The following is a 52,819-nucleotide window of genomic DNA, read 5'->3' as shown; positions in this document are numbered from 1 at the left end:
CCTTACAATCTAGGGCTGCAGTCAACTTTTTCACGGATGAATCAAAGTTATAAGATACAATGAGATTAGAAGGATAGATAGACAGATTACCAGATCACTGAACTCTCTTTAAAGCGGAGGTGGTTGACAACAAAGTAGCAGTACATGTATTGTTTCGAAGTTCCGCTTCCTTCCGAGTGATGTCTATTTACTCCGATAACCGAGCGGCTATACTGGCTTTGAGCTCGTTGATTGTGCGCTCCAAACTAGCCAAAGAGTGCATGACCTAATTAGCAATAGCTTCTAGCTCCATATTAGACTTGTATGGGTGCCAGGTCACAACGGTATCGCCATAAACTACAAAGCCGATGAGCTTGCTAGTGAGGACAAACTTTTCCCAATTTCATCAGATTGGAACCGAGTAAGTTTTCCGATGTCTTTTTGCTGGTCTTGCGCTGATCAACAACCAGAACTTGTGCCACTGCAAGATCCTTTTGGCCCAGAGTGAACCTTAAAAGGTCTTTCGAACTACTGGCTCTTAGCATAGTCAATCTTGCCGCAATTGTAGGTGTTCTAACTGGACACTATCCAATAGTTTCGCTCGCTGTGGTGGAATCATCTTCCTACTTTCTCTTCTATTGTTCGGTTAACGAAGTTGTTATGATTCATATTAACCGCCTTAATACATTTATGTTAGGCTCAAACCATTTTGTCGATCTATAACGATCTGGTAATCCGCTGTTGGAAATTCATGGTTAACACAAAGGACGAATACCTGTCCAAATGAGATCCATTGATTTTGGATCAAGTATACGACCTAACTTAGTCCCCCTTTTCAAAGACAAAATTACAAAACGATTGTGACACGTTTACAATCAACCAAAGGACGGAAACCATTAACAACTTGATTATTGTAAAGTCAATTACATATTAAACGATATGTTCGACATGATAGTCGAGTCTATGAAATCGGAGCGGGTGCGGATTTCAATCCGCAATCCTCAATATTATTTAGGGAATGTTTTCTGCCACTATAACAACAACAAAAACAGAAAGTCTAGAACAACAGCCCTTTCCCACGACAGTCGGGTCTACGTCAACGGAATTTTTATCCGTCCAAGGGCTGTTACCGGCTCAAAAATAATGGGGGGTTAAAGCAAGATTTTTATTGTTGTTGTAGCGGTTATCTAATCCCCGCTTGGGTGGTAAGGTTTAAATTGGTTGCTATCGAAGTCTTCAGAAGGGAGGGCCAGAAAACGTGCTGTTGCGACGGGGTCGAACCATAGTGAAAGAGGTATAAAATGAGTGAGATTCATTGGACATGCAAAGAGGAGGTTGTATGTTGCCAACAACGTTTCCTTGTCTTTTAACCATGAGCTGTCGGCGAGCGATTTGAGGATATCTTTGCGGCTATGTATTTTGATAAGTACCGTGGGCATGGTCATTTATTTTGGTATATGGCGACTAGGGGAAGTGCTGAACTAACTTTATCCGTTATTAGCATCAAACCTTATTATTTTAGGTTAAAAATACCCACTTAATTTTATTAACACAAAGTTATAGACCGATTTAATTCATATTTCATATTTTATTAGTTTGTAAATTTATGTCTACATGTTCGTATAATATATATTAAACTATACATAACTTTCTTACTTAAATCACTTCAAAATAATACTTGAAACATTTTTACTTATTTTAATATGCGCTTCTCATTGATGCTTTTGAGAATCTACAACAAATGTATGGCGATCGTTGAGTTTTAACTCGACTGAAACATAGAATATATAATTGGTTTTCCATTCCAAAGCCTCGCTGAATAGTTGTTTTTGAAGTCATTGTGGATGTTGAAACATACCCGCTTTATAGACCTACATAGTATTTATAAATACATAATAATATCGTATTTCCTGGTATATTTCCATCAGCAGTGCTTAGTTCTATGTTATCAATACGTTTTAACATGCATCTTCATTTACAACATCCACAAAATATTCATTCACACAGCAGCTGTCTAAGCTACCCTCCGTTGCTTCGGAGTTTTCGCCAACGCTTTGTGACGCTTCTAATTTAACAAATGAGTGGCGTGTGCGAAAACTTTTGAACTTGCGCATTGATTCCAGTTCCTCAATGGACATGACAACCTCATGTTTCAGTTTCAGGTGAACTTTAAGCCTGCAAATGAAAGTAAGCAATTGGAAAAAATTTCAAAATCAATAAATATTTTGATTCAGCAATATTTACTTTGACTTTTGCGGATAACCACGATCGCAATAGGCGCACCGGAATGGCATACTCGTATGCGAGAAACTATGATTCCGTAATGATATAGTGTTTTTGAAGACTTTGCGACATCCCTCTATCGGACAAATATACCTCAAATTATTATGCATAACTTGCAGATGCGACGTTAGATGACCCTTTTGTGCAAATCGTCGTTCGCAATGTGCGCATTCGTAGGGAAAATCGCGTGTGTGATAGCGCATATGTATCTGCAGCGTTTGTGGTATGGCAAATGTTTTCTGACACAGCGTACATTCCAATGGCTGGTAGTCATCGGGTGAGCAATGCGTCTGCTTGTAGTGCAGCTCGCAGGCTTGACGTGATAAATAGATGCGATCGCAACTCTCAAAGGGACAATTGAAACGTGGCCGATCCGGTTCGTGCATGCGTCGATGCCATAACATTTTACTGCGACTCGGGAATGACTTTTGGCAATAATCGCAGCAGACGCGACTGCTTCGTTGTGGCAGTATTATTTCCATTGGCAGTTTCGATGTTTCTTCGGGTGATTGCGATGTGTTGAGCGGGTCATTAATTGTAATCTTACTAGTGTATTCTTTTAGTGAAATTGAGGCTTCGGACATATCTATTTTCGTTGTCAGTTCGGTAAAGCAGTTGGTTGTGTCAACGAATGTGTTGGAAGTTGTTATGACTTCCTCAGGGTAAACATATTCCATTTGAGCTAAAATATTCAAATACAAAAAAAAATGTATTTTGTTTAGTCAATATTAACAGTAAATAATTTAAGAAGTTAATAAAGCACGTAGAAGTTACATAATTACACTGTTTCAATAAAATTATAATTTATTAAAATATTTGCTTGAGTTTCTATATATCCTAAATGGAACTAGTGCCCTTTATAGATACCTCGAGAGCGCAAATCAGTCTATTTATCGGCTGCAATATTAACTGAACGATCAAATTCAAGTTCTTGTATGGAATCTTTTGCATTTGTGAAGGATTTTATAGCATCGGTGCAACTAAAGTTAACGTTTTCTCTTCTTTTGTTTGCTTTATTTTGTTAAAGTTGTTATATCTACATCTTTGATACTTTGTTGTTTTTATGTATAGAGCAATACACATACATTGTAGATAAGCTGTTAGCATACTATACTCCTATCCTGTACAAACAGGGGTGATTTCAATGGAAACATCCCAACAGAAACTACGCGCTGAGCAGCTTGCATTGATTTTTAGATCGGTAAGTATAATTAGTTCAAATTCGAACATTAGTAATACCTAAATAAAACACAATCCTGGTGCTAAGGGTGCTACTATTAGAACTTACCCGGTAATGTGATATGAAAATATTAATTGCATAAAGAGATTCCAATGTTAGTATTATGACGCTAAAACATAACTAAACTCTCCTTATCTATCTAAACTCGATCAGCATCTATTTCCAACAACAGAACAAAAAGCAGGAGTTGGTAAATACAACTACAGTCCCATCGAAGTTAGAGAGTAGTTAGAATAGAAGAATTCTATCGAAGTAGTTAACAAAAAGTAATATATTTGACTTTTTTTTTTGATATTGTTATTATTATTAATATATTTGTATTTTTATAAATTGGGAAACAATAAATATTAAACACAAGTAAAATATTGAAATACAATTGATACTTAGAAAATAAATTTGTCTATTTTTGGATAAATTCTAATTGCAAAAGGTAAATAATGTATCACTGTTTCAGTATAATATGCTATATATGTATATGTACATATATAGGCATTACTACGTATGCATACATACTTTTCAATAGCCAGATTTTATATAAAATAATAGTGCAATCTCCATTATATAAAACAAAACTAATATTAATTGGTAAAAATTAAATATTAAGTTACATTTCAGCTTTTAAGTTTATTTCGCAACTTTGTTTTTTTGCGTGCGTCTCGTGCACTATTTTCAATATTTTAAAAACAATATAAATTTTAGCTTATTCTCGTTTATTAATTATTTTTATCACCAGAAACTAAAAAGTGGAAAACTGAATTTCAGCCTTCAGTAGTCTTCCAGGTCGGCCTCATCAAGCACTTCACCCAGTTCGTTGGGCACAGGCTCAGGCGTCAATGCTGGCTGCAATTTTGCCTTCAATTTAATCTCTTTGGCCACCAGCATGCAATCCAGCTCGTCCAACGTATGCTCTATGCCGTGTATTCTGCTTATGTGCCAGCGAAGCCTTAAACAAAATCATAATATCAATTGTCTAATGTCCAACATATTATAACGCCACTCACCTGCCCTTGGTAGGAAAATCTTGCTGACAGTAGTCACAGCGATAGGGCAACTGATCGACATGCGTGTAAGCATGGTTTTTAAGCGCATGCGCCGTTTGAAACATTTTACCACAATTTTCTTCTTCACAGATGAAACGTTGGCCCTCATGTTTCGTTTTCACATGATTGTTAAGATGTTGCGCCATCATAAATGGTTTGGCGCAGATATGACACACAAATGGGTAGACTTTTTTATGAAAACGTAAATGTATATGATAGTTTGCACGACCGATACATGTCTTTTCGCAAAATTCACACTTGAAGAGGGGATAAGACTGACAACTAACACGCTGTTGATGACGCTCCAATTGTTGTTTGGTTGCAAACTCTTTGCCACACTCCGCACATTTATTGGGTGGTTTATTAAAACGATGCTTGCGATGTCGATGTGATGCTAAAAGTGAACGTGAGGGACTTTTATGATCACAATATTCGCATTGAAACGGTGGACCACCAGGTATGAGGGGCGCTCGGCCTCGTCTGCCGGATGCACTCTTGGATTTTGTTGAGGTCTTCTTATCTTGGCGGATCGGTTCACACTTTACGTCTTTGGAGGATCCGGGATTTTCAAAGAGATATTCTTCTAAATTAATATCATCGGCATCAGATGGTGGTGCCAAGGTCATGAGGACGGGTGGAATGTCTGTTTTTGCTGCTGTTAAGTAATGTCCCGATACTGATTCATCGGTGGACATATCTGTCGGAAATTGTATGGAATCCTCTTCAAGCTTTATTACAGCAGTGCGTTGATCCTTTTCATTGTCTAGAAATTGTTTTATAAAGTGCATATTAACATGTTAGTAGATTGTTTGAATAAACTTATTGGAATTAAACAATTGCAACCAAATAAGTATTAAATGGTAGTCTGGAAAGCTTAATACAAAATTTCAGTTAAATACAATTTTTGAAATTAGTTACGATGGAAAATGGCTGTTTACAAAAAACAATATAGAAATATATATTTTTATGATTAAATTTTGTGGTAAAAAACAATTTTATGATTAAAGAAAAAATATTTTATGATTAAAAAAAAATATTTTATAATTACAAAAAAAAATATTCTACATTTCATGATTTTTATGGTAAAAAAAATATATATTTTTATGATTCAAATAATCATTTTTTTAAAGCGGTTGTAAAGCAATATATACACATTTATTGCAAACATGTCTGACAAGAAAAATCTATATTAAATGCTTACACTAGCAATCCTTCAATTTAATCCCATCACAATTATAATAATTTTAATCAAACCATATTTCATTGTTTAGTAGCGGTTTATGTGTATATGTACATATATGTGTATGTACCATATAATAAAATGCACGTTTTGGCTACGAAACAACGACTTAAAAATTTATTTTGAAAATAAATTCAATTCTCCAAGATAAATAAATTGTATAGTCTACCAAATTAACTTATTTCAATTGAATAATTTTATTCGAATATTTTTTGTTTCACCAACAAATTTTGAACATCTTTGAAGTTGAAATATTTCTAAAAAGTTATTTAATATTAAGTTTACAAATTTAGTTAATAAGTCTTAAAAATATTTATTTTACTTTTCATTTATTACAACTAATTATGAAATCTTAACTAAATTCAATTTCGAACGCATCACATAAAATTTACGCATTTCCTCCATTTGTTCAAGAGTCACCTCGATACCATGTTTTTGCCGTATGTGTACTTTTAATCTATAATCAAATAAAAGAAAACAAAGTTGGTAAAAACTTTTTTTTTTTTTTTTTTTTTTTTTTTTTAAACTTACTTTGCCTTTGCCGGATAGCCACGCTTGCAATGTACGCATTCGAATGGCATTGATGAATGCGAATACTCGTGATTACGTAGCGAAGCAGAAGATGTGAAATATTTACCACAGCCAGGATGTTCACAGGAGAAACGCACACTCATGTGTTTCACATTCTTATGGGTGTTCAAATGACACATTTGTGCAAACTTCTGTCCACATATATCACAAACATACGGAAAATCACCGGTATGGTAACGCATATGCACTTCAAGTAACTTGTTTATAACGAAAACTTTATCACAAATTGGACATTTAAGTCCGGTTCTGTTGTGGAAAGAGCGCACATGTACGTCCTTAGCCTGTTTTGTGGCATATAAACGACCACACTCTTCGCACGCGTATTTCGGACGATCCAGTTCATGTGAACGACGATGTGTTAACATACGAGAACGGTTTTTAAAAACTTTTTGACAATAGTCACAGGTAAATTTACCGCTGAAACGACGTCGTGGTTGAATGTCGCCTTTTTTCGAAATCACTACATCGTTCACAACTGTTTTGGTTGCTGTTACAGTTCTTTTATCGTTTTGGAAATACTTCTCAGTGCTTTGTGTAATATTTGTTTCACAATTTGTTAAGTCGTCAGCGCTTTCAGCACTACTATATTGAAATTTTAAATTATTATCGGCATTATTTTTAAGATTGCCTTTTCTTTTAGTTTGTGGTTTTTTGTGGCTTATTATGGATACATCTTGGTTTTTAAGCAGTGGCTTGACTAACGTTTCAGTACTACTTTCAGTACTTAAATTCACCTTTTGTATCATATACTCTTCGTCATTGATATTTATTTGTACTGTTTCCGCATCTGTTTGTCAAATGAATTATACAAATTAATTGATAATTTCTATTAAAATAAAAAAATTGATTTAACTTTAAAATTTTAATTGATCTATTTTGAAATTCATTCAATAAACAATTGAGGAAACATTACAAATACTTTCGAATTAAAATTTTAAAGTTTTTTTTGCAGATAAGCACATAGATAATACATACAACATATATTTAAATATAAAAATTCTAAAACGTCACTTTATACAAATAATTCAAATAATGTAATTTCTAATACATAAATACATCTTTCAGTAACATTAATTTAAGTGTGCAGAAATGTTAAAATAAACCACTTAATTTACTACCTACAAAAAAAAAAGAAATGAAAAAACCTCAACTTGGGTTGCACCGAAGCTACATTGCCCTTTAAAAATACAAAATATTCCATACAAGAACTTGATTTGATCAGTTATATGGCAGCTATATACTATACTAGTCCGATCTCAACACTTTCTTTGGGGATTGTACCATTGCCTTGGACAGTAATCCATGCTCGCTCCCACTAAACCGGAGCGGACCGGGATTTTTATCTAGCCAAGGACTGTCTACTCAATAGAATTCTGATTTGAACAATTTTTCGGATATTTTCGTGAAGATATCTTGTCAAATAAAAAAGTTTTTCATACAAAAACTTTTTTTTGATCGGTCTGTTTGCATGGCAGATTTTTGCTATAGCGGTTTCAACAAATGTGCAGCCCCGTGAAGTTAAAAAGACGTGTAAAATTTCTGATCGATATCTAAAAATCTGAGTGCCTCGTTAGCGTATATACAGACAGACGGACATAGCTAAATCGACTCAGCTCGTCATGTTGATCATTCATACATATGTATATTTTGTCGAGTCTCCGACGTTTTATTCTGAATGTTAAAAACGTCGTGACAGACCTAATATAACTTGTTCAGGGTATAATATATAAATATGCTTGAATACATAACGACAACAACATACCATCATTCATTAGCTCATCAACCGTTTGATATTCTTCCATTTCTATGTGCTCTTCCAGCACTTCGTATTCTATATGCCCATCCAAATGCTCCACATTTTCCTCTTCCGTAGTGACAATTTCATTTTCAATTGACTCATTTTCTAATTGTATTGGGACTGGTAGTTGTGTGTCATCACTTGTTTTGTGAACCACTTCTTCAATAACAATATGTTGCGGTGCCTCATCTTTTGTTAATGATGTATCCAATGTTTCTGCATCAGTAATGTGTGATTTTTGAAATTGCTTTAAAAACTTTTTGGACTCTTGCACTTTTTTGTGAAAATCATATGCCACCTGCAATTCTAAGCCACAAGATTTACATAGCTGATGTGGTGCATTAATGCCACCAGAGTGCAAATCAATTTGCGTACATATGATAAAGCAATCATAATAGCTGAGCTGTTCCTCTTCATCATAAATTAATTGTAAGTCCAGTAATTGAGACTCCTCCGGAACTTGTAGACATAGACGACAGTAGTCTGATAAATCCACATAGTCCAACGACGTTATGGACGAAGAAATTGCCACTTCGTCGGATTGCATATCCTCTGATAGCAATATACGACCTATATTTTCTATTTATACGTGCTGTTTCTCGTATATAAATTAAATATTATTATTTTCTTTCAAGAAAACACTACAGAAATAATTTAAGCACTCGTTCAGTCATAGATAATGACAGATTTCCAATCATTGGCGTGCTTAATTTGGCGTTGCTATACTGTGGGCGTTGCCATATCACAAATGTTTTTCTTTCGAAAGCAACCATGCGTTGATTGGTGCAGCAGTTGTCATTCAGTTTATGTAAATAAATAAATAGCAAGTGTATTTCGATTGCTGATGCATTCAATATACAAATTCTTTTCATAATTTAACATAATTAACTCTTGCAAACGTAAAAACATTTGAAATGATTCAATCCGCCACATCATATGCGACAACTAAGTACGCAGAGCAAGAAAATAAACATTTCACTTTGCAACAACCAACACCTGCATTAGCAGTAGCAATAACAACAATAAGAACAAGCAAAATTATAGATGCAACTCCAACGGATACGGATATTGAACAAGATAATAGTAAACATTTCATTTTAATACCTTTTGCAGTTCTTTTGTTAATAGTAGCATTATCAGCACTGGTAAGAAAATTAATTATGGCTATGCATGTGTCTACACTAAATATATTGTATATTGTACATCGATTTTTACTTATGTATACTTTTGCTATTATGCTCAGGTATTTTTAATTGGACGGAATCGACGGCGCCTCGCACAGACTTACTGTCGTCGAAGGAGTGAATATAGGTACAAATTCGAAGATGATTCCAATTCGCAACTGGAACGTGGGTACAGTTATGACTTCGACGATCCAAGTGAATGCTTGCTGAGAGGAAAACTGCAAATCGATAATGTGTGTGATATATAAAAAAGAATAAATCGGCTGAAGTATTTAAAGAAAACTAGTATGAATGAATCTACACAAAAATATCTTCCATTCTCACCGTTACGACAGCACACTACGAAATGGAATTTGCACTTAAGTATATGCCAGAGAGTTTGACGACCTAAAGCGTTCATGTTTCTAACTTCTCTTTAATGCACGCAACGTTCTTTTATCGCTCATTAACACAATGGCGCATATACATATTCATACAAAGCTGTGAAATTGCATTTTTTAACTTCTAAATACGCTAATTCAAATGACATTATTAAAGCATGAATGTTGAAAATAGTCGATGTATTATCTTGTCTTAATAATTCACCAGCAAACTACAAAGTTACTAAAAATAAATATTTAATAATATACATGTATTGTCTTAGGAATAATCAAATGTTGTCTTTGACTTTATATAATATAATATGTATGTATATATTTTTCGAGTATATATAGTTTAGCTGAATTTAAATGCTACACATTTACTTTATCCGATGCAGCATTACCACCTAATATCCTTAAAGTGAGATCGTAGAACCCAAAAAAGAATGCACCGCCTAATGTGATCCAGAGTACACGTGGGGTAAAACCTGCAAAGATTCTGCAAAAGCAAGTTAACGCGTAAATGAGAAAAATAACTTTTATAATAAAAAAGAAAAAACAAAAAAATCATTAGCTACGGACAGCCCTTCACAAATACAAAAGATTCCAAAAAACCACCCCTGCAGACGCCTGCTTGCAGCGGAGCAGCCTCCTAGGAACATCAAGAGGTCCTTCCTTGACTACGTCGACGACATCAGACAGCACGTCGACCAGACTTCGGACGCAACTAACTTCAGACAAGCACTGACCGCCATTCACAGTGGAGCCATTAACACCTTCACCGACTCCCTTTCAGTGAATGGCGTAATACGAGTCAAACCACCACCCATTGCAGACACAGAGCTCGAGTTGCCTCGCGAATCTAGAGTGACCCTCGCGCAACTTCGTTCTGGATACTGTAGCAGGTTAAACTCCTACCTATCCAGAATAGACCCCGACATACTAAACACATGTCCTGCATGCAATGAGTCTCCGCATGACACTAACCACCTCTTTGCATGCCCTACAAACCCCACTCATCTAACACCCCTTTCCCTATGGTCCGACCCCGTCGAAACAGCTCGTTTCCTGGGCCTTCCGTTAGATGACCTCGACGACAACGAATCTAGAATTTATCACCCAAACGGGGATTAGATAATCGTTATAACAACAACAACAACAACAAAAGATTCCATATAAGAACTTGATTTTGATTTGATTATATGTAAGTGATATCAGTGAAAAATATATAAATATAATATATCAATTTAAATTTATGAATACATATATTCGTTTGTTTATGCTTACCCCGAAAAACCTCTTTCTCTATAAACCGTTGTCAGCACAGTACGGGCATTTAACTTTTTCGTTGCAGTACCTTGCTCCGCAAGCATGATACGCGTTTTGGCTACATCAAGTGGTGTAGTTAAGCCAGCTGCAATGCCTCCTGCAACAGCACCACACAAGGCGACAGTGAAAGGCGTTGATTCTATACCAGTGACGTCGGTCCAATGTAGTTTAAAGTATTCCCAAAGCGGAAATTGTATTAAACTAAATGGTATTTCACGCATCACTGTTGTGCCATAGCCGCGATACAGACCACGACGTAAGCCCTCCATTTTGTAGGCGCGCCATAGTATTTGCAGAGCAGTTGTTCTTTGTGTATTGCCAATCGTTTGTCGTCGTTGTTTGGCGATTTCTACGGGTACACGAATAAGACATGCTAGCTGAAATGTAAATAATTCGTATGTACATATGCGAATTTATAATTTCCATAACCATTCACAATCTTCAACTTACAATTTCTGCACACGAAGCGGACACCATATGTATATATGGAGAATTAAATGCACCAGTAGTTTGGCCTAAATATCGCTTGAAGCTGTCATAACTGCAAAAGAATAGTGCTGCAGTTGGTGCGCTACCAGCAGCAGCGGGTGCTAATCCTTTATAAATACCACGAAAACCACCGGCACGTATGAAACCCAATTCGCTCTGCAAACGTGTTTTTATTGTATCGATGGGGAAGAGTGCAATGTCCACAACAACACCGGCAACTCCACCTGCCTTCAAGGGGGAAAAACAAAACAAATTTATTGTTAAGTTGTATATTCAAAATGATTTTGCTTTACCACAAGTGAGGGAAGAAAAGAGTATTGTGTGTGATTTTGTGGCGCAGCACTACTCCCGTTCACTTCCATAATTTACTTGCGTTTCGAAAAGTTTCAGATGATTTATTTGAAATGCTATTTTAGTTATAGCATTCCTTACCACGGTAATGGAAGATTGTTTATTCAAAAAAACTGTTGGATTTCGGTTCGGTTTGCAGCCTCTTGCGGCTGTTGTAACACCTCCATTTATCAGATGGTTATCAGCTGCTGGCATATCAGTACAGGGTGTATATGTTGCACATGTGTTTTAAGCTTAAAAATGTGTATAAAATATATATGCATATTTATTTTTGGTGGCAACGTTTAACATTCTCGCAACAAGTAGATTATGATTTCCGGACTAATGTTATCCGTCCGACGGTGCCAGAAAACGATAATTTGGTGTAAAAATTGAGATTTATTAAGAAAACTTGGTACTGTTAACTGTTTTAGAAAAACGTTAAAAGATTTAAATTTCCCCGTAAAGATGACAATTAGGTATGCATATTGGTCATTATTAAAATTTGACAATGGTAATGAACTACTCGAACAACTTCCAACCAATTTGGCCTAAACATTCCCTTTATATACCTATACAACTTTTAATTCTATTAGATTATTTTACTGCAGCGGTAATGTAATCCCCGCTTGGATGGTAAGGTTCTAGGTGGTAGTCATCAAAGTCGACTAACGGCTCAGGAAACGTGCTGTTTCGACGGGGTCTGGCCATAGTAGGATTTATTGGACATGCAGAGAAATGGTTAGTCTTGCGATGATTCCTTGCATGTAGGACATATATTTGGTATGTCGCGGTGAATTCTGGGTTCTTTAAGTCCGGACACGCTCACATAAAAATCGTCGAAAATATTGGTCAATCTGAATAATAGTAGAATGTAATTAGCTTAGGATACTATCTACCTCTACGTCTTTTACCACCGATATTAAAAACATTTTTCATTGGATTGTCATTATTCATCCTTGATAATGTCAATGGCGCGGTACTGCTCGTCGTTTTTCAGGATAAAATTCCGCGTACGTTTCGGTTACTTAAATCCGGCTGTCATGAAAACAGTGTTCAAACTGATTAATAGTTCCGAAATTTTAAATATCTTCAAAATTAATTATTTACTATTAATGACGACAGGCTAGTTGCCTATGACCAGCAGCTAGTTCGATGCTTGTTGCAAATTTTAGTATACGGTTCCGGCAGTACACTACATAACTGCTGAATTGATATGTATGAAACAATGTGCGACAGCCTATTAATAGGTAGGTAGGTATTCCCATATAGCATACACTAAAATTAAATCAATCTACAATTAGCAGAAAGTAACACAAGCCATATGCATTTTCGCCTTTCACACCGTTTTATTATTTATTTGTAATATGTATGATATTTTTTATTTTAGGATAAAACACATTATTCTCCGGTTTTAATGATATATTAATTAATATTTAATTTCACCTGTTGCTAAACATTCAGTTTTTTCTTCTTTTGTTCGATTTTCACTTATGTATGTATGTGTATAGCATTACATTATATATATACGTATATTTTACAACTTTTCTTTCTATTTATTTTTTGCTTTCATGATTCTTGCCCTAAATTTGGCAACTTGATGGCCTTTGTTATTTTAATATCTCGGCTAGGTGTTTTGGCTGGTCGAGCACTGTTGCATGCACGTACACATACGAAAAAAAAAATTATAATAAATATTATAATACAACAAAAATAATAATAAACAAAAAAAATGAAAAAATAAAAAATTATAAAAAAAAAAAATATAAAAAATTATAAAAAAAAAAAATATAAAAAATTATAAAAAAAAAATATAAAAAATTATAAAAAAAAAAATATAAAAAATTATAAAAAAAAATATAAAAAGTTATAAAAAATAAATATAAAAAATTATAAAAAAAAATATAAAAAATTATAAAAAAAAAATATAAAAAATAAATATAAAAATGATATATGTGTAAAATAATAATAAAAAATAAAACCTAACTTGTTAACTTTCATGGGGCCTGTTGTTTTACACTATTTTTCCTACACATTTGGCAATTAAGTTCAACTGTACATAAAAGTAAAAAAAAAAAGTACGCACGCACAAACAAATACATACGACTGCAAATATGCACGCATTTGATGTGCGTCCAAAACACTTGCTTTTCAAAAAACACAATTTAAAACATCTCATTTAACATTCTTTATGGCGTACTTTTTAGTTTCTTTGATTGCTAAACCTCGGAATTGCCACAACGGGCATTTAGAATTGCATATTTTATTTGTTGACTGGTGTTTTCATTCAATTGCTCATGTTACGTTTCTATTTCAGGGTCAGAGTTTCAAATATTATTATTGGATCTCAACATTACATAGAAAGGCTCAAGTAAATATTGCAGTAGGTTGCTATCTCAATATGGTTAGCGGTATACACTAAGAATATTCTGTTTATATAACTTTTATATAGAAATGGTTTTGTGTTTTTTTCTTGAATGTATAATATGGTATATTTTAATTGCTTATTTTCATTTTTTGTATGTTCCAAACATAATTGTGTAAACATTTTTACTATGGTGTGAGAAATATGATCGATTTTATATTATGTTATGTAGGTATGTATATATATATATATATATATATATTTGATGTTAAATGTGTAGAATATATATAATGAATTCATTTTGTTATCTGCCCAGTACTGATATCATTGTCGCTAACGTACGTAGTTGTTTTAATAGCAGGAGACTTGGTGGATGTGGTTGCGGCTTTGCATTGCTTCTTTACTTTTCCATCTTCGACTTAACTAGTATTATTATAAGAATAAACCATGCAACAATATGAGATTTTGTTTTTGTATTCTATGCCCCTAACCAATCTAAAATGCCATCATCATTATGTTATTCACCATTACTTTGTGCCTTTTGTTCATCTTCGGATTCAGATTCTGTTGAAATATATAAGATAATATATTGATATATTATTGACAAACAATAAGTTTGTAAAATTTGTCAAAACTAATTTTGTAAAAGTCTTCATTGGCCTAATGAATCTATATTTTGCCAGGCAAACGCAGATTTCAAGGCAAGCAAAAACTTTCAATACTTGCTATAGCATTTTTTTTAAATAGATGAATGTTTGATTGCACAGTCAGTACACTCATTTTCGGCAATGCAATTTTTATATTGACAATTTTTTTATTTTTCTAATGTTTACTAACCTTCTTCTGCGGATTGCAGCCATTCGACAAACTTGCGCATTTGTTCGAGGAAATGCATCTTTCCTTTGCTGGAGTGAGCATCTTTGTACCATCGGAGTATGCTCTCCTCTGATAATACTTCAGCTATAAGAAAGGAAAAAAAAAATCGATATTTTTATCAATATAAATTTCATATAAATTAAAACAAAAAATTGCCACTTACTTTTGTAGAATAGTAATATGATCTTTTGGAAGGCTTTCATGAAGTTCATGTTTTCATAACAGAATTCCTGTACCTTCAATATCAAAGCCAACTCAGAGCGATCGGTCGAGGCAAAAGCCTGCAACAATGGACAATAGGCTTTCAGGTGGCGCACTGCTTGATCGGTGACCAACTCTTCCTTCTTGTTCCATTCACCGAGCGACATTATAGTCGACCAAATCTGCAATATACAATGCAAACATTTCATAATAGCATATACAACTTAAAAATTCCAAAAAAAAATAAAATAAAATAACCGATGTTGACGTGTTGTTTTTTTTTTTTTGTTTGTACTTACAATGATTATAATCTCGTGATCAGGAATGTTATTACGCAGTGCGAATTCTTTAATATCGGCTGTGATTTCTGAATGTGCCTTCTCGTCATGTATATCATCGATTAGCGTTTGCTGCAGTTCACGCTTGGCCTCTTGACTGGCCTGAGCTTTGTGTAATTTTATAATTTCAGTTAGTTCTTTTTCAAGAAAAACTTGTTTTAAATATTCTTCAGTACGTTTGTTTGGTGGGAAAAAGTCCATTAGTCTGGAAGAAAGAATGGAAAATAATTAAATAATTGCATACAAAATCAATAAAACAAAATATACTCTGTTTAGAATCTAGACGATATTTACATTTATAACTAAAAATTTTGCTAGTTTTTGCATTTGTTGCACTTAATTAGTAAAATTAATAGAGTATTTCAATTTCAACCTGAAATTTTCCATTATATAACACTTTATTGAGTTTTAATGCCTGTAAGAGTAATTATTGGCCAATTTTTCTATATATTTTTTTTAGAAGTTTGGACACCCAAATTACTTTTTTTTGCTCTTGCACGCTTAAACCATGTTTTTGACGTATATGTAGTCAAAACATTTCTCAAAGGTGCGTATTATATGATATTTAAGTATAAAACGGTAAAAATTGGCTGATTTAAAAATTGTTGCAAATTAAATTGAAACACGAGCACGCGTGTGGCGTTATCGCGAATTTAATTAAATTTACATTTTTCTCTTGGAAAGTTAATTAATAAAATTAATAGAGTATATTAATTTCAACCTGAAACTTTCCATTATATAACACTTTATTGAGTTTTGTTGCGTGTAAGAGTAATTATTGGCCAATTTTTCTACATTTTTTTTGGAAGTTTGGACACCTAAATTACTTTTTTATTGCTCTTGCACGCTTAAACCATGTTTTTGACGTATATGTAGTCAAAACATTTCTCAAAGTTGCATATTATATGATATTTAAGTATAAAACGGTAAAAATTGGCTGATTTAAAAATTGTTGCAAATTAAATTGAAACACGAGCACGCATATGGCGTTATCGCAAATTTAATTAAATTTACATTTTGTTCTTGGAAAGTGAATTAATAAAATTAATAGAGTATATTAATTTCAACCTGAAACTTTCCACACTCTCTTCTAGCAGCAGTTTGTTGATTGTTATAGTTATAGCTTGTCGAAGTAATTATTGGCCAATTTTTCTATTGTATAAAAGAAGTTTGGACACCCAATTATTTACACATTAATCTTGCAAACTTGTACATTGAAATTGACATAACGAAGTTTTACTCCGAATCAAACACATTGTCAAAGCGTGCGGATCTGTATATGTATTAGCGTGTAGTAAGAGAACACTTTTGTAATCAACAGCAATGTTAAAATGATTATTGGCCAATTTTTCTATCGCAAAAAAAGAAGTTTGGACACCCAATCGTTTTGATTTGCTCTTGCATACTTGTACAATAAAATTGATATAACGACCCTTTTTTAGATCGAATCAAAGTCATTCTCAAAGTCTGCGGCGGCTACTTATAAAGTGTATATACATATATATGAAATAATTATTACGTTTCGTTTTGTAAAAGCGATTATTGGCCAATTTTTCTATGAAATCAAGAAGTTTGGACACCCAATTGCTTTATTTTGCTCTTGCACACTTTTACAATGAAAATATGTTGAGTTCATGAGATTCATTGTGCAAAAAAGTGTGCGTATGCGAGCTAAAAATTGTGTGCTAACAAATGCATGTGTTTTATTATATGCTGTACGATGGATTTAAAATTATCATTTCAAAATTTGTTGGTCTAAACGATAAGTGATTATAAAAATATATTGCAATTTACTTACTTGCTTTCAAGTCCACCCTTTTTGAGAGCTTGAACCAGATGTGCAATGCCCTTCTCTTGTTTGAAAGCGACAAATACCTCGATAAGGAAGTCGAGTGCAATGCCATCTTTAATCAAATGCTCATTGTTCAATACCAACAGCACAGTCGGGGGCACAGAACCATTAACTGCAATATAACAGAATATAAAAAATTTAACAATTTTAATAATATAAAAAATACTTAAATAAAATAAAAAAAAGGAATATATTAAATAATGAGAATAATTTTTCCGCTGTTATTGGGTTTGTGTCTTTTGCATTTGGGATTAATTCAAAAGTCAGTACGCCAAAAATATTTACTATTCCAACTATTTAATAGCTCTCGCATTGGGTAAAAACTGCTTAAACCAAATTTGGATAGTTGGAATGCAATATAAATGTAGAGGAAACTGTAAAAACAAAAACAAAACAAAAAAAAAAACGGTACTAACCTAACCAGAGCGCTGTCATACGCGCAAGTTTGGTACGTTCACTCGGTGTAAAACCTTTAATGAAGACTAACACCTTCTTCATTTCCTCTTCGAACATCTTCTCCAAGAACCGATATCGGCGCATGAGCTTGACGAATACCTGCAACAACACAGGAAGTAAATATTAGTACGAGAAAAAATTCCGAGGATACAATATTTGAAACTAAATTAGCAATTGTCGCAACATAAGAAATCTTCGATTTGCACTTTTGTGACGCATTCCAAAGACAAGTAAAAATGTTACGTTTATTATCGCATACATTCGACACCTTCCGCCGCAACATGGAGCAGTCAAATAATTGCCAGTCGGCGGATGGCTCTAATTGTATGCAAAGTTTCATACGGATATAACATTAATTTATTAAAACAAAAGAAAAACAATATTGTCGCAACATAAGAAATCTTCGATTTGCACTTTTGTGAAGCTTATCAAAGACAAGTAAAAATGTTACGTTTATTATCGCATACATTCGACACCTTCCGCCGCAACATGGAGCAATCAAATAATTGCCAGTCGGCGAATGGCTCTAATTGTATGCAAAGTAATGTATATTTTTCGTTTTTACAAAAACTCGCAAAATCATATTGTGTTACCTGCTCATGGTTGCGCATCGTCTCAATGTCTTCGTTTGCTTCGAATATGCAATAACTTGTGCGGGGCTTCTCGCCATCCTGAGAGATTGATCCTCCCGGAACTGAAAATAGTGCAAGAAGAATAAGTCAGTATACGGATAGGTTTTTAATTAACAAACAAGATGACACACCTAAGAGACCACCGGCAATTAATATATCAAATAGTACTTCGCCGTAGCGACGATAATCAAGTTTGTTTCCAGCGATGTCTAGATATTTAAAGATTTGTTCCAAGTCACCTTCAGTTTTTTCGAGACCAGCAATGACCGCATCACGGAATCCCGTTGGGTCATATTTCTCTCTTTCATCTACGTAAGCGAAATAAAAGCATAAGTTGAAAAATAAGAACTAAAAATTTTCGATTTTGTCTTACCTCTTTTTCTGGTCTTGATGCGCTGACCTGATAGTACTGGTCTTTCAATTTTTTGACTCATACAATAAATTGCTGCAAAAAATATAAAACCAATGCAACAATTAAGCACAAAGAATGTATGTTTCTATTATTTTACAATATAAATAGTTCTAGTTATTAAACTGTATACATTTTTTATATGAAAAACTAGATTTTATTTACTATTGCCTTATTAAACATTTGACCTCGACACTGTTTTTAGTTCATAATTACTCGACTCCACATGGTCAAACGAGAGTATCATATGTCAAATGAATTGTGAAAGCGTTAGTAAATATACATATATTTATTACATATCAAACTATAGCAAGTTATTTTTTTTTTAAATATATTTGGTCATACTACAAAATGTGTTTAGATTCCTGACAGTTGCAAGTGCATCTAACCTCACTTTCTAATGAGTATTCATTCCGATCACTTTGTGCTAGTTTCTTTTGTACAAAACGTGTATTAAATTAGTCCAAGATCGCTAATTAATGTGGAATCTTAAACTAACTGAAATCACAATCATATTGTGTTACCTGCTCAGATTTGTGCAAAACATATAAATTTAATTATTTGTTGTAAAATATTTAAATAAATACAGATTTTGGTACAACAGCTTAATAGTTTCTGCTAGAAGCAAGTATTTTTTATTAAACTTACAGGTTTCAACTGCAGAAAAAAAAAACGAATGCCTTCTCGACGAACTTCCGCTTACTATTTGACCTCACGCAATTACCAGCAAATTATTTCCTTTGTTCGTTTTAGAAACTTGTAGAAATCTCAATTCAGCGGATTCATTCACTAATCAACTTCAAAGGTCTTCTACTTATTGTTACCTCCTTTTTCTTTCCTTTTCTTCTCGTCAATTCTTCTTTATGTCCGTCTCTTTATTAACTCACTGAAATTGACACGCACGCACGCAATATTTCTTTATATTTTCTAGTATTTAATTTAATATTCCTATTTTACTTTTATCACAATGAGTTAATTTCGTTAACCATTACAAATAATAAATATAAATTAAAAACTAAAAGTAGATATTTTAATATAAAAAAATTTTAAATAACTTTAATATGGCGAAACGTGCGCCGAAAAAGTAAAAAAAAAAAAATATAAAAAAATCACACGTCTATCACCGAACGGTATTAACGAAGTGAATGCAGCGAAAAGACGAAGATAACACAAAGGCAGCAACAGGACTGACATTTAGCAGCGTTGCCATAGCAATTTATTTAGTTAAAGGAAACCGAAAATAACTTCTTTTTTTCTATTATTTCTTGAAAAATGATCTCTAAACAATATGTGTATGTTCAATCACTTTCTTAGTACACTAACACTTGAAATTCCGATCACACTATAAAAAGAATTCTCACATAAAATTTAACTTTCTCCTTCAATTCTATGGCAGCTTTTACCGTTTTCGAAAATGTACCGATTGCCATCGTGCATCGCCGCCATTTTCGCTTCGGTATTACAGCGTTGCAGTATGTATATATATATATATATTGGTTTGTGTGGGTAGCGAAACGTGGTGACATTTTGCGCCAGCTTGTCTACAGTCCATTTTCTACCTGACCACAACGACCTAATTTAAAAACTTTTACACAAAATATTACTAATAACCAATGACTTAACCTCTTATATGGGTTTAAATGAATAATTATGATATTATATGAGTATCTCTAATACTACACTAATCGTCCATCTTGAATGAATCAGTTCGCTCCTTATCACTAGTTGAGTAATTTTATAAAAAATATTTCTGCTTTCAATTACATTATTTCAACAATCTTATATACGCCTACATTATTATTATTATTTACAAACTTTTACTTGAATATATACTTACGATTAAAACAAAAAAAAATTTAGCTCGGCCGAGAAAATGTATTAAAACTTTGCCTGGATTATTAACACACACCACTACTTTGGTTTAATGCAGAACGGGAAGTAAAAATTCACGAAAAAATTTTTAACGTTTTAGTTATTCGACTGCGTACGGGAAGAGACGATTATAAAACTTGGTGCAAATGGCTTCAAGTGACAGTTGTGTGACTGAAATAACAGTATGCTAATATTGGCGCTGGTAAATCGTTTTAGGGTGTGTTCCATAAACACAAAAGGATTGCCAAGCCAAAAATTGCTATATCACATATTACTAACATGGAAATTTCAACATAAAAAACTACACATACATTTTAATATAAAATCGTAAATGTGTATATCAATTAACAAAATATATTCTAATGTTTACCTTTGAGACTAGGTGATTTTAAATGTAAAAGCATTAAGTTTAAAAAAATTGTACAATAAATATCATATATAGCTTAAGCTTATTTGTAGCAACCTCATAAATGTATTGTGAATAGTTTCTTTATTGTGAATAGTATAATACTGTAGACAATTTCTTTCCCGATCATATGTTTTTGTAAAAAAAATTAAATTGATAAATTTATATATGAAAATGTCTAATTTATTACGTTGTCTCGCCCAAACTATATGCCGGAATACCGTACAAATTAATCGAAGTATAACAACTTCTTCCACTGTTTTGGTTAAAGAAAGTTAGTATGGAAATTACAAATTTGTCGATTACCGCTCTGCTATTGTTTCATAACCTTACAAGGTATTACTAAACAACTAAATTATTTGCAGTTTATGAAAAAGTGGAAAAGAATGCACTTGTCCTGGAAGCTGCGCAAGTTCCCTCGCCACGTGCTGATCGTATGCTGAACGAAGCATGCGGCACGCGTTTCTGTCCGGAATGCACATTAGGTTTAGATATCAAACATACGGATGTGTTGATTTTGTCACAATACGTACGCTCTGATGGCTGTATGTTACCACGGCGTATTACAGGATTATGCCATAGGCAACAGAAACGTATCGGTACATTGGTAACTATGGCTCAAAAGGCCGGTTTGATGCCCAATTTAGCACCGGCATGGAGTAAAAAGGATCCAAAGAAACGTTTTGGTTGGAGGAAGTTTAATAAATATTACCTTGAAGAGACGATAAGATACTGAAATCGAGTCTAAATGAAAGTATAATGTGATTGATTGCATATTTACATAATATAAAATTTGTTAAACGAAAATAATGGTTTTATTTCGGATTTGAACATAAAATATGATCTTACGTGCAATGCATACTTATGAATATATTATATGTAATGCTACGAAATTCTTCAGATTAGTTTGCAAGTTTTCGTATGATACGACGAAACACCTATATTGTATTAAGAAGGAAATGATTTTATTATTGGTTTAATAATTTTTAAATTATTCTTAATTATTTCTTGAAATAAAATTACGCTTTAATTTTTCACGATTCCTGTTATGATTTCTCTTACGTCGTTTAACAACTTCCAGCATAACCGTTCTTTGTACAATATGTTATTATGTAGTTCCATAAATATAATATTATTAAGAGAGGAAGAGTGCTAATTTCATTATCAACATATCGCTCTTTATCAACATATTTATTACATTCGTTTCCGTCGTTTAATGACATGCACTTGAATTTTACAGTTATTTTCCGTCCTTTCTTTCCCACCATTTCCTTCCAAAAATATTTTCTCTTTTAGTTTCCTCTTTCCTTTTCCGTGTGCGCGCAACCAGAAACATCTGCTCGGTAAAAATTAGTATAAAATAAGCATTTTAAATTTTAATTAAAAGTTTAAAACCTTTAAATTACAATTCAGTGCGTAAAATATACTCGTCCATGCAAAAATATATATGCATACAAACATTGTTAACTTATAAAAAATAAATTGGTACTTTTCTTTGAACGAATATTAGATGGCGTCTTTCGAATGACATTACAAAATTTGCCCCGTCGTTTGTCGAAAAACGTTACGATTTCTGGTTTCCAATTTTCACAGTGACAAAGAACTAATATTAACATTGTCACTCTGCGCCCGGCTTTTCTGTTTAATTGCAACCAACTTGGTCAAACATATGTAAGTAAATTGGTCTTTGAGTATTTATACGTTTATATACATACATATATACCTATATATGCTGAACCGAAAGCGTTGAGGCTTGTTGTATTGACTTTATAAAGAAGCTGGTTGCTTGGTAATTTTTAAGGTTAAGTGAAAAATTATTTATGCAATAATTTAATATTATACAAACAAATAATAATAGTGGCGTAACCATCATAATTTTCAAAAATATAAAATATACACAAATAAATAAAACCCCTTACATAATAAGAAAATGTTCTTAAGTTGTTGCTATAAGTCGTCAATTGCGGATATATAATTTCGGTTTTTTTTTACTATAGTGCAATCGTTATAACATATATGAAAGTGATTAATATATAATATTACAAATTCCTCTTCAAACAAAAGTTGTTTCCTACTAAATGCCTCTGACAGCTTTAAAAGATAACTAAAATCGCAATTTTTATATTATAATTAAACTCGTTCTTCCAAATTTCAACGCCAACACGAAAAATTCATATAGTGTCACTAATCTTTAAAAAAATAATATATATTACTAAATATTACTTCAAACTTCGTTTCACATATTGTAAAATAAAATTCGGTTTTGAACTCTTTAACAATAATTCTTAAATTTAATATATAACGCAAAAAAAAACATATTTTTTTTTAATAGTTGTATAACTTAAGTTTTTATTTGCTTTTGATCTTCATGATGCTGCTCAAGTGCAGCTAACATCGCATCCAAATAATCACTTAATTCAATCTTTCCATTCATATCAAAATCCGAACTGGCCGTGTGCACGGCATGCGCCAGAAACGGGAGTTTACGCAAGGCGCGTCCGCTTAAACCAATGCTTCGCTTTGCCAACGCCGTTAACAAACCTTCATGCCGATCACTCTCTTTTAGGGATTGTTCATTTATTATTCCAATACGCATCATCTCTGTTAACATGGTTTCGTAAATACATTTTATAGCCGTGACATTTGGCAAACCAATATACTGTTTGATATCAGCACGATCCAAAAAGGCCAAATCTATGGTATCAGCTAAATTTGAAGTTGCTAATATTAAAACATTCGGGTGCTCTTTAATTGCATCCAGCTGTGTTAGCAATGCGTTAACCACACGCATGGCATCCTTTGGCTCCTGCCCAGACATGCAATCACGTGCATATGCCATTGATTCCACCTCATCGATTAGCACACACACCAGATTATGTGGATCCATAACAATTTCGCGTATTTTTGCAAAAAGACGCATTACCAGCTTACCGCTCTCCGAAAACCATTTCGAAAACAAACTGTGACTATTGATTTCAATTAAGTGGGTATGGCGAAAAGTTCGACGTACACGAATAGCTAACTTTTGCGCCAATGCTTTGCATAAGCTAGTCTTGCCAGTTCCGGGTGGACCGTGCAATAGTAGTAAGCGATTGCAGGAAATTATGTGCGGGTTTACGCTGTGCTGAGAGAATATCAGTGCAGAAAGTGCAAACTTTACCAGCTGTAATTTATAAAATAAACATTGTAAAATTGTCAGTCCAGTGACATAAAAAAAAAAACTTAACGTCTAGAGATGCACACCTTTTCTTTCAAACCCTCTTCGTAAATTAAATTCTCCCATAAATGCAGAAAGCTGCTTGATGGTAAAAGCCAATGACTGGATGCAGGTACTGCATCGCCATCGCCACCTTCACCCGATTCAACATCAAAAGTCTCCAACTCCATTACACGCCTTTGAGGGCTGAAGAAATGTAAAATTAAATGTTGCAAATCCGTTTCGGTGAGTAACTGCAAAAACAATCAAATTTGTATCACCTTTTATATATTATAATTTTTTTGTACCTTTCCATTGCGTTTGGCTTCACATTCCACAAGTATGGACTCAACCAATTTCAGATCTACCAGCGTGGAATTGTTCGCAATTATTGTCTCGTCAATTTTTAGTGACTCGCCGAGCGGTACTTTTGCCAATGCAATGTACTCACGTACAGGTGCTTCGAGTAGCTTTTCCAATGCCTCTAGTCGGCTGTGAAAATAACTTGGTTAAAACTTTATAAATTTATTGCTCAATTACCTACTTTTCAGTTGGCTTAAGACATATTTCTATATGTACACTATGTTTTGCACTTAATAAATTCATATTTGACGTTTGAATTCTTTTTTAAATATTTTGCAAGTGCGGCAGAAAATCAAATCGTATACTTGTGCTGCTTCTTGTTCGCAATAAACGAAACATTTTGTTCACAATAGAATTCATAAACTGCAGAGATAGTTGCCATATTAAAGCGTATGAAACAAAATTATAGGAAATAGTATTCTGAGGTATATAATTTCGGTACAGTTTCAAAATTGTTATTGTTATTAATCATGTACTGATATTGATTTATAATTATTTGTTAATCTGAGACATTCACGTTTTCTAATATATAATTCCAGACATTACGACCGTTGTTTATTTATTAACTCTTTTGCAATATATGTATTCCTGCAAGCCACTTATCGGTTAAATCAACGGGTTTTTATCCAACAGCGCTATCAAAGATTTCTGGTAAATTTTCTATGAGTTTCTTCAGGCCCAATTGACAATTCTAACACTCTTCGATACGTCGCCCCTTTCTTATGCGAAGGCCTTATGAGTTATGGTGCACCGTGTTCATGTGTTAGTTTCCGCTCAAATTCTTTCAATGCATTCGAGTTGCGGTAGCCGTGACTTGATGGGATGTTATTATAATCACATTTGTCTTTCCGTAGATCTGATCGGAAACAGTAAGTATTTCATGAAAAATTTTCAGTGCGGAGCATTTGAAATACTTACATTAATAGCATAATTAAAAAATTTTATACCAACAGTGTGCTTCAACGAAATTTCTTTTTACTGCTATTGTTATAGCGACAGAAAACTCGACCCAAATAATTATGGAAAACGCTGCGAGTTGATATTTCTTTGCTGGATATAAATCTGGGTTCATGCCAGTTAAATAGAACCGATTGTCCTATATAGAGAAAACATCAAATTTATTAAATAAAAAATTCGGATCATAAAATCGTATCATAATAAACAGCTAATTGGGGCGATTAATGACAGTTTGAGAACTTCGGTAACACAGTAAACTCCAGTAGAATGAAATACTATATTTTGACATTAATACTCATAACCGTTCTCATAGCCTTGTTGTTGTTGTTGCAGCGGCAGAACGCATTGTCCAAATAATTTTGTGAAATGCTAACGATTTGACAATCCTTTAACGGCTAAAAATCCGGGTCCGTTTTGGATACGTCCACCCGAGTGTCGTGCGAACGGCTCACATATTTCATAATTGATGGCCATCATCAGTTATCAAAATTAATCGAGCTGACTTTCTGTTGCCGTCTTCTCAATGAATGTTCACAAAAGTATTAAAAATATTTGTTACTTGTTTTAAGTCGAAGGCATTAGCCTTGTGACATACAGCTACATTTTCCACATATCAACCGCTTTTCCGCGCTTTAAAAACAAAATAATAATAATCACCTAAAGCTGTTGAGTGGCAACGCAAAATGTTAAATTGAATCAACAAAATGCTATTTCGTTTCTGTTTATTTTTTTTTCTGCTTTAAGCTGATTGCGTTTTCGCCACTTCATTGGACCACCTCCATAGTGTGGATTTTATAGCTTGGACTTCCGGCTATTTTTCGCTTTAACGTTGAAAGAAAAATCGAAAACAACAACAACAGCAAATACCAAACTTGCAAAATCTACTCCTACTTTATGCTTGTACACATACACACCCACAGGCATGTGAACAAATTCGCCTCGAAAGCGTTCTTACCCCGTTTGGTTTCCTGTTGTTGTCAAACCAAATGTTGAGCAATTTCTCAACCACGTTGAGGACAACAGCCAAAAATGTTGCCATCTATGTAGAAAAACAACAGCAACAATAAAAACTCGACACATGTATGTTAAGCAACGCTGCTGCACCACATTGCTGTTTTAGAAACAACAAGAAGTATGTACAAGTTGCAGCAACAACAACAACAAAATAAGAGGATATTGACATTCTTCAGTAAGCTCATTTCTTCTTCTGCATGCGTCAAGTGAAAATGCAATACAATAAAAAAGAAAAACAAATTGTGTTGGGGAACTAATATATCTTGGAACTCGAAGACACAAACACGCTTATGGATATAATGCTGAGGTGCCACCATCAGTGTATGGGTGTGTATATGCACACACATATACACATATGTATATAAGTACGGAACTGATGTAGGCGGCGCTTTCACGCATTTGCCGTTTGCTGCTTGGACGGTCATACACCCATTGATCCACACACACACACACACACACATCTCCATACACACATAAGAGTGCTGCGCCCACTTCTTTGGTTCCTTGCAAAAGGAGAAAAAATCATCGAAAATGCAATGCGATTGGGTTCAAAGTGTAACGCATTTACTTCAAGCGTGCTTTTTTTCTTGTTAGAAAATCTTTCAGGCAACGCTTAAGCTGCGCATTTTTCACATTTCAAATTCGGTAGCCAAACAATGCATTATTGGCTTTCACTCGCAAATACTCCTACTACTTGGCGTGTAGTGGTGCTCATACATACATATATGAAGCATTTCATCACAAAGAAGCACAACGCAATTGCATTTATTTACGCACATGTGGCCAACCCCATGTTAGTTCGGATTGTCTCCCAGGACTACATGATCTTCAAAAGCGACCTTAAAGACTTCATTCTTTGTAGAAGAGTTCCATACTATCCGAGTTTCATAAATATTCCGTAGCTTTTTTTAATAACTATGTGGAAGAAGAGTATGGATGCAGACTACAAACGAGACGTTCTATTGTACTAATGCAACTCAAACGCGTTGATTCCTTTTCGTCATCTATCATACGAGCTGATATGTTTCATCCAACCTGTTTTGTGTCTTAAAAGTTTTTTATTAAGTCTTGGTCTTATGACTTTTTCATACAACTTAATAACGAAGTTTCACTGAATTATTTGGTGTTTGATCGTGGCCCGTTCGTGGACTTCAACTTCGACTTCCAGACAGCCCCATTGTCGAGTCCTTGCTCTTAAGCGCATAATTTATCTAGTCCTATTTGCTCGCTTCATTTACGCGATAAAGACTAAGTTCACTTCAGATAAATGCGTCTTAAGAATTTAGCTCGAGTGAATATCTCTGTTTTAATGTGAAATTCGGAAAGCTGAAGAATGCTGAGCTTCTCGATTTTAATTATTTCGAGTTCATCTTTCTTGAAAAGTCACGAATTTCTCAGTCGATGAGGCAAAACTTCAATATATGAGTTCGCGAAATTCCTGCCTAAAATTTGCTTGTTTGTGCACAGAGATGGTGGTTACTAGTTTCTCGTTCCTGTAGCATCGTGTCTTTTGTACGTTAATCTATTTAATTACTATTTATTTGTTGAGTCGTATCTCCTCTTAATCTAACCGTTTTTCGATATTTTACTCAGCGGACTAGTTGATAGTTACGTTATGGCTTCCGCGGGTCCAGTTCATTTAGGAGATTGGCGTAACTTTCAAGCACAATAAATATATCTAGAATTGGTTATAAAAAGTCGTGTAAAACAACTATTTTTTTTTCATAGAAATATACACTTCAATTGTTTCTTATTTTGGCGAAGAATGTGAAATCTGTGAAAAAGTAATTTAATATTGACGACAATCTTGTTTTAACGGAATTTGTTATTGCTAAGTGTTAGTATATTGAATTTTAGAGAATTAGTTTTTCAGTGATGTCTGCTTGTTTCTAACTTTTACGAGTAAATAGTTAAGTTAGCTAACTATCGGACATAAGGTAATGCAAGAAACTTCCAATGCCTGTGTCATGATATGTTTGTCAAAGTTTCTATATCGAAACTTGAAGAAAGTTAGAGTACTGAATATAAAAACAATGACATTTCATGTGTATTATTAGACTCTCATTAGAAAAGTTTACAGGGGCTCAAGTTCAAGCGGGTATATATAAATAGAAATAAAAGCTTGGCTGGTAAGCTAGACTGGATTTTTAAACAGAATTTTGTATAAGAGTGAATTTGATATAAAAGTGAAAACCAACCGGTTGATAAAAGAATATTATTGTGGCTACATTTATATATGACATATTCTAGATAGCGAGTTTAAGTGAGACACAGTTTAAAACAGAAAGATACCGATAGAAAGATAAAAATAAAGTAGAAAATATGATAGAGTGAGGCAAAGAGCGAAATGAGAGAGTAAGAGACATGAGAAAAAAGGACTTGGTATCAATTAGAGCATGAGGTTTATGGATGAAAAGGGAGTAAGGGGAAATGAATGGTGAAAAAATACGGAGAAAAGATTAGTAAAGAAAGGTAGATAATATAATATTAAGGCAAGCAGAGATTAAAAAATGTGAGAGTAGGATAGAGAGAGGATAAAGCAGAAAAGAGAGAGTAAGAGGTAGAAGTATACATGGCTTGGTATAAATAAGAGCAAAAGGTTCTGGAGTGTGTGAGAAGAAAGAAAGGGACGATATAAAAGGGAAAAATATTGAAGAATACGATGAAAGTGGGAAAAAAAGTGTCTGTAAAAAAAGGTAGATTTTATCATGGAAAGCAGAGATTGAGAAATGTGAGAGCAAGATAGAGAGAGTGAGAGAACAATAGCGAAGAGTAAGAGACAGAAGTAAACATGTCTTGGCATAAATAAGAGCAAAAGGTTTTGGACGGTGTGAGAAGAAAAAAAAGAAGGAGAAACCGGTAAGAGAACTGTAAAGAAAGGTAGATCTTATAATATTAATTGAAGCAGATATTAAGAATGAAGAGAGTATTATAGAAAAAAGGAGAAAGGAGAGAGAAAGATAGAAATCAAGGTAAAAAATGGAACCCTATCTACCAAATCCATTTTGACAAGTTAGAGTCTGTTCAAAAACTATTTTTACTTATCACGTTAGGGCATTTCCGTTGGGATTATAGGGTAAGTCTACCTCCATACACTAGTCGTAGGTACACTATTCTTAGGGAAAATCTTGAATGGAACAGTTTTCAGTTCTTCTCTCTTGTCTGAAATTAAATTGAATATCCCGGTTCGCTTTTTGAAGCGTTTAGACCTTTACTGTTAAAATCCTGTTGATCAAATTTCGAACTAAACGAACCATACCGCCGTATATGTCATGATTTTAATTTTCATTCCAGCATATTTGACATATCTGACTCACTTTTCAAAATTAAAAAGACGTCATTGCTTTCTCTTAATAAATAAAAATGTAACAATTTATTATATCATAACTATAAATCTTAGCTGTTGAAATTTTTGTTTCTATTGCTGAGCAGTTTTGAATCTCAGCGCTTAAAAAAACTCCCTTGCCTTTTCTGACTCGGGTAATTCCGCATGTATATGGCTTGCGCCCCTCACGTCGGTTGGACGGGAGGAGGGTGATCGTTGGGTTATTATTATTATATATATATATATAAAAAGAACGAGACATATTTTAATTGAATCAAAACGAATACCTCTTGTATAAGTACCTATTCGGCGTCATCGAGACTCAACACAACAACATCTAACACTATTCAATCTTCAACAAGAAAAATAACAGAATATAACTTCCAATACGTTACACAGTTTAAATCGTATCCGCAACTTTGTGCAATTTGCGTTGTTATTCAAGCAAACAAAAATGGCCAGAAGAGTGCAGAAAAGCACAAAAAATGCACGAGTGTGGTGGCAGCTACCTACCGCCGAAACTAAAGCGATTGCCAAAGAAAATACGAGTACTTGAAGCGAATAACAAAAAAAGGAAAACCAAAGTAAAAGCATCATTGAGTGGCTAGAAAAAAACAGGAAACAGAAAAATGGCACGGCCATTATGAGTTTGCCGAGTTGCAAGTTGATTTCGATTATTGACTGCATTTCCTTTTTTTACACAACATACAAAATTACACAAGTACGAGTGCACACGTAAACCAGTGCGTGCTCGCACATATACACACACACATGCATGCATAGACAACGAGATTGGCAGCAGCTGCAATGAGTTGGAAGGATCGGCTACTCACATTGTGCTCGGACGACATTCTAAAGTAGCAAAGATCTATAGATGTACATTGAACGAAAGACGAGCGATAAACGAAAATGCGAGATGAATGAATGCGATGTAAAGTGCTCTTGCATATCCATTTGGTATATAATCTTTGAAAACGGATAATGTTTGCTTTCAATTTTCAGCTTCTTTGCACGGCTCCGAAACTAATGTCGTATAAACGAACTAACATACACATAACTAAATATATATAGACTTGCATACAAAGCGACAATATGGCGTTGGCGATGGCGATGGCATGGGCGCTGCTGATGGCGTCAGTCCGTGCTGGTGGCGCAAACGGATATTATTGAAATGCGAGTAAACTGACAAAATACCAAAGTGGCACACTATGTAATAAAATATTATGCAGGTTTTATGTGTTTAAAGATACAAAATCAAAGTAATACATAAGTATGATTTGCACTGCAACGAATGGAAATTGCATGAGCGCATGGCAGAACAGAGTATGGCGTATTAAGCTGCAGTTTCGGGCGTAGTAAAATAACTTAATATGAAAAAATGGAAAAAAAAATTATAAGCTTACTTACATAAATATATGTGTATCTATGTGGGTATAGAACAAAATTCTGCAAGTTTCCACACCATTTCATTTCTCACAAAATGTTACACAAAAAAAAAAACGTCAACATCGATTGCACCGAAGTTAAAATACCCTTCTCAGATACCAAAAATTTCCATGCAAGAATTTGACTTTGATCGGTCAGTTTTATGGCAGTTAAATTCTATAGTGGTCCGATACGGGCGGTTCCGACAAATGAGCAGCTTCTTAGGGAGAAAAGGACGTGTGCAAAGAGGGACTAGTTTGCATATATACAGACAGACGCATACACGCACAGTCAGAGCGAAAATATACGACGTTTTTTTCTGGGTGTTACAAACTTAATATACCCTGTTCAAGGTATAAATACTGTTAAAGAAGAGCGAAGAAAAGCTGACCGAACTCGGAAAATCTGTGTAGTTAGGCCCAAAAAAAAAGGGTAATAGTAAAATCAGGCGAAACTATATGGATTTTAGGTGGGTACGGAGGTTTTAGATATATCAAATTTAATCCGGACTGAAAAAAAATTTGAATTTTCACGTATTTTAGTAAAAATCTTTATTAACGCCTTCAAGGCTCCAGAGCCAATAAAAGCACGCCAACGCTTAATCCAATTGTCCATACACTTGTTATAAGTTTCGGCAGGTATGGTCTTCAGTGTCTTCGGTGAATTTCGGATGTTTTTCATTGCTGCACATTTTTTGAGCGCCATTCACTAGATTTTTGGAAAGTTTCGACGTCATATTTATAAAGCTACGTCTTGTCATAAGTAATGATGCGTTGGATGAATGTAGAGTCTTCAGTACTTAGCTACATTGTCAAGCATCTTGTTGGCGATCTCTATTCGACGTCATTTTTGCAAAAGCTTGAGAGCTTTAAACAACAAAATATTAACCAAAATGTGTTGCTTTGACGCATAATGCATGTTGAGATTCTCTCTGATTTCAACATAACGGTTTTCAAGCGCTGTTTTTTTTTTAACTTTTTCGATGTCATCGTCATTAACAGATGTGAATGGACCATACGCATGAGGCAGATTTTCGATAAATTCACGACCTTCATTAAAAGTTTTGTGCCACTCAAATACTTGTGTTCGTGATAAAGTAGATTCTACAAAAAACCACTGAAACATTTTTAACGATTCCTAGCTATGATTTCATTGGAAACACAAAATTTCAAACAAACTCGTTGCTAAATTTTTTTTCCATGCTTAAAATTGCCAGATAAACTTTTCGCGTCATAAACAAACATCTGCCAAACACACACTAAGTGACACATGGAGCTCGAACTTCACACGAGTATACATGTAAAAGTGTTGCAACAAAAAAAAAAACTATTTATCGTTTCGGTTTGCGTGTGCGGTTTATATGGCCCAGTCCGAGTCAAATTTGATCAGATGGTTTAAATTTCTAAAACGTCAATATTCCCTTTACCGTTAACACAAAGTCAATTGTTTGCTTGCGCCCACGCAGAATACACACATACATATGTATGGCATATGTGTATGTATGTATTTATGTAGAGCGATAAATTGAGAATACTTTTATCAGCTGGAATGCAAATGCTAAGTTGAAGGTAATTGTGCAAACAGAGCAATGGACCTAGAAGCAAGCAATCGTCCAGAAGACAGCCATGTACTTTAAGAAAGCAAAAATAAAAACACACACATACATACGTACACTTGTAGTACATACGGCACAGAGAACATACTCGTGTGGAGCATGATGCAACAATTCCCTAAGTAGTCGAGTACTTTCAGCTCTATCAGTTGCTCGATCTTTGATTTCCAATCAGCGTTTATTGTACTTGCAAATCTGCTGGGCAATGGTTGAAGTGGAAACAAAGTTCATGGTCGCATACGCACATACCTACATATTGCCGGATGTATGGAGTAAACTATCCAAACAACTTATGTATATACACACGTTTGTATGTTTGTATGCTCATATATACATATATAAGTTTGGAAAAAAAATTGCATATCATTGTATGCGGGCAATTTCCTTTCAATGAAAAGTGAGAATAATAGTCAATAATAAATCGTGCACAAAAGCCATCTATCAATTGTCCATACATACACACACATACACACACATAAATATATATATATACATGCATATTTCACTGCACTTACGTTATAGATAGGAGATAAAGAAATATTTTTGAAAATATGTATGCAAAATCCAAACTAAAGAATATTGTGAGAAAGTAAATATTGAATAGCAAACTAGCGATTGCTAGCATTTTGCTGCAAAAGCGATCAAGCGAAATTGTGCAGCAATAATGGAAGTAAAATAACAATTGTCTATGTTTGTTTGTAGAAAATCATTTTTATTTGAAAAATCTATTTATTGAGTGTGGCTTAAGTGAAACTTATTTCTTTACAAAACTTGTGGGATATTATTTATAAAGGGTGTTTATTTACATATGTGATTTTCTAGAAAAAATAAGACGCATATAGTTTAATGTTCTGGTTAAGAATTAAGCTTTATTATTGTATAAAGATAAGGGTTTGCTATTATGTTTTAAAAATGATTTCCATCAAGTAATCGCCGCGGCTGGCTCGTATAAATTCCAGCACAGAGGCCCAAATTTCAACCACTTTTGCAGCAATTAGTGCCGTATGCCAGTAATAATACTCTCTTCCGCGCCGAGTTTTCTCTTATAAGGTGTCAATCGTTTCGAGCTTATCTGCGTATACAAGCGACTGCACATAACCTCTCTAAACACGGTCCAGCAGTGTTAAATCGCACGATCTTGGAGGCCAAGCCACAAGTCCACGTTGCGAGGTAATGCGCTCACCGAAAGTTTCCTTTAATGAATTGATTGTTTCATTGGCTGTATGGCATGTAGCGCCATCTTGTTGGAATCAAAGGTTGCACACATTAACATCCTTCAATTCAGGCAAAAAAAAGTCATTAATCACATCTCTATAGCGTTCTTCATTGACTGTAACATTATGGCCGACTTCATTTTTAAAGAAATACTCGTATAGATCAATGATTCCCTCTGCCCATAGAGCATACCAAACAGTGGCTTTTTGAGGATGTAATGGCGTCTCAACAATGGATATCTGGATTATTATCACCCCAAAAGCTACAACTTTTTTTAATAATGTACTCATTCAACCAAAAGTGGGCTTCATCGCTGTACAAAATTTTCTTGTAAAAATCGGAATCGGTGGCTATTTCGCTTTGGGCACTTTCATCGAACGACGTTTTGAATTGATGAACTTCATCACTACTGAAGTAGTGATAGTTCAGAAAGGACCTAACAGAATTTTAGTCCGGATGGTTTCACATTGCGTCTTCAGAGGCCAATACAGTTTGAAGAAGCGATATCTTAATATTCAATTTTGGATTCCGTTAATTTCTTAATATTAGGTAAAGTAAAAAGTTCGTTCGGTTTTTTATTGATTTTTCAAAAGATGATAACTTTGTGTACATTTGTCCGATTTAAGTCAAATATGCGCCGTTTTGTTCGTAAACTTGTTGCCAACGAGATGCCAACTTCAACTGCCTCTCGTAGAAGACTGCGTCACTATTGTCAAAAAACTCGGAGAGCCAATTTTCACAGGTCTCTCTTGAGGCCAACTTCTCACCATTAAGCGCGTTCGCCATGGACAGGAAAAGATGGTAATCACTTGGTGCCAGGTCCGGACTATAAGGTGGGTCCATCCGAGCTCCAGGAGCTTCTGGCGAGTCACCAAAGACGTGTGTGGCCTGGCGTTGTCCTGATGGAACACAATTCGGCCTCTGTTGATCAAAGATGGCCTCTTCTGGATGAGTGCTGCCTTCAAGCGTTTTGTTGCGATTCAGCAGCGATTCGCAGATGGAAATTTGGTCCATCATGTTTTTTGCGTTAGTTCGTGTGACACCCAAACATCGAGCTCCTTTTTGAATGCAAGGTTATGCAAATGGTTCCAAACGGTTTTCTGGCTTATCTTTAGTTCCTCAGCAATTAAATAAGTGCTCACGTGACGGTCTGTTTCCACTATTTCCATGATTTTATCGCAATTTTCGACGACAGGCCTCACGACGCGTGGTGCATCTTTGACATCGAAATTACCGGAACGGAACCTCTCTCCTCAAATCATTTTTGTGCTACACGTTCGTTTACAGTATCGGGCCCATAAACTAAATTAATGTTTTCAGCCGCTTTGGCTGCTTTTTCGCTTTGATCGAACAAAAATTGTAAAATATAGCAAATTTTCTCTTTGTTGGTGTCCATCTTTGACGAGCGCTCACAACGAACTGAGTAAATCAATCAAAAACTGTCAAGGACAAACTTTTAGCGCGAATAAACACGTTTTCAGCACCGTATAGTATGACATGATGCGACACGTAACACTAGTACTATGGAAAATAACGCCATCTCTTAGATAAAAACCGAACAAACTTTTTACTTGACCTAATATTTACCCTAAATTACTTTAATAGCAATAGATATATCGAAGCAAAAGCTACCATGTATAAAAAATATGTAAAACACAAACGTTCAGAAGAAAATTTGAAGTAATTTCACAACATTAGAATGCATATTTTGTTATATAGGATTTTTTTGTTTACATATTTCCAACTATTCCGCTAACTAATACTACCAACGCTTTTTTGCAAGTTCATTTATTTCAAATTTTAGAGTTAATGAGTTTTTAATGTCAATTTCTGTTTGTTGCAAAAAAGTACGTACCTCTACCTGAAATGCATTAAAATTCCTAGCGGTTGTTGCACTTTGCTATAATTACTACAGCGTTACTGGTCTATCTTTTATAAGCGCTTAAATCGAGTTTGATAAGTGATTTACATTTCCATTGCATCTTTATTTAAAATATTCATATATAGCGTACTGCCTTCTCTTCTCCTTGCTCTCTTGTAAAAATGTGCATAAAAAAGGGGAAAAAATGTTTAATTTAGCACAAGAGAGCTTGCTCTTCTACTTCGATTTATGTCAGTTTGTTGCAAACATATTTCTTACAGTTGCTTGTTCGATTCGTAACTATAAAAATTTATCCAAAGCGAGGACTACCACCTGTCAATGTATCAAAACCTTTTTTTTTGCGACTTTAAACAATAACTTAGGACTTAAAGCGTTTAACTTAAAATTTCTTAAACTTGAGTTCGGCTCTATTCCATTTAAATCAAACTAAATATTGCCCGTAAAGCACCGTGACTTATAGCATCATAGTTTGCAGTTTCATTTTTAATTTCACACTGCTAAAGCAACAATTTTTGAGAAATTCAATTAAAATATTTACAAAGTAATAATCTGGCAGCACAATCAGTTCCGCACTAGCTAAGCTCCTCAAAACACTTTGCAGCCTCTTGTCGCGCACTTTCTTTTGGCAAGTATTAGTTAAATGATTGATTTGGAATTCGTTAAAATCATGCTAAAGAAATTATTCTCACTTCACTGTAATTTGTTTTGAGGGGGTAGTGGGCATATGGAGACAATTCGTTTGTGTTGGAACTTTCATCTTGCACAATTGGGTGTGAACTTTGGATTGAGGTATGTTTTTGTTAAATTGGAAGGTACAGTGGATTGCTGCTGTGGTTGGTTCAAAATGTTCATAGAAGCTATGATTGTTGGTGTTTCGAAATATAAATGCGGAAAGATGACTATAATTTATAATCCATATCCAAAATAATTTTATTGAAATATTGAATTTATTTTATCGTAAGTTTAGCAAGATCAATCTCATTAATTTTTATCTGGATCCGATATTTTAAAAATGTTTCGTTATAGCGCCATCTGCCTAGTATTTATAGTTACTTGAAGTATTCAAGAGAAATACTCTCTAGAGAATTTACATTCTCATGATTGGTTAAATGAGAGCGCGATACTTTAAAGAAAGCCATTTGTTATCGAATTTTTATTTATTCCTTCTAATTCTTAGATTACCAACATTGTCGATAACTAAAAATCGTTAAATTACTGCCAATTGATTATGCTAAAAGGCTTCGCTAAAAATATTTTGTTATCGATACGATATTCGATTATCGATAATTAAATAGTTTTCTACAACTTGTTGTCGGATTTTCCATCCGATAATTATACTGGTAAACACATTTAATTTTTTTGTTTTATAAAGTTTCTAAACTGTCTCTTACTAATTTGACGTCGCTGATTTCAAATCTACCCTCAGTTTCTTTTAACAGCGCAGTTTTAGTGATATATTTACATATTGGAATATTGTTACTCGGATTACTTGAATTTCATATATAATTATTTCATAAATAAACTGCTATATCTACATTAAGAAGAACTTGCTTAAATTATCCGAATAGTTTTTGTGCTGTTTGTGGTGACAGTAGCTTTCATGTACTTATGGGATAGCCGAGCCAAGACAGAACACTGGAGTAAAAAAGTTTGGCCTTTGAGAGTGAATTCAGTACAGGGTAGTATGAATGTGGTAAATGCCCCTTCAGTAGCCAGAGAACGCTTATACTATCCGCTTTTCATATAAATTTAAGTCTGATAAAACAGTTTGTACGAGCTCTAAACAAGGATGAGGAATGTTTTAAATATATGAGTAAAATATTTACGAAATTGAGCACAGCAAAAATTAAAGCTAGTATTTTTAACGGTCCTCCATTCAGGGATCCAATAAAGGACAAACAGTTTACTGATTGTATTACAGATAAGGAGAAATCCTGACGGATTGAATTTATTTGGGTTGTGCCAAGTTTCTTATGAAATAAAAAGTCTCCAGACAACATTCGACACATTGAGTAGCTCATGTTGCACTTCCAGAGACTAGTGTGTAAAATAAGCATCAAGATGCACTCTCTCGTCAGCCATTTAGACCGCTTTCATCAACATACTCACACTATGAAAGAGGGATACCAGGGTCGTTGGAATGCAAATATGATATCTGATTACTGCTGGAACATTCAAAATAAGACTGATGTTTCTACTCATGCAATAAAAGCACAATTTCTTTTATCATCTTAAGTAAGAGCAATATATTTTTTAATTCTGAAATTGTAGTATTTTTGGCCGAAACTGTAATATGTTCATATTTCCGACTACAGATTTGAAATCAGCGTGGCAAAGTCATACAAAATCGGCTAAGAAACTTCATAAAACCAAACTAGTGCTTCCCAGCGTTATCTTATTTGCGTATGTTGTGTTCAAATTTTTTAACTCACACACAATCCAGTTCTGTACCACTGTGCCTTCAAAGTTACCGAGTAAATTTGCATGAAATACATTTTTTAATTACTTTTTTCTGCTATCATTCTTTTTTTCTTCTTCTAGTCACTCGCTGACAATTAAAAACTAATAATAAATGAAAATTTGATTTACGATTACAACTTGAAGTATTTTGTGCACACTCCTGTACGCACGTCAGTCGCATTACCCGCTGAACACAACCATCGTGCTGTGGAAAACAATGAATAGGACTGGCAACTAAGTAGTAAGCAAACCAAAAAGAAAGTCAAAAAAAAGCCGGCGCTGCCGCCAACAGCACTGAATCATGTCCTACGTCCGTTAGAACCAACTAGCTAGCTCGCTAGCTTTGCTGCGGCCACGCAATGACCTTTCAGAAAAATGTTGAAATGTTGGAAATGGCGTACATTTTTCAATTAAAATTAATCTGACAATCAAAATGACAGTGAACGAGCTGGATCACAAAAGGGAGAGGTAGGCCGATGCGTCGCGTTCTCCACACTATAATTCCAATAGTACCGTTGTTGCGTGCGCCTATCGTACTCAATGGTACTCGATAGTCGTCGTGTCACTGTGTGCAATTAAACACTCGCCGTTGCCTGTCTTTGATTACCGCCGACCACATAACCGCGCCCAATGCATTTGCAACCGTGGTGCCGCATAAGTGTTTGCTTGCATTCGCTGTGGCTGCCGCAGCCCATAATCTAATTAAACACGTAACCAGTAAGGCGCCTACAGGCGGTATTTATTTAGTTGTATGTATATATGTATGTATGTATGTACGTGTGTACCTCTTTGAGCAGTGGTTCGTTAATGTAAATGCACTTCGAAAGCAAGGAGTGCCGCAAGGCAGGTGTGCGTGTTAAATTCGTGGCTGATTGAAGATAGGCAGATCGGCTGGCGAGAGGGTGAGATGGTGCTTGAAAAAAAAAAATGCCACAATTGTTAAACGGAAATAGTTTGTCTTAATTTCATTACCAACGCTGACATTTCCATCTAATCGTCTACAAAGCGGGGTGAGGCGTGATGTGTTGACACTTTAAGTAGCATTGTCAAAGTAAGTTGTGTTTGCGTATTGGTTGTCTAGCCGCATCAGTTTTACCGTTCTTTCCTTTTGGCGTAATTACAAATAGATTGTCGATATATATCATATATATATATATACTTAAGTATAGCAAAAGTAGATATATATGCATGAGGGATACTAATGCATTTGATACTCTTGCCTTAAGATACTATTAATCAAAGCGGATGCGGATACAACAAAAAAGCTTTAACAATTCAAGCAGTGTATATAAAAATATTTAACCATAGTGCTGGTATCGTTGGACCTTCAAAAAGTGTGGAATGGTTATAATGTGACCTCAACTAATAATACGAGGACGATACCATAATACTTCATAGTGCCTACTTGGTTGAATGCATAATTCTTCTAAAGTATTATATATAAATTGAGGTTTGCACCGCGACCTAAGGTATATTGTGCGCTTTTCAAAGTATTTATCATCTCTAAGGTTTTAGACTTTAGACAAGTCCCTTATAGTATTTCATAATGATAATAAATAATTTCGTTATATAAACCTTCAAAAATCTCATATCATAATGCAGCTTCTTCAGTTTTAGAATAGGTAAATAGTCTCAGATTGGCTCAATTTGGCATTATTTCCGAGTCTTTCATATCTTCTAAGATTTGAGAAGTTCTCAAGGCCCTCAAAATAACATATTTTGCAACAAAGAAACCTTCAATTGTTCAAAATCTCATAACTTGGAGTTGTTTTTAAAGTTTTGACATCAACACAGTCCCTCTATTTATTCCGCTGCATCACTTTCAAAGATTCTTTTCTTCACTTCTAAAATTTAGATTCTCTCAAGACTCCCACAACAATATATTTTAACAAAGACACCATTTACAAGCGTCAAGATAAGTTGTTGTAGAAGATCGACATCCCAAAATTGGGCTGTTCGTTTTCATTTTCTTCTGACACCGACAACCAGAGGCCAAAGACAAGGGTCCTACCCAAGGGTTAGATGAACTTTCGAGCAGACCGCAATGGTTGAGAACAAGAACATATTTAAATACTTTTTGGTATAGGAAGAAGCTAGCATGTTTTGCCTTAAAAGGTCAAGTGGAGAATCCCTTAACTTAATTTGGATAGCACGCGAAACGAACAAACCATTCGTGGTTGTTATGAACTCGCTTAGTCGGTTACATCGTAGAGATAACTGAAATATTGGTCAAAGCCTTTGATGTGACGTCAAATTGGGTGATAGAGATTAGATTAAGTGACGTTATATATAAGTAGATGCAGTACGGCGATCCCTCAATCATATTACAATAGATAACTTTTCTAGTTGTATAACAAATACATATACACTATTATTCCATAACAGAGTTGCATTTAGGTACAAAAAGGGTTCAGTATCAGCATACTTTGCGGTATATGGCTTTGCCAGAAATAAACAGGCAAACATTGGTGAGAAAAAGAAACACTTTTGTCACATATCAAGTCACTTTGTACATAACAGTAATGCGAAACGCAATTAAAATGAATTTCTGTGGTAAAATAAAAACAAGAAATTATTGAAAAGACAAAAAAGAAAAGATAGGAAGAATGTATATAGAACAATCCATTGACTGGCGAGCAGCTGACTGAAATGATAAAAAAATGCTTTAATAACCGAAGCTTTCGAAGTATCGGGTTTACCAATAGGTATGATAAGATTGCAAATTTTAGTTTCGGCTATTTTGAATATGTCATGATCTGAAATTTCGTTTCATTGTATTCAGTAATTTTTACAATTTTATCATGGAAAGATGTACGCAAAGACAACGTTTACAAATTATTAAATTTTATTATAAAAATTAATGTTTTCCAATTGCAACTTTTCGCGCGCTTTGGCCATTTTGTGGTCGTAATAATTGTCTGCCTGTGCTCGCTATTCGTGCGGTAAATAAACAAAACGGTCGAATCTGGTGCGAAGAAAGTCCACAAATTATTCATGAACATTGTTAAGATGACAGTGTGATGTGGTTTGTGGTCTGGTGAAATCATCGGTCCGTACTTCTTTCGCAATGAATCTGGTCCCTCTCTCTCTCTTCATGCTTTAGAAGTCAATAGTAAACATGCTATTCATGACATACGACTTGATTTAGTAGAAAAAGTACACGAAAATTGGGTTCATCGAATTTGTTTCTGCAAAAGAACTCGTGGAGCTTATCTAAATGATGTTATATTCAGAACTTAATTTTATCGAATGTACTTCACATTGAATAAAAAAAAACATTTGAATTCCCTTAACAATTAGTGTGTTCACATATCACTCTTATTGGAAAACCCTTAATATAATATACGACCTCTCATACCCGCGCAGCAGTGATATTCATGCCTTAATGGCCATTTTTTTAGCTTACATAACGCTATCTTGTTGCTCGCAGAATTTTTCTTTGTGTTTTTTAGACTTTTTTTAAGTTTTTGTTTATTTACATTTTCTTTGTTTTTCCTTTAAAGCATCTCAAATTATAAATTCTTTGCTTGAACAAAGCTTTACTCACTACTCCCTTGGCGCCCTGCAACCATGTCAGTCTCTTCATAGCAAAATATTGTTTCACTGCATGTACTGTAGCATTCTCGCATTTTGTTGCATGCAGTTTTTATTGGCAGACTTGTTGTTATTCTTATCGCGTTTCGCTGGCGTTGTGTCCAGCTTGCCATTGCCACGTTGACTTTCTTGTTTAATGTGCGCTCCCGCTCGGTGAGGCGGTGTGTTTTTGGTTTTTTTTTCTTGTCAGAACCGTTAACTCATTTTGTACAATTTCGCCTGCGCTGCTCGCCACGAAATTGCGCTTAAAAGGGACGAAGCAAACAGTTTTTAACCGAATTTTCACTTAACTCCGCGCTACTGAGTTCCGCGACTGCCGCAGAAGTTCCACACTATATATTTCCGTCGCTACAACGCTGCTTTGGCCAGAGTACATCCACTGCACATTGCGCACATAACCACAAATTTATTTTTACTCCTATTGACTGCTGCCTCCATCAACGCACTTTGTTTTAGTACTTTACACATTTCTTCCTCAACAGTTTCACATTTCGCTCAACGTTTTTCTTTTCTTTTTCTCTTTGCTCTCTTTTGGCATTCGGTGACTTTGTCTTTCTTGCTGTGCTTTGGCCTCATCGTCGTCGCTTGACGATGTGGCTGCGTTGATTTAATTGAAATTCTTTGAGAGCTTTCCGTATTCATAGTTTGTCTTGAATCATCCTTCGTTGGCATTCTGTGTGTGTGTTTATTTTTTTTGTTTTTAGTTTTTTTTCTTAGTTCTTATAAGCGCTCGTTTTCCCAACGCAAAATTTGTAGATTTATTGAAATTATGGTCAAGCAAATGCGCGGTCATTAATTACGCAGACGTCAAACGAGCGTTTTGCAAAGCAGCTTTATGCTGACCGCTAATAAAATGTCGAATGCAGACTGACACATACTAGCGGTCATTTGAATGGAGTGAAGAAAGTGATTGTGTAGCTATATAGCATGATAAAAATTTCATAAAATTAGGTTGATGTCCTTGTAGTTATAATTTTCTTAATGAGTCGTACCCGACTTCCTTGATAACTTTGCAGCGTTCCCTAGACCTGCTTTATCTACTCCGACAACTGTTAGATCTACGTAATCGGTGTGGATTAATTTATATTTAATTGCGAAGAGTTTCTGCGACATTTTGTTACCATCGACGAAGCATAGATCTTTTGGTATACACCAGAAATCAATTAATACCATACTTGAAACATGGACTTTATAAGGCAAACCTACGTCGAAGACAGTGAAGACTATACTATCTACATGAGCTTCTTTATGGATATGTCAAAGTTTGGTGGGACGGTTGATGGGATGGTATGTTGTCAGAAACTTTCTATCAACTTCCGCTTCAGACTTTCTGACTATTGCAGATGCCGATGCTGCGCTTAAGTTAGTGGTAGATTTGCTGCTCTGGAGCGCAGTCTCCTTCAGAGAAGTGACTATCCACTCAGATAGCAGGGCGGCGAAATAAGAAATGTTTAACCTCGTTATCAGTGCCACCGTCAGTTACTTTATGATTAGACTAGTAATGGTGCCAGGCCACAACGGTATCGCTAGTAGCTGTAAAGCTGTTGAGCTGGCAAGGAAAGTTGACCTAGCTCCACTATCAGTACAATGGGTCGATGCTCTCTTCTTCTCGTGTGTTTTTCTACTGCATAGTTGAGCTTAGCGGTAGCTTGGCCTCAAGATCCTTTCGTAAGAGATCTAGTCAGATCTTTGCCCTTAGTAAGGCTAGCTTCTCCCTAGTTTTATAAAATCGATCAAAGGAGTTCTATTTTTATACAAAGCAAAAAAAAAACATAACTGATTTTCACTAATTTCGTCTAACTATTTTTTCTCGTTCATTTAGCACTTAATCTGCTTATTAACATAAGTATGTAGTTGTTTTTGATGTTTTACTTCTTCCCCCCTCCCAATTTCGCCATCTAATTTATTTCTCCGTATTTGGCAAAAACTCGCCGTGTCGATGCTTTCGTTTTCAATTCGCGCATTTTTGCCATTTCATTTGTGAAACTTTCTTTTCCGGTATTTTTCGTTGTTGTTGCTACGGAAAACTTTGCGACTCACTTTGACCCGGTTGGCCAATTTGGCTGAATCGATCACGGAAGAAAATCAATTAAATGATTAATTGTATTGAATATTCGGCCACGAAAGTTTGTTTTCTAATTAAAACCAGCAAATAAATGATATGAAATAAACCGTTAACTAAAATGACAAATCAAACAGCATTTGCTACATAACTCGCAAAACTTTTATCGCGCAAGCTTAATGCCAATCATCGTCGTTATTAATTAAATGAATCGGGGAAAATCATTCCCTTTTCATTTATTTATTTGTGTATTTAAATACGTGTTGCCATATGTTCTTATGCTCAGCGATCCTAAACTTTTTACCTCAAAACTTTACAAAGTTACTATGTAGTTACAAAATATATTACTCATACGCCTAGTTGACACTAACTTCTGCTTAAAATATATAAATCTATAAATAAAATATACATCTGGGCGTATGAGTAATATTTTTTTACCTTACATTTTTTCAAACGAGTAGAATCGACTACCACGCCTACTTCCCTATTATTCCCCCACTATTTGATCTGCTTTAAATTTTTTCCATATTAACATATTTCCGATATTATTAATATTGAAGAGAGCAAATATGAATTTTGTCAAATCACTAAGAATATTTCGTTAGAATTGTGACGCATTTAATTTATATTGTGTTTAATTCTATACAGTATATCGGCCCATAGCTCGATAAATGCTAATTAAATACCTGCATTTGTCTTTGTTAAGCAACAATCGAATATCATATCAATGCGAAACCCAAATATGCACATGCCAAAATAATTTAATGTGGGTATGTAACGTAACAAGATTCTTAAGGAAGCAAATCAAGCTGATATTCAAAATTAATTCTGCATATGGTTCAACAAATGCTACACTACATAATATAATATTTATTTTTAAATGGTAAACGGTGTAAGTACATTATGCATGGTTTTGAAACATATTATTGAATATTGCAACATTGCTTAGTAATATTTTAATTTTTACATGAAACAATATTATTACATTTTTATTGCTGTTATACATATCTATTACTATAAGATCAGAATCAGAAGTGTAAGAGTTTTCGTAAGCGTAGTTTCGTACTGAATACCTCTCCAATAACTTTACAGACTTATTGCTGATCCATAGCATACAGTTTAGCTTTTGACATGCTTTTATTTTTGTATATTTGTTGATAAGCTTAGGCTTTTGTTTACTAAAAAAAAGTTTGCATTAAATTTATAATTTTTCTTTTGGTGGGTAAATTTTTATATATGAACTTATGTAATACTTAAAGTAAAAGATGCAGAAGTAGCCTTTGCAATATTGAATTCAATACTTGCTGCTAATTGGTTTTGTGCTTAAATTTCCGTAACATATTGCATATGTAAGTCATTATTATTGACCATCTTTGATTTGAAAATTCTTAACTGATTGCTATGATTCATAAGCATCATCGAAATTTGATTGTGCAAATTCTATACATAAGTATTTCTTGAATAAGTGGGTTTATTTTGTTTGACGTATGCTTTCTAAGACTTACATTGTTAGCGATTATATTTGTGTGAATGTTACTTTGTAAATCAGATGAATATAAAAAAAAAATGTATAGCGCAGCTTCTGCTCGTTGCTGATTCTTGACAAGTAATATAAGAATCTAAGTTTAAAATTCAGACCTGTACCGGGAAAATCGAATGATCACATAATATTGAGGTTCAGTAAGAGAGCTGCCAATATTTGCACTTGATTTCGATAAACAAATTAAGCCTTACTACATGAATGCTTATTGGACAATGTCCACCAAGAACCACTACGAGTGGGGCAAGATCAATTTTGCTATGGGCAAGTAGTTCAGAATATTCATTGTATTCTACTCTAGGCCAAATGGATCTTGTAGTCGCACAGGTGCGGGTTGTCGACCTAAGCGCACGCGAGGTACAGTAGAACGCAAAATGCCAGTGGAGATCCAATTCGGTCCCATTCCGATGTGCGCGGGGCAAGGGTGCCCCTTCGGCCTTGCAGTTGCCAACGATTCCCCTATGACCAGGCACTCAAACGAGTCTGATGATAAAGTAGCTTGATGCTATTTCTAGTGAGGACAGAAACTGCTTGATTAACTTTGTGCGCTCAGTTAACGAGCTCAGCGCTAGTATTGCCGTACGCCTACTGCCACCGTAATAGCAGCAACTTCTACCTGAAAAATATTATAAAGGCCCGGTAGCCTAAAACTAAGATTGACGTTGCACTCCTTACAGAAAACTCCCTCTCCAATCTTTCCTTCTATTTTCGATTTATCTGTGAAGAGACTGAATACACCATAGAATATTATTGGCCTGATTATGGTTTCGTAGAGTCAAAATACCACCTTTGGTGAGAGTCCCCACTTATTCCCTACATCTCCTATACAGTTTATACATATAAGGCAACGGACGTCTTCCTTACTCTCTCCTCAATACTTGGCCTCCATGAAAACTTGACCTTCTATCAAGGATAATTCCTAGGTATTTCGCCTTATCGATAGGTTGAAGATGTGAGCCTCCAAATGAGAAGAGAGGCACGTCTGGGATCTTATAATTCCTGGTAAATAAAACCATTTGAGTTTACTTGGGTTAACTATTTGCCCAGTTGGATATTACGTTGAGATACCCTTCGGTTAGGTTGTAACCGGTATTTAGAATTTTTCCTCTAACCAAAAGAAAACGTCGCCAGCCTCGTTCCTCCAGTTCCTTAAGTAGTAGTCCGTCCGTCATGGTACACATGTTCTCTGGCACTCAAGGAGGGTTGGTATATCATATGGACGGAATCGGACCATTTCCACGTTCTCTATTAAGTTTTATGTACATAGCTCCTAAAGCATTCAAGTTATAGTAACCAAATTCGCTCAGGAAAAATATTTCTAACATCCCTATCCAAACTGTGAAAGTGGCTGAATTCGGATTATAAACCGCCCACCCCCATATAACGGTTTTGTCAAAAAGTACTAAAAGTGCGATAAATCTGCAACTAAATGCGACAGAGAGATACAAGTATACAAATGAGATGGTACGAAAGGGCTTTATTGGAGCCGGTGTCAAAATTGGGCAATGGGCGTGACACTGCCCACATTTAGGTAAGTACTAATATTTTGGGACCTATTACACCGATTTCAATCACATTCAGTAGGTAATATTATTCTGATATTCCTACATTACAGTGCGAAAATGGCCGTAATCAAACAAAAACCACGCCTACTTCCCGTGGACCCCAGTTCCTATTGCGAACTTTTTACCAAAAATATCGGTTAATCTGTGAGATATATTATAGATATTCGGAGAGAATCCTTTTATAATAATATGTCAAAAATGGGTTGAATCGGATCAATAATTCTCTTAGCCCCCCTATACCGAATAGAAAGAACTTTCGCTTGGCTTTATATTGCATATATCAGCAAATAGACGTTTTTCTAATAACGGTGCATCCTAGTGCCTAAAATAGATAAAATCAGGTGAAAACTTGCTCTTGACCTCATATAACTAATATCAGGCTTTTCAAACATCTAGTTGACTTTGTATCTTATATATTGGTGATCGTATGTGAGGTACCTTAAAAAGAAAGTTTTGCCTACATCTGAAGGTATTTCCCTGGCTTTGATCTAGCAAGTTGCAAGAATACGAAATGTTCGATTACACCCGAACTTAGCCCTTTATTACTTGTTAAACATAAATTAATTCACATTGAAAACTTTTTCAATTTAAAATTTTTAACTTTAGATATGCATTTTATGTAATTTGAAATTTATTTAAATTAATGTAGTTTTTAATCTTACACTTTTTGTCGACATTTATTTCGCGTCCTAAAGAAAAATCCTTTAGATAATAATTGGCGTAGAAAATACTTGTAGAAACAATTTAAAAAATTGTTATTTCATATTTTTGCAAAAACTATATGAATTTATGAAATAACTAAGGAAAATCTTGGAAAATACAAATAAATAAATAATGGCTAAAACATACGAATTTATTAGCATCGAAATTTGTACTGTTATGTGCTTACATGTATGCGCATATATTTATAAAAGTATTGAGTGTGAACTAAGCAAAGTGATGGATTGCTTGTCAAAACATGTGTGTTAAATTTGAATGTGACAATGGAGGAAAAAAAACCTATTCGTTAGTTCGAAAACAATAATGGAACAGCGTGGGAGAAAACTAAATTGCATGCAAACACATATGTACATGTACACATCTGCAATAAATCTCTGGTCGTGCTAAAGGCGCATGTCGATCATATTTTCATTCTCATGTCAAACTTTTATTTATATGAATGTCAAACATTACTTCATAAATTATGTGAAAAAATTGTTCGTGTTATGTGTTGGTTTTAATTGATTGTGTATGTATGTATTGTATAATAGGTGAGTATATATCCACAAGCTGCCAAATACACATAAATAAGTCAAATAAATGGCAACGCTTTATAAAATCTCAAGTTCAGTCAATATAAAAAGTATTTATTTCAATTATTTCTTCTAAAAAATTGTGTTTTTATAAATCTTCACAAATATTTACATATAAAATGTGTCCATTAATAGTCTTTCTCACTCTAAACAACTTTATGGAGATACATAAATATGCTTAACAGATGTGTATATGTCAAGTAGTAGCACTAAAATGCCTTCAGCAGTGACCAATTTACCCCGAATAAACTTGTTTGGTCTTCTTAAGTACTTTCCGTTTCGGCATTGTACCGTTATCGATATTTAATATGTGTGCTCTATCCAAACACACAGAGTTCTCTATCTCCATGTATATTTCGCTTTTTCGCTCTCCCTTGTTCTCGAATTTTGTCCATCTCTCTCCTTGCATAGGTTGCGGTGCAAACCCCATTTTATTTCCACCTCTCTATTTCTACTTTTCTTTACAATTCATAAAAAGCTACGATGTGTTATAATATTTAACTTTGGAATCGAAGAGCCGCTTGACTTCTTTAGTATACATACTTGTATGTATATGCATTAGAGGAGCAAAAATTCATGTTATTGATGTTTTAAAACTATAACACCCCGTCCAAATAGTTTTAGAAATGCTGTTTAGATATTTAGATTCCTCAAGCAAATCAGGGCGTCAGATCAGCTCAACAAGCGTTGGCCAACTACCACCAGCTGAGCAGTCGCAAGGTCCTTCTAGCCCGAGGTAAATCGGAAGAGGTCTAGAGAGCTCTTCACTCTCAAGGACTGAACATAGCAGTCTAAGTGTGATGCCTAGGCCTTGCCGATGGATCAGCCATCTAACCTAACCTAACCCAAGTTTGCCACGAAGCTTTTAACCCAGAACCACGTCATGCTAAAACAAAATCACTCAAATTTGGGGAAAATGTTTTTTTTTATGCAGAAAATTGTATGCCAACTTTCAATGACCCGTTGCAGCATTTCGGCTATAGTGCACTGCATGTTGTCTTCGAGCTCCTCGAGCCTTGCTGGTTGGTTGGCGTAAACCTTTGATTTAACATACTCACCGAGAAAATTATCTAGAAGCGTTAAATCACATGATCTTGGCGATGAAATTAACGAAATTTGTCAAAAATCCGTAAACAAACATGGCCGCCACGAGCTGTCAAAATCTCGTTATCCCTGCTGTTGTTGTTGTTATAGCGGTTATCTAATCCCCGCTTGTGTGGTAAGATTCAGGTTGATTGTCATATAAGTCATCTAACGGTAGGCTCAAGAAACGTGCTGTTTGGACGGGGTCGGATCATAGAGAGAAGGGTGTTAGGTGTATGTAAAGAGGTGGTTAGTGTCATGAGGAGAGATGCGGTTCTATACTTTGGCAGTTGCCCTCGAAACAGTACGGATGATTGCCTACCGCTCAGGTAGTTCATAGTCCACCGCTTCAAACCTGGAGGGAGCGTTAATTGTTCGATGTCCTCAAGTAGAGTTGTGTGGTTGACTGTGTTAAAAGCTTTAAACAAGTCCATCACTAAGAGGATCGTGCTCTCACATGGTGGCTTCTGGTTTAGGCCATGAACCATCTGGGCGTTTATGACGCTAGGGGCTATGGTGGTGCTGTGCACTTTTCGGAAGTCATGCTGGTGGTCTACTAGGCTTAGGTGGTTAGTGAATATCGGGGGTAGCAAGCCCTCTAGTCTCTTCACTACTAGGGAAAGGAGAGCTATCAAACGATAAGACCGCCCCTGGTTGGGGGGTTTCCTGGGTTTCAGTAATTGGACCACTTTTCCGACTTTCCACACATTGGGTATTTGAAGAGTTGTCAATGACAGGTTGAGAACCTTTGTTAGGAAACTTACGCTCGTCGAGGCTAAATGCTTTAGCATTATTAGCATGTTAGTTCCATCAGGGTGAATGAATTTAGTAATTTTGTCTTGTTGATGACTCTCTGAACCCTATCCCCGGTGAAAGTAAGTGATGCGCGGTCTTTTGGCATTTTGCGCAGGCGTCGGGTAACACATCGTTTGGTCTTGCCTGTCAAAGGGTGCAATGTGAATTGCCGGTTAAAGTAGCTTGCGCAATTCTTCGCCAACGATAACGTCCGTAGCAATGAGTAGTGCGGTGAAGATGCTCTCTTCGAGTTTTATCCTGTTGGGCAACATGTAAAAGGGGGATGTATGGATTGAGAGTCATGCTGACTGGTTGAGATCCTGAGGACCGTAGAGGTTCTTTGTTGGCCACTGGACTGGAGTGGCGGCGCAGTTTATGGACATGGTGCAATTTGCACGGCCGTTGAGGCTGTTGTCGCAATAGTGCGTTTGTATTAAGAATCATGGCGCAAACGCAGCAGAAAAATTCCTTAGAGCCCGGGTTGGACTCAATCCCAGCTCGGGTCAGGAGGATTCGGTACAACCCTGTTGCTAAGAGTTGTTCCAGTGGAGACAATCTTAAACTAAAACTCACCGATTTAAACAGGATTGGATAGTCGTTATAACCGTCCTTGGCTGGATAAAATCCGGTTCAATTCCGTTAACGCAGAACCGGCTGTAGTTGTCATCCCTCTTGGTAGACGCTGTATTATAAATATACTCGTATATAAAATATCTGTGTGATAAGCTGAGTCGATTTAGCAATGTTCATCAGTCCATGTGTAAATATACGAACTAGTGCCTCAGTTTATGAGATATTGATCTGAATTTTTTTCTTTCTCCCTAAGGGAGCTTTTCATTTGTCGGAACCGCCGATATCGAAATAGTATAAAATATAGTAATCAAGTATTTGTATAGTAAACTTTTATACTTGACAAAATATCTTCACGAAATTTGACCTAACGTTCCCTGTGAAGTCTGTGTTATCTAAGCTCCCTCCATGCAACGAACACTCGGCACTAAGACTCCAATATGAAGCTTAATCTTTTGGTTTTTCTGCAGAGTAATGGACCAAACTGGGTAAGCAATAAATAGACGACAGATTAATTTTTACCGTTCACTATAAAAATACTCAGACTGTATATGGTACTAACGTGTTTATTATTCAGTTAGCGCTAAAGTAGGAAGACGAATTTGTTGCAGTTAAAGTGCTGCCAACACTCATCGTTCACTTGCACTGCGCACGCTAACTCTATTAGGATCCATCAATGTCAAATTTATGCGCATATTAAATGTTACTCCACGCACACACACAAACGAACACATTCCTTGTCAATGCAAAAACAGCAGCTGGGAGTGTAAAGGAGTACTGCGGTTGCTTATCCGCCACAGCTGTCGGTAGCACGTGCATCCGCTGAGCTCAAGGGCACACATCAGGACAGAATGACACGAAGGGGAGTTGTCCGTTTGTATGTGTATAGATGTATAGTAAAGTAGTAGATAGTAAAGCTTGTGGTGGTGGAAAAACGTTGAATTGCTCTTATCAGCTTCGAGTCCTCACGGTTGTGCGCTCCCAAGACGCTGCCAGCTAGCTGCAGCCAATTTTCTTTGTTATGTTAGTTAGCAACACCACTCAGCTAAGGTATGGTATGCGTTCAATTTAGGTGTATGCGTAGCAGTCACTTTCGAAGTTGTAGGAAATAGGATAATAGAGTTTAAGGCACTGCAGCTGCATATGTATAGGTGGAGTGTATAGGTCCATGAGTGTATGTGTGTGTAAGAGTTTCAGCAGTAATAACAGCATTGACACGCGACACACGTGCAACAAATGAGCGCTAACACGCCAAGGCACACATACATATACACATAATATACAATACATATATTCAAACAAAGGTAGAAGCATAGAAAATATTTTCATTATTATACACACATTTGTTGCACTTTTAAGGTATTACAACCGTATAAGTATCTGTATCTGTGTAGTAGGAGTAGATTAAAGATTTCAATTGTTAACAATTGAAGGTTCTGAGTTTCGAAATTTCAAATTTCGTGAAGATATCTTGTCAAATGAAGAAGTTTTCCATACAAGGACATGTGCAAGATTTCAGATTGATATCTAAAAAACTGACTGATTAATTCGCGATAATACAGACAGACATGACGAACATAAATCGACACAGCTTGTAATG

General features: G+C 35.0%; 5 protein-coding genes and 1 long non-coding RNA gene across 11 annotated transcripts; 2 read left to right on the top strand and 4 right to left on the bottom strand.

Annotated features, from left to right (window-relative positions):
• Positions 1-1,520: 1,520 nt before the first annotated feature.
• LOC106619957 (zinc finger protein 432) lies at positions 1,521-9,782 on the bottom strand. Of its 3 annotated transcripts, none has more exons than XM_014238314.3 (3): positions 8,136-9,782; positions 2,224-2,944; positions 1,521-2,154 (listed from the first exon to the last, which is right to left on the bottom strand). In XM_014238314.3, exons 1-3 carry the CDS (start codon positions 8,716-8,718, stop codon positions 1,938-1,940), a joined length of 1,521 nt encoding a protein of 506 aa, XP_014093789.2. In that variant the 5' UTR covers positions 8,719-9,782; the 3' UTR covers positions 1,521-1,937. The 3 variants fall into 3 exon arrangements, with proteins under 3 accessions (XP_014093789.2, XP_014093786.1, XP_014093788.3); XM_014238311.3 differs by lacking the exons at positions 1,521-2,154; positions 2,224-2,944 and adding exons at positions 3,894-4,445; positions 4,504-5,305; XM_014238313.3 differs by lacking the exons at positions 1,521-2,154; positions 2,224-2,944 and adding exons at positions 5,956-6,239; positions 6,314-7,160.
• Positions 9,783-9,896: 114 nt separating this feature from the next.
• LOC106619958 (S-adenosylmethionine mitochondrial carrier protein homolog) lies at positions 9,897-12,099 on the bottom strand. Its single transcript, XM_036373029.2, has 4 exons — positions 11,826-12,099; positions 11,494-11,760; positions 11,002-11,420; positions 9,897-10,213 (listed from the first exon to the last, which is right to left on the bottom strand). The coding sequence occupies exons 1-4, from the start codon at positions 11,892-11,894 to the stop codon at positions 10,087-10,089; spliced, it is 882 nt and encodes a 293-aa protein (XP_036228922.2). The 5' UTR covers positions 11,895-12,099; the 3' UTR covers positions 9,897-10,086.
• Positions 12,100-13,187: 1,088 nt separating this feature from the next.
• Positions 13,188-20,995, bottom strand: kra (basic leucine zipper and W2 domain-containing protein kra). Of its 2 annotated transcripts, XM_014238309.3 has the most exons (11): positions 20,829-20,992; positions 19,640-19,877; positions 18,956-19,027; positions 18,714-18,890; positions 18,544-18,644; positions 17,911-18,049; positions 17,441-17,606; positions 15,604-15,847; positions 15,267-15,486; positions 15,065-15,187; positions 13,188-14,791 (listed from the first exon to the last, which is right to left on the bottom strand). In XM_014238309.3, exons 3-11 carry the CDS (start codon positions 19,014-19,016, stop codon positions 14,745-14,747), a joined length of 1,278 nt encoding a protein of 425 aa, XP_014093784.1. In that variant the 5' UTR covers positions 19,017-19,027; positions 19,640-19,877; positions 20,829-20,992; the 3' UTR covers positions 13,188-14,744. The 2 variants fall into 2 exon arrangements, with proteins under 2 accessions (XP_014093784.1, XP_014093783.1); XM_014238308.3 differs by lacking the exon at positions 19,640-19,877 and having other exon boundaries at positions 20,829-20,995.
• Positions 20,996-21,357: 362 nt separating this feature from the next.
• mRpS18A (mitochondrial ribosomal protein S18A) lies at positions 21,358-22,079 on the top strand. The gene is made up of 2 exons (XM_014238302.3): positions 21,358-21,543; positions 21,635-22,079. Exons 1-2 carry the CDS (start codon positions 21,438-21,440, stop codon positions 22,003-22,005), a joined length of 477 nt encoding a protein of 158 aa, XP_014093777.1. The 5' UTR covers positions 21,358-21,437; the 3' UTR covers positions 22,006-22,079.
• A 231-nt stretch (positions 22,080-22,310) lies between these two features.
• Positions 22,311-25,998, top strand: LOC118682923 (uncharacterized). 3 transcript variants are annotated; one of them, XR_011396202.1, is made up of 4 exons: positions 22,311-22,940; positions 25,368-25,479; positions 25,559-25,697; positions 25,782-25,998. It is a non-coding gene; the product is annotated as an uncharacterized lncRNA (long non-coding RNA). The 3 variants fall into 3 exon arrangements; XR_011396199.1 differs by having other exon boundaries at positions 25,368-25,697; XR_011396200.1 differs by lacking the exon at positions 22,311-22,940 and adding an exon at positions 25,162-25,253 and having other exon boundaries at positions 25,368-25,697.
• Positions 23,588-25,165, bottom strand: pch2 (pachytene checkpoint 2 protein). The gene is made up of 4 exons (XM_014238301.3): positions 25,010-25,165; positions 24,774-24,957; positions 24,513-24,719; positions 23,588-24,432 (listed from the first exon to the last, which is right to left on the bottom strand). The coding sequence occupies exons 1-4, from the start codon at positions 25,069-25,071 to the stop codon at positions 23,611-23,613; spliced, it is 1,275 nt and encodes a 424-aa protein (XP_014093776.1). The 5' UTR covers positions 25,072-25,165; the 3' UTR covers positions 23,588-23,610.
• Positions 25,999-52,819: the final 26,821 nt, after the last annotated feature.

This window comes from Bactrocera oleae, chromosome 2 (assembly GCF_042242935.1).
Source record: "Bactrocera oleae isolate idBacOlea1 chromosome 2, idBacOlea1, whole genome shotgun sequence".
NCBI classification, from domain to species: Eukaryota; Metazoa; Arthropoda; class Insecta; order Diptera; family Tephritidae; genus Bactrocera; species Bactrocera oleae.
Note: the sequence above shows the minus strand (reverse complement) of the source record. Positions and strands in the feature narration are given on the sequence as shown.

Excerpts from the sequence above, each read along its gene's own strand:
- LOC106619957 (XM_014238311.3), bottom strand. The coding sequence starts at position 8,718 with ATGCAATCCGACGAAGTGGCAATTTCTTCGTCCATAACGTCGTTGGAC. Across the intron at positions 5,306-8,135 it reads TGATGAGCTAATGAATGATG|ACAATGAAAAGGATCAACGC; the intron begins GTATGTTGTTGT and ends AACAATTTCTAG. Across the intron at positions 4,446-4,503 it reads GATTTTCCTACCAAGGGCAG|GCTTCGCTGGCACATAAGCA; the intron begins GTGAGTGGCGTT and ends ATTTTGTTTAAG.
- LOC106619958 (XM_036373029.2), bottom strand. The coding sequence starts at position 11,894 with ATGGAAGTGAACGGGAGTAGTGCTGCGCCACAAAATCACACACAATAC. Across the intron at positions 11,761-11,825 it reads CTTTTCTTCCCTCACTTGTG|GCAGGTGGAGTTGCCGGTGT; the intron begins GTAAAGCAAAAT and ends TCCCCCTTGAAG. Across the intron at positions 11,421-11,493 it reads CCGCTTCGTGTGCAGAAATT|CTAGCATGTCTTATTCGTGT; the intron begins GTAAGTTGAAGA and ends TTTACATTTCAG.
- kra (XM_014238308.3), bottom strand. The coding sequence starts at position 19,016 with ATGAGTCAAAAAATTGAAAGACCAGTACTATCAGGTCAGCGCATCAAG. Across the intron at positions 15,848-17,440 it reads AAGGGTGGACTTGAAAGCAA|ACTAATGGACTTTTTCCCAC; the intron begins GTAAGTAAATTG and ends TCTTTCTTCCAG. Across the intron at positions 14,792-15,064 it reads GCTGCAATCCGCAGAAGAAG|AATCTGAATCCGAAGATGAA; the intron begins GTTAGTAAACAT and ends ATATTTCAACAG.
- mRpS18A (XM_014238302.3), top strand. The coding sequence starts at position 21,438 with ATGAAAATGTCTAATTTATTACGTTGTCTCGCCCAAACTATATGCCGG. Across the intron at positions 21,544-21,634 it reads CACTGTTTTGGTTAAAGAAA|TTTATGAAAAAGTGGAAAAG; the intron begins GTTAGTATGGAA and ends AATTATTTGCAG.
- pch2 (XM_014238301.3), bottom strand. The coding sequence starts at position 25,071 with ATGAATTTATTAAGTGCAAAACATAGTGTACATATAGAAATATGTCTT. Across the intron at positions 24,958-25,009 it reads TGTCTTAAGCCAACTGAAAA|CCGACTAGAGGCATTGGAAA; the intron begins GTAGGTAATTGA and ends TTATTTTCACAG. Across the intron at positions 24,433-24,512 it reads AAGAGGGTTTGAAAGAAAAG|CTGGTAAAGTTTGCACTTTC; the intron begins GTGTGCATCTCT and ends TATAAATTACAG.